This window comes from Pristiophorus japonicus, chromosome 3, assembly GCF_044704955.1.
Source record: "Pristiophorus japonicus isolate sPriJap1 chromosome 3, sPriJap1.hap1, whole genome shotgun sequence".
Classification (NCBI taxonomy): domain Eukaryota; kingdom Metazoa; phylum Chordata; class Chondrichthyes; family Pristiophoridae; genus Pristiophorus; species Pristiophorus japonicus.
In genome coordinates this window covers 281,338,162-281,409,886 of record NC_091979.1, presented here as the reverse complement: position 1 = coordinate 281,409,886, position 71,725 = coordinate 281,338,162, and the positions used below count along the sequence as shown (strand labels likewise).

Below are 71,725 nucleotides of genomic sequence, written 5' to 3'. Positions count from 1 at the left end.
AGGAGGGAGGGGGAGAAGGAGGGAGGGGAGAAGGAGGGAGGGGAGAAGGAGGGAGGGGAGAAGGAGGGAGGGGAGAAGGAGGGAGGGGAGAAGGAGGGAGGGGAGAAGGAGGGAGGGGAGAAGGAGGGAGGGAGGGAGGGGGAGAAGGAGGGAGGGAGGAAGGGGGAGAAGGAGGGAGGGAGGAAGGGAGGGAGAAGGAGGGAGGGAGGAAGGGGGAGAAGGAGGGAGGGAGGAAGGGGGAGAAGGAGGGAGGGAGGAAGGGGGAGAAGGAGGGAGGGAGGAAGGGGGAGAAGGAGGGAGGGAGGGAGGAAGGGGGAGAAGGAGGGAGGGAGGAAGGGGGAGAAGGAGGGAGGGAGGAAGGAGGGGAGAAGGAGGGAGGGAGGAAGGGGGAGAAGGAGGGAGGGAGGAAGGGGGAGAAGGAGGGAGGGAGGAAGGGGGAGAAGGAGGGAGGGAGGAAGGGGGAGAAGGAGGGAGGGAGGAAGGGGGAGAAGGAGGGAGGGAGGAAGGGGGAGAAGGAGGGAGGGAGGAAGGGGGAGAAGGAGGGAGGGAGGAAGGGGGAGAAGGAGGAGGGAGGAAGGGGGAGAAGGAGGGAGGGAGGGGGAGAAGGAGGGAGGGAGGGGGAGAAGGAGGGAGGGAGGGGGGGAGGGGGAGAAGGAGGGAGGGAGGGGGGGAGGGGGAGAAGGAGGGAGGGGAGGGGAGGGAGGGAGGGGGAGAAGGAGGGAGGGAGGGAGGGAGGGGGAGAAGGAGGGAGGGAGGGAGGGAGGGGAGGAGAAGGAGGGAGGGAGGGAGGGGGAGGAGGGAGGGAGGGAGGGGGGAGAAGGAGGGAGGGAGGGGGGAGGGGGAGAAGGAGGGAGGGGGAGAAGGAGGGAGGGGAGGGAGGGAGGGAGGGGAGAAGGAGGGAGGGAGGGGGAGAAGGAGGGAGGGAGGGAGGGGGAGAAGGAGGGAGGGAGGGAGGGGGAGAAGGAGGGAGGGAGGGAGGGAGGGGGAGAAGGAGGGAGGGAGGGAGGGAGGGGGAGAAGGAGGGAGGGAGGGAGGGAGGGGGAGAAGGAGGGAGGGGGAGGGAGGGGGAGAAGGAGGGAGGGAGGGAGGGAGGGGGAGAAGGAGGGAGGGAGGGAGGGAGGGGGAGAAGGAGGGAGGAGGGAGGGAGGGGGAGAAGGAGGGAGGGAGGGAGGGAGGGGAGGAAGGAGGGAGGGAGGGAGGGAGGGGGAGAAGGAGGGAGGGAGGGAGGGGGAGAAGGAGGGAGGGAGGGAGGGGGAGAAGGAGGGAGGGAGGGAGGGGGAGAAGGAGGGAGGGAGGGAGGGGGAGAAGGAGGGATGGAGGGAGGGGGAGAAGGAGGGGAGGGAGGGAGGGGGAGAAGGAGGGAGGGGAGGGGGGGAGGGAGGGGGGAGGGGGAGAAGGAGGGAGGGAGGGAGGGGGGAGAAGGAGGGAGGGAGGGAGGGGGAGAAGGAGGGAGGGGAGGGAGGGGGAGAAGGAGGGAGGGAGGGAGGGAGGGAGGGAGGGAGGGAGGGGGAGAAGGAGGGAGGGAGGGAGGGAGGGGAGAAGGAGGGAGGGGGAGAAGGAGGGAGGGAGGGAGGGGGAGAAGGAGGGAGGGAGGGAGGGGGAGAAGGAGGGAGGGAGGGGGAGAAGGAGGGAGGGAGGGGGAGAAGGAGGGAGGGAGGGAGGGAGGGGAGAAGGAGGGAGGGAGGGAGGGAGGGGGAGAAGGAGGGAAGGAGGGAGGGAGGGGGAGAAGGAGGGAGGGGGAGGAAGGGAAGGAGGGAGGGGGAGAAGGAGGGAGGGGGAGGAAGGAGGAGGGGAGAAGGAGGGAGGGGGAGAAGGAGGGAGGGGGGGAGAAGGAGGGAGGGGGGAGAAGGAGGGAGGGGGAGAAGGAGGGAGGGGAGAAGGAGGGAGGGGGAGAAGGAGGGAGGGGGAAGAAGGAGGGAGGGGGAGAAGGAGGGAGGGAGGGAGGGGGAGAAGGAGGGAGGGAGGGAGGGGGAGAAGAAGGGAGGGAGGGAGGGGGAGAAGGAGGGAGGGAGGGAGGGAGGGAGGGAGGGAGGGGGAGAAGGAGGGAGGGAGGGGGAGAAGGAGGGAGGGAGGGGGAGAAGGAGGGAGGGAGGGGGAGAAGGAGGGAGGGAGGGAGGGGGAGAAGGAGGGAGGGAGGGAGGGGGAGAAGGAGGGAGGAGGGAGGGGGAGAAGGAGGGAGGGAGGGAGGGGGAGAAGGAGGGAGGGAGGGGGAGAAGGAGGGAGTGAGGGGAGAAGGAGGGAGGGAGGGGGAGAAGGAGGAGGGAGGGGGAGAAGGAATGAGGGAGGGGGAGAAGGAGGGAGGGAGGGGGAGAAGGAGGGAGGGGGGGAGGGAGGGGGAGAAGGAGGGAGGGGGAGAAGGAGGGAGGGGGGGAGGGAGGGGGTAGGGAGGGAGGGGGAGAAGGAGGGAGGGAGGGGGAGGAGGGGAGGGGAGGGAGGGGAGGAGGAGGGGGAGGAGGAGGGGGAGAAGGAGGGGGAGAAGGAGGGAGGGAGGGGGAGAAGGAGGGAGGGAGGGGGAGAAGGGAGGGAGGGAGGGGGAGAAGGAGGGAGGGGGAGAAGGAGGGAGGGGAGAAGGAGGGAGGGGAGAAGGAGGGAGGGGAGAAGGAGGAGGGGAGAAGGAGGGAGGGAGAAGGAGGGAGGGAGGGAGGGGGAGAAGGAGGGAGGGAGGGAGGGGGAGAAGGAGGGAGGGAGGGAGGAAGGGGGAGAAGGAGGGAGGGGAGGAGGGGGAGAAGGAGGGAGGGAGGAAGGGGAGGAAGGAAGGGAGGAGGGAGGAAGGGGAGAAGGAGGGAGGGAGGGAGGAAGGGGGAGAAGGAGGGAGGGAGGAAGGGGGAGAAGGAGGGAGGGAGGAAGGGGGAGAAGGAGGGAGGGAGGAAGGGGGAGAAGGAGGGAGGGAGGAAGGGGGAGAAGGAGGGAGGGAGGAAGGGGAGAAGGAGGGAGGGAGGAAGGGGGAGAAGGAGGGAGGAGGAAGGGGAGAAGGAGGGAGGGAGGAAGGGGGGAGAAGGAGGGAGGGAGGAAAGGGGAGAAGGAGGGAGGGAGGAAGGGGGAGAAGGAGGGAGGGAGGAAGGGGGAGAAGGATGGGAGGGAGGGGGAGAAGGAGGGAGGGAGGGAGGGGGAGAAGGAGGGAGGGAGGGAGGGGAAGAGGGAGGGAGGGAGGGAGGGGAAGAGGGAGGGAGAGGAGAGGGGAGAAGGAGGGAGGGAGGGAGAGAAGGAGGGAGGGAGGGAGGGAGGGAGGGGGAGAGGGAGGGGGAAAGGGGGAGAAGGAGGGAGGGAGGGAGGGGGAGAAGGAGGGAGGGAGAGAAGGAGGGAGGGAGAGAAGGAGGGAGGGAGAGAAGGAGGGAGGGAGGGGGAGAAGGAGGGAGGGAGAGAAGGTGGGAGGGAGAGAAGAAGGAGGGGAGAGAAGGAGGGAGGGAGAGAAGAAGGGAGGGGGAGAAGGAGGGAGGGAGGGGGGAGGGAGGGGAGAAGGAGGGAGGGAGGGAGAGGAGGGAGGGAGGGGGAGAAGGCAGGAGGGAGGGAGGGAGGGAGGGAGGGGGAGTGGGGAGGTGGGGAGGGAGGGAGGGGGAGGGGGGGAGGGAGGGAGGGGGAGAAGGAGGGAGGGAGGGAGGGGGAGGAGGAGGGGGAGAAGGAGGGGGAGAAGGAGGGGGAGAAGGAGGGGGAGAAGGAGGGAGGGAGGGGGAGAGGGAGGGAGGGGGAGAAGGAGGGAAGGAGGGAGGGGGAGAAGGAGGGAAGGAGGGAGGGGGAGAAGGAGGGAGGGAGTTTTAGGAAGGAGGGAGGGAGGGGAGGGGAGAAGGAGGGAGGGAGGGAGGGGGAGAAGGAGGGAGGGAGGGAGGGGGAGAAGGAGGGAGGGAGGGAGGGGGAGAAGGAGGGAGGGAGGGAGGGGGAGAAGGAGGGAGGGAGGGAGGGGGAGAAGGAGGGAGGGAGGGAGGGAGGGGGAGAAGGAGGGAGGGAGGGAGGGAGGGAGGGGGAGAAGGAGGGAGGGAGGGAGGGAGGGGGAGAAGGAGGGAGGGAGGGAGGGAGGGGGAGAAGGAGGGAGGGAGGGAGGGGGAGAAGGAGGGAGGGAGGGAGGGGGAAAGGAGGGAGGGAGGGAGGGAGGGGGAGAAGGATGGAGGGAGGGAGGGAGGGGGAGAAGGAGGAAGGGAGGGAGGGAAGAAGGAGGGAGGGGAGAGAAGGAGGGAGGGGGGAGAAGGAGGGAGGGAGGGAGGGGGAGAAGGAGGGAGGGAGGGAGAGAAGGAGGGAGGAGGGAGAGAAGGAGGGAGGGAGGGAGGGAGGGGGAGAAGGAGGGAGGGAGGGAGGGAGGGAGGGGGAGAAGGAGGGATGGAGGGAGGGAGGGGGAGAAGGAGGGAGGGAGGGAGGGGGAGAAGGGAGGGAGGGAGGGAGGGGGGAGAAGGATGGAGGGAGGGAGGAGGGGGGGAAAAAGGAAGGGAGGGAGGGGGAGAAGGAGGAGGGGGAGAAGGAGGGAGGGGGAGAAGGAGGGAGGGGGAGAAGGAGGGAGGGAGGGAGGGGGGAGAAGGAGGGAGGGAGGGAGAGAAGGAGGGAGGGAGGGAGAGAAGGAGGGAGGGAGGGGGAGAAGGAGGGAGGGAGGGGGAGAAGGAGGGAGGGAGGGAGGGAGGGGGAGAAGGGAGGGAGGGAGAGAGGGGGGGAGAAGGAGGGAGGGAGGGGGGGGAGAAGGAGGGAGGGAGGGAGGGGGGGAAGGAGGGAGGGAGGGAGGGGGGGAAGGAGGGAGGGAGGGAGGGGGAGAAGGAGGGAGGGAGGGAGGGAGGGGGAGAAGGATGGAGGGAGGGAGGGAGGGGGAGAAGGAGGAAGGGAGGGAGGGGGAGAAGGAGGGAGGGGGAGAAGAAGGGAGGGGGAGAAGGAGGGAGGGAGGGAGGGGGAGAAGGAGGGAGGGAGGGGGAGAAGGAGGGAGGGAGGGAGGGGGAGAAGGAGGGAGGGAGGGAGGGAGGGGGAGAAGGATGGAGGGAGGGAGGGAGGGGGAGAAGGAGGAAGGGAGGGAGGGGGAGAAGGAGGGAGGGGGAGAAGGAGGGAGGGGGGAGAAGGAGGGAGGGAGGGAGGGGAGAAGGAGGGAGGGAGGGAGGGAAGGAGAAGGAGGGAGGGAGGAGAGAAGGAGGGAGGGAGGGGGAGAAGGAGGGAGGGAGGGAGGGGGGGGAAGGAGGGAGGGAGGGAGGGGGGGGAAGGAGGGGAGGGAGGGAGGGGGGGGAAGGAGGGAGGGAGGGAGGGGGGGGAGAAGGAGGGAGGGAGGGAGGGGGGGGGAGAAGGAGGGAGGGAGGGAGGGGGGGAGAAGGAGGGAGGGAGGGAGGGGGGGGAGAAGGAGGGAGGGAGGGGGGGGGAGAAGGAGGGAGGGAGGGAGGGGGGGAGAAGGAGGGAGGGAGGGGGGGAGAAGGAGGGAGGGAGGAAGGGGGGGAAGGAGGGAGGGAGGGAGGGGGGGGAAGGAGGGAGGGAGGAGGGGGGGGAGAAGGAGGGAGGGAGGGAGGGGGGGAGAAGGAGGGAGGGAGGGGGGGGGAGAGAAGGAGGGAGGGAGGGGGGGGCAGAAGGAGGGAGGGAGGGGGAGAAGGAGGGAGGGAGGAAGGGGGAGAAGGAGGGAGGGAGGAAGGGGGAGAAGGAGGGAGGGAGGAAGGGGGAGAAGGAGGGAGGGAGGAAGGGGAGAAGGAGGGAGGGAGGAAGGGGAGAAGGAGGGAGGGAGGGGGAGAAGGAGGGAGGGAGGGGGAGAAGGAGGGAGGGACGGAGGGGGAGAAGGAGGGAGGGAGGGAGGGGAAGAGGGAGGGAGAGAGGGGGAGAAGGAGGGAGGGAGGGAGAGAAGGAGGGAGGGAGGGAGGGAGGGAGGGAGGGGAGAGGGAGGGGTAATGGGGGAGAAGGAGGGAGGGAGGGAGGGAGGGAGGGAGGGAGGGGGGAGAAGGAGGGAGGGAGGGGGAGAAGGAGGGAGGGACGGAGGGGGAGAAGGCGGGAGGGAGGGAGGGGAAGAGGGAGGGAGAGAGGGGGAGAAGGAGGGAGGGAGGGAGAGAAGGAGGGAGGGAGGGAGGGAGGGAGGGAGGGGGAGAGGGAGGGGTAATGGGGGAGAAGGAGGGAGGGAGGGAGGGAGGGAGGGAGGGGGAGAAGGAGGGAGGGACGGAGGGGGAGAAGGAGGGAGGGAGGGAGGGGAAGAGGGAGGGAGAGAGGGGAGAAGGAGGGAGGGAGGGAGAGAAGGAGGGAGGGAGGGGGAGAGGGAGGGGTAATGGGGGAGAAGGAGGGAGGGAGGGAGCGAGGGAGGGAGGGAGGGAGAGAAGGAGGGAGGGAGGGGGAGAAGGAGGGAGGGAGGGGGAGAAGGAGGGAGGGAGGGGGAGAAGGAGGGAGGGAGGGGAGAAGGAGGGAGGGAGAGAAGAAGGGAGGGAGAGAAGGAGGGAAGGGAGAGAAGAAGGGAGGGGGAGAAGGAGGGAGGGAGGGAGGGAGGGAGGGGGAGAAGGAGGGAGGAGGGAGGGGGGGAGGAGGGGGAGAAGGAGGGGGAGGAGGAGGGGGAGAAGGAGGGGGAGAAGGAGGGGGAGAAGGAGGGGGAGAAGAAGGGGGAGAAGGAGGGAGGGGGTGAAGGAGGGAAGGAGGGAGGGGGAGAAGGAGGGAGGGAGGAAGGAAGGAGGGAGGGAGGGAGGGGGAGAAGGAGGGAGGAGGGGGAGAAGGAGGGAGGGAGGGAGGGGGAGAAGGAGGGAGGGAGGGAGGGGGAGAAGGAGGGAGGGAGGGAGGGGGAGAAGGAGGGAGGGAGGGAGGGGGAGAAGGAGGGAGGGAGGGAGGGAGGGAGCGGGGGGGGAGAAGGAGGGGGGAGGGGGGGGAGAAGGAGGGAGGGAGGGGGGGGGAGAAGAGGGAGGGAGGGGGGGGAGAAGGAGGGAGGGAGGGGGAGAGGGAGGGAGGGAGGGGGGGAGGGGGAGAGGGAGGGAGGGAGGGAGGGGGAGAGGGAGGGAGGGAGGGAGGGAGGGGGAGAGGGAGGGAGGGAGGGAGGGAGGGAGGGGGGAGAGGGAGGGAGGGAGGGGGAGAGGGAGGGAAGGAGGAGAGGGGGAGAGGGAGGGAGGGGGAGAGGGGGAGAGGGAGGGAGGGAGGGAGGGGGAGAGGGAGGAGGGAGGGGAGAAGGAGGGAGGGGGAGGGGGAGAGGGAGGGGAGGGGGAGAGGGAGGGAGGGGGAGAGGGAGGGGAGGGGGAGAGGGGAGGGAGGGGGAGAGGGAGGGAGGGGGAGAGGGAGGGAGGGGGAGAAGGAGGGAGGGGGAGAAGGAGGGAGGGGGAGAAGGAGGGAGGGGGAGAAGGAGGGAGGGGGAGAAGGAGGGAGGGGGAGAAGGAGGGAGGGGGGAAGGAGAGAAGGGGAGAAGGAGGGAGGGGGAGAAGGAGGAGGGGGAGAAGGAGGGAGGGGGAGAAGGAGGGAGGGGGAGAAGGAAGGGGAGGGGGAGGGAGAAGGAGGGAGGGGGAGAAGGAGGGAGGGGGAGGGAGAAGGAGGGAGGGGGAGAAGGAGGGAGGGGGAGAAGGAGGGAGGGGAGAAAGGAGGGAGGGGGAGGGAGAAGGAGGGAGGGGGAGAAGGAGGGAGGGAGGGTGGGGGAGAAGGAGGGAGGGAGGGTGGGGAGAAGGAGGGAGGGAGGGAGGGGGAGAAAGGAGGGAGGGAGGGAGGGGGAGAAGGAGGGAGGGTGGGAGGGGGAGAAGGAGGGAGGGAGGGAGGGGGGAGAAGGAGGGAGGGAGGGAGGGGGGGAGGGGGGGAGAAGGAGGGAGGGAGGGGAAGAGGAGGGAGGGAGGGGGGAGAGGGAGGGAGGGAGGGGGAGAGGGAGGGAGGGGGAGAAGGAGGGGGAGAGGGAGGGAGGGGGGAAGGAGGGAGTGGTAGAAGGAGGGAGGGGGAGAAGGAAGGAGGGGGAGAAGGAGGGAGGGGGAGAAGGAGGGAGGGGGAGAAGGAGGGAGGGGGAGAAGGAGGGAGGGGGAGAAGGAGGGAGGGGGAGAAGGAGGGAGGGGGAGAAGGAGGGAGGGGGAGAAGGAGGGAGGGAGGAGGGAAGGAGAGAGGAGGGAGGGAGGGAAGGAGAGAGGAAGGAGGGAGGGAGGGAGGGAAGGAGAGAGGGAGGGAGGGAAGGAAGAAGGAGGGAGGGAGGGAGGGAGGGGAGAGAGGGAGGGAGGGAGGGAAGGAGGGAGGGAGGGAGGGAAGGAGAGCGGAGGGAGGGAGGGGAGGCAGAGAAGGAGGCTGACCGGCCGGGCCCAAGACCTCGGGCTGGATTTACAGGTAGGTGGCGTCGGGTCTCGGGGGGGTGGGGGGGGGGGGGGGGGGGAAGAGTCGCGGATGTCGGTGAGGTGGGGGGGGGGAAAGAGAGTCGCAGAGGTCCGGGGGGGGGCGGGGGGTGGGGGAGGAGGAGAGTCGCGGAGGTCCGGGGGGGGGTGGGGGGGGGGTCGGGTCGGGTGGGAGGAGCCTTATTCACACAGCCCCTGTGAGACCATTCGGCCAGGGCTAGGGGCTGCGTGTTTCGGGCCCCTCCCACACAGTTTTGGGCGCTTGGAGCTACTGCACATGCGCGCCCACTGTAGCGCGCATGTGCAGAGGTCCCAGCACTGTTTTCAGCGCAGGGACCTGGCTCCGCCCCCAACAGTTCTTGCTGCGCTGCGCCCAGCTGCAGAAGACCTGCAGGGAGCCGGAGATTAGGTAAGTTTTTTTTAGGCGCACTTTCTGCCACGAAAAACGGGCGTCCAGGTCCAGGCTGTGCCGTTTTAGGCGCGGCCCGAAACTTGAGCCCAGTGTAACTCCAGAGTGAGGCACAAGCATGGTGGGCAGCATTTTATACTGGACCCTGCACACCTATGCAAGTGACCCTCAGGTCTCCCAACACAGTGCCCTCTGGTGGCACACCTTATGTGACTATACAGTTAGTATACATAGTCTACATACATGACATCACTTCCTCCCCACATCTTTAATGCAAATTGACTCGTACATTGACGGTGACCTGGGCTTTGCTCTTCCTGGTTGACCATTGGAGGGTCGCTTCTAGCTTGGGTGGGTTGGTAGTGAGATTTGTAGCCAGTGGAGGTCCCCGTGGTTTCTGGTTGTGAGTCCATGACTACTCCATTCTCCCCCCCACACAGGGATCATGCTAATGGCCCATTACATGCAAGTTGCATTCAAGTTCATCACATGGGTTTTACATTTACATCTTGGTATATTTGTTGGGTGGATTACAGTTATGTTTCTTTTTGTGTGGTACATTTACATGATCAGTACAGGTATCTCAGTATAGGTATACAAGGACAGTCTAGTTCCAGCACGGCCGAATAATAGCCGGGTCGTCTGGTGGCAGCGCAGCGGCCTATGCTAGTGGGTCTGTGGACAAGGTGAGCTCATTTTGCTCGAGTTGCCAGAGCTCAGGGCTCTTGCCGTTACTCCTACTGTCGGGCAGGCCCAAAGACAGCTGATGTGTCTGTGACCTCCCTGTCCTTTTAGTTTGCACACTGTCGCTGCTGCTCCCTGGGAAGCGGTCTGAGCGAGTGAGCATTTCGTTAAGCTGCCTCGTCTTGTCTAGCAGTTCGCAGGGGACTGCTGACTCGCTTTCCTTGAGGACACCATTGTGAGCACTCTCTAGTTTAGAATCCTGGCTGGTCTAGGTCCCGTTCGGAGGAGCCGTTGCAGGTGACCCTTCGCTCTTGGGCATTGCCGTGGTGGCGAGTGGGTTTGTGGCTGCGCCTTTTCCACTCGGGTGATGGGCGACGGTAGCCGACTGAGAGCATAGGCGCAGTTTACTGTTTCTGGCCCGTGGCGGTTCATGCCATCGGGTGCCTGCAATGTTAAACCGATCTGAGGCAGGGTATAACTACCGGTGCCTCTGCTCTCCGGGGATCGTTTACTCTGCGGCTTGACTACTTCTGTCAGCTGTGTATCACTTTATGATACATCGTTCTGGTCCCGGGGACGCAGGCTACAGCATTGGGTAGTCCGCTGGACCTGTATACGACCGTTAGGTGTTCGCCTGCTACATTGGCTGATTGCAATTTGCACCAGACATCGCTCAACAACATTTTGTTCGTTACAGCTGGACTTTTACATTGGTTTCCAATTTCAAGCAGTTCATTCAAAAATGGCTAGTTGCTGGCCTCCTTTAAAAGGCCTTACTACTTTTACCCCAATCATCTTCCTTGCATGGAACCACGTGTCGTTGCTCCATTAGCGCTGCACCTCGTGGTTTGGACGCAATCTTTTCCCTGTCCATGATGTCGACTGCTGCGATCTTCTTTCCCAGGGATTCTGCCACAGAAGCTGGGAAGGCGCCCTCGGATCCAATCTTCCTCCCCAGGAGTCCTGCCACTGAAACCGGGAAGGTGCGTTCGGGTCGTCTCGGCCGGATCATCGCCACGCAGTCCTGATGAGCGGTCTGTGCCTCGGGGGGTGTGCGGATCTGCTCTCCGGTGCCTGGTCCAACCGAAGGTGGGGGCTTGCTCTGCCTCTGAGCATGGGGGACGTCGATCGCTGGAGGGATGAAGTTTTCCCAGTTCCAATGAATCTTCCCCATCCATCTTCTTCCAAGTAGCGTTGGTCCATCACCCGAAATAATCCACATGGGATACACTTACATCCGCACTACCAACAACTGATATCAGTTCCTTGGTGTAGGTGCACAGCTTTGCCTGAACCGGGACGAGCTTGGGTCGTGTTCAGCTTGATCGTTCCATAGCCTCTCAAAGAATTCCTGGCTCATTACTGACTGACTCGCCCCCGTGTCCACTTCCATGAAGACTGGAACTTTATTTATCTCGACTTCCATTGTCACTGGAGGACAATCTGTGGTGCAGGTATATATTCCATACACTTCGTCACTTTGTCCTGGGACTGAGCTGCCTCTCTAGCCATCTCCTCGTAATCCACGCTGGATTCACAGCCATCTGCTGACTCCTCTTCCACGTGAAGAGTCACAGCTCTTTTGCACATTCGCTGGAGGTGGCCTTTTGTGCTGCAGCCTTTGCACACATAGTCTCTGAACCGACACTGATGAGCCCTGTGATTACCTCCGCAACGCCAGCATAGTGCTACTCGACTTACATTTGCACCCCTCGGCGGACTCTGAGTTAAAGGACTTGGGGGCCTGTACGCTCTGCCCTGGGCAGATTCACGTTCAACAGTTCTGCCTGTGAAAGGCGCCATTCTATTTACAGTACTTGCCGGGTTTGAGTCCTGAGAGTGAGTCATCATCTGCTTGGAGCTGCAGCTTGAGGTCACGAATGCCTGGCTGATGCTGATGGCCTTCTGCAGAGTGATGGTGGTTTCGGCAGAGTAGCCTGTGAAGAAGGGCCTCATGACCGATGCCAATTACGAAGACGTCCCGCAATGCATCAACGAGGAATGCACCAAATTCACATGGTCCTGCCAGCCTCCTGAGGTCAGCAGCGTACTTTGCGATTTCCTGGCCCTCGGGGGGGTGGTGGTGTGTATAAAATCGACACCTGGCCGTGAGGATGCTCTCCTTCAGTTTGAGTTGGTCCCGAATTAGCACTTTCAGCTTCTCGTATAACTTGGTCGTTGTTTTCTCTGGTGTAAGCAAGTCCCTGACGAGGCTGTAGACCGCAGGCCCACAACTGGTCAACAGGATAGCTCTGCGGTTATCTGCCAGCATGGTCGGATCATCACCTACCAGGTCGTTTGCTACGAAATATTAGTTGAGCCGCTCCCGTAAAGGCTTCCCAATCTTCACCCTCTGAGAACATTTCTAATGCACCAACATTAGTCATTTTTGCTTGAAAGTTCGTAATCTCATCACCAGTTGTTGTGCCTTTAATACTCTTATGAATGACTCCACGAGGTCTAGTATTGTACTTGAGCTGATGTGACCTTAGTCCCATTTATTGTAACTCCAGAGTGAGACACAAGCATGGTGGGCAGCCTTTTATACTGGGCCCTGCACACCTATGCAGCTCACCCTCAGGTCTCCCACCGCAGTGCCCTCTGGTGGCCCACCTTATGTGACTATAGTTAGTATACATGATCTACATACATGACACAGTACGATATAATAACAGTACTGCATGTCTTTTTTGGTTACGTATGCTTGTTATTTTGCCATTTTTTAAAAATATAATAAAATCATAAATAAAAAGCAGTGACAAAACAAGAACCAGCATAATCAAATTCATGAAAATACTAATAAATCTCTCATACATGAAAAAATGATGAGGGAATAATCAGACACAATTTTAAACATTTCACTTTGCAAACAGATTTATATCAATGCAGTACACTCTACCACACAGGAGTTCTCCAGAAATACTTACTGACTGTCGTAGAATCTTAGGATTCTGCTGACTGCATAAATGATTGTTTTGCATTAGAAATAATGATTGCATAAACAAAGAACAGTACACAGCAGACAAAGCTATTAAGCTGCTCACGTCCAGTACTGTGTGGCTTCTTTACATACATGCTGCAAATGTTTTAAATAACAGTACTACAGGGATAAGTACTGTTAATGTAAAGTACTTACCCTCTTACATGTCCCAGAGCATTTCATTTTTAACAGACTTCTAAGAATGGATAATAATTGGTAGTCAAAGGACATCTCCATAAAACCCAACTGACTAATGTTTCATTGAAGTGAAACAGACCAGTGCCAGTAATGTCAGGTAGGAGATCCACCTGGAGTATGTTCACTAGTCAGAAATAAGTCTGTTTACAGCACTGCATGGTGACCAGTGAATGTACTCCGCGAGGATCCTCCTGACAGCAGTGTACCCGCTCACTAAAATGTCAGGCAGCAGAGCTCCACAGAGGAGCCCTTAGATTGTGGATCATTCAGTGCAGGACTTTTTACAATGCTCTGGGACACAGAAGAGTGCAAGTGCATCTCTCTGCGGCATGATTTTCCTTTAAAGGAAAAGTGTGCTTTAATTTGGCATTGTCAGTAGAATCACTAATACCACGGAAATTAAAGTGAGGGAAGAGCTGCTGAAAAGGATTCTACAGCCTACTGAATTGTGCCACAGTTTTGTGCGGCTGTCCCAAGAATTCTGAACAAAGCATATTAATTACATAGTTGTGTGTAGTTAATGGGATCAAGTGGCAACTGCTGGAAAGGCCTGTGCTAAAAGGTTAGCTAGGTTTAGTGACAGGAGACCACAGCTTGTATATGTCTCACACACAGTTGTCCTGTGCACTGCCCGCTGACTGAGCGAGGGAGAGAAAGGCCAGTGTGTGAGATTGAGCGCAGCGCTTCACACTTCGACCCTTCTTCACAAGTGCGGCTGCACTCAGCAATACAACAAATGTATCCTCCGAGTCTGCGCGGCTCACTGCCCTATCACAGGGCTGCAACAAGGCGCAAACTCGTTACAAAAAAAGACTCAAACCAAAATAAGAAATGCCTGAGAATCAGAGAAACTCCAACTTACTGCACTCGCCCCACCAGGGAACTTCCGCCTTCGCAACGTCCTTGTGACAAGGGAAAAGTTGCAGTGACAGGCGCCTGCTGCCTTGGCCACTCCCACTCCCCGAGCTGCTGGTAACTTGTGCTCTCTCTCAGGTGTAAAGTTAATAATGTTCAAATAAAAAATCACCCACAAATATTTAAAATTAGTTTATGTAAATTTTGGCCCAGGTTAAAATGTTTAAAATTACTTTTCAAAAAATTAAATGTTTATTTTAAATGCTTCATTAAAGGAACTTTTAATTAAATGTGAAAGTGGGAACATTTATTTTTATTTCAGTTGTGTAAATTATTTAATTATTTGGAGATTCCTCATAGTCCCTTCACAAATCGAATGCCCATAAGCACATGAGGAATCCTCCTTTCTGATAGCAGGACATGGCCCACGTGATCCCAGGGACGCTTCTGAATCACTTGCTTCCCGAGGGCTTTGCACGTCCAGGACCCAACATCTCCGAAGCCTGAGAGCTAGCAGGCAGGTTCGTATTTTTTGGGAAGGTTCGAGGCGTACTCCAGAGGAACACCTTCAACCGCAAATTCCAGCCCAATAACTTTCAATGGCATTTGTTCTTTAGCATCTTAACCATTTTCTGAAGTTGCCTTGAAAAGTTGCAAAGTTTTTGTTGTAATGACAATTGTTGGTGCTGAACATCAAACTGAAAATTTTTTTGGCAGGAACTTAAAACAGTTCTATTCTGATTAGGCAGGTAGGCTACAGAGGTGTAGAAGCTGGCCCCTCATGATTGCCAGGTTGTGTAGCATGCAGCAGACTACGAAGATAGAAACCCATTCAGGCGAGTACTGCAATGCTTCACAAATGGTCCAGGCAATGGAACCTCTGTTTGAGGATCCCGATGCAGTGCTCAATTATGCACCTGGTGGCGGAATGAGCGTCATTGTAGGAGTGTTAGCCAGCAGTCCTGGAGTTCCGAAGTGGAGTCAGCAGCCAAGTGGACAAGGGATATCCCTTGTCTCAAAGCAGCCATCCACAATCCTGGTTTTGGCCCGAGAAGATGGTGGGCACAGTGCACTCGCGCATGATGAAGGTATCGTGGCTGCTGCTTGCATCATCATCATAGGCAGTCCCTCAGAATCAAGGAAGAAATAAGTCCTTAGGTGGCTGAACAGTCCAATACGAGAGCCACTGTCCCTGTCACAGGTGGAACAGATAGTCATTGAGGGAAAGGGTGGGTGGGACTGGTTTGCCGCACGCTCTTTCCGCTGCCTGCGCTTGATTTCTGCATGCTCTTGACGATGAGACTCGAGGTGCTCCCAGATCACTTCCTCCACTTAGGGCAGTCTTGGGCCAGGGACTTCCAGGTGTCAGTGGGGATGTTGCACTTTATCAGGGAGGCTTTGAGGATGTCCTTGTAACGTTTCCTCTGCCCACCTTTGGCTCATTTGCCATGAAGGAGTTCCAAGTAGAGCGCTTCCTTTGGGAGTTTTGTGTCTGGCATGCGAACAATGTGGCCTGCCCAGCGGAGCTGATCAAGTGTGGTCAGTGCTTCAATGCTGGGGATGTTGGCCTGGTCGAGGATGCTAATGTTGGTGCGTCTGCCCTCCCAGGGGATTTGCAGGATCTTGCGGAGACATCGTTGGTGGTATTTATCCAGCGACTTGATGTGTCTTCTGTACATCGTCCATGTCTCTGAGCCATACAGGAGGGCGGGTATTACTACAGCCCTGTAGACCATGAGCTTGGTGGCAGTTTTGAAGGCCTGGTCTTCGAACACTCTTTTTCTCAGGCGACCGAATGCTGCACTGGCGCACTGGAGGCGGTGTTCAATCTTGACATCGATGGCTGCTCTTGTTGATAAGAGGCTCCCGAGGTATGGGAAATGGTCCAGTTTTCCAAGGCCATGCCGTGGATCTTGATGACTGGGAGGCAGTGCTGTGCAGTGAGGACAGGCTGGTGGAGGATCTTTCTCTTATGGATGTTTAGCATAAGGCCCATGCTTTTGTACGCCTCAGTAAATACGTCGACTATGTCCTGCAGTTCAGCCTGTGTATGCTGCCTGCATACCGGGCATCGACTGCCATGATCCTGTGCTCGGTGGGCACAACCAGTTGGACATTCAGGGAGTGGAATCACTATCTGTTCATAAAAATCTCAGCATGGGTTTGTGGCCCCCTCAGACCGACGTGTGTGCAGTCAATGGCCCCCTGCACCCTGGGGAACCCTGCAATCTAGACAAATCTGGCCTGGCGCTCCACCTGCTTCATCTTGGTCATTAGGAATGATATGTCTTGGACTCTTCTCTTATAGAGAGCATTGGTCACTTGTTGGATGGAGCGATGGGTGGAGAACTGCGAGATATTAGAAGTGTCTGCAGTTGCAGACTGGAAAGAGCCAGTTGCGGAGAAGTTCAGCGCTATGTTGACTTGTTTCAACGCTCAGAGTTGTCCTCAGCCTTGTCTGAGGCTGCAGATCTGGCTGCAGGAGATTGCACAGCTTCTGAAATCGGAGCCTTCTCAGACATTGCTTATCACTTAACTCCATGAAGGAAAACTGATGTCGGTACACCCTGGCACGGTAAGGCCTCCTTCCCCCAGGTCTGTGCTGGGCCCCTCCGATGGCAACTGGCTGATTGCCTATTCCCTCATCCTGTTGATGGTCCTCAGCCTCTTCAGGCTGAAGCTGGCAAGCATCAGGCTCCTCGCCCACTATCTGGTGCGGAAGTCAGCATATCTGACCCTCCTCCTGACGCCAGCTGCTTCCTGGACAACATCTCTGCCTTGAGTTCTGTGCCCATCTCCAGGCCCTTCTCTATGTTGGGCAGCCATGCATGCTGCCTCCCTTGCCCGCTGCCTCTGGACCCGTTGCTGATGGTGCCGGCTTCTCCTGTGTTCCTCCCTGCCTCTGACAAGGCATTCCCCTGCTAACAATGAACCCATTGCATCTGCAGGCTCAACCCTCACGAGGAGGTCTCTGTGGAGTACAGAATGAGGCCCCAGGTTTTACGGTGAGTAAAAAAACTTTTCAAAAGTCGCCAAAAGTTCTCAAGTCCGCAACAGGTTTTGGAACTCCCAACAATTTGTTAGAACTCCACAAAATTTTAGCACACAAAAATCCCGATCTCACCAAAACGCCTTTTTCCTCCGCTGGCGGTCTCGAGCAACCCGGCACAGTGCTCCAACATAAAGCTGTTGGGAGCACAGTCAGGAAGCAGGTAGGTTTTTTTATAGTGAATATTGGTTACAGAGCGGAGCGGCAGCAGTGCGCACTGTGATTGTGTCATCACGGTCGCAACCACAGGCGGAAGTGGGGGGAGCCTGGGAAGTCATCACCGCTGGAAAAATGGGCGAGCAAAATTTTGCTGGCGGCAGCCATTGGACCAGAAGTCGGCGCCCGCTTGACTCCGCCGCCTGGCCGCCACATTACGGCAGTAACGGGCCTTTTTGGGGACCTGAATTTCGGCACCGCTGTTTCCAGTGGCAGAAGGGTCGGTAACCAGAGGACACAGATTTGAAGTGATTGGCAAAAGAACAAGAGGTGACATGAGGTAACATTTTATTACACAGCGATTTGTTGCGATCTGTAATGCTCTGCCTAAAAGGGTGGTGGAATTAGATTCAATAGTAGCTTTCAAAAGAGAATTGGATAAATACTTGAAGGGAAAACATTTACAGGGCTATGGGGTAAGAGCAGGGGAGTGGGACTAATTGGATAGCTCTACCAAAGAACCGGCACAGGCATGATTGGCTAAATGGCCTCCTTCTTTGCTGTATCATTCTAAGTCAACATTGCAGCACAACCAAGGTATGCTAACTATTCACAACATCACCAAAATCAAGTTTAACTTGGGCATTGTATGATTCCAATAGATTGGCCTTTAGTCACGTTTCCTATTTGGACTTGCAGTCCCGGATACGAGATAACTCATATGTCACACTTCTGTTACTGGCATTCAAGCATGAACTTCTGAAAGGGAAATTTCCCTTGCCTGCTATGTGTAGTAAAATGGTAAATGTATTGTTTATAAATAGGTTTACAATTTTGTTGCACAAAGTAGAGATAGGAAATCTTTTCTCCCACTTGTTTTGCAGGAACCAAACCCACGCCTACCATTGTATTTGTTTTCACTTTCTTTGAGTGAAGACTTGCTACCAGCTGGGGTGACATCTGTTAATACTGAAAATCCTTCAGTGCAGGAAACCACTGATGTGAAAGGTTATATTTACTACGTTTTCTAAGTAATTTGAACCAAAGAACTTGTTCTACACACACTATAAAACAACCTAAAATCCAAAGGATGGTCAAGGATGAAAATTAAGGGCCAAGTTTCATCTGGCAAATAAGACCAAATTGACTCTTGCCCCTGGGAAGGAAACCTTCAGGACATTGATGCGAAGGCGATGTTCTACATTTTACCACTATTGGGAGAGTGTGAAGTAAAACTTTGTGGCATTTACAATTAATCTATTTGTGTAACGTATTTGTAGGATCAATGAGCTGACCATCAAATTCCGCAAGTCCTGGGGAATCATCATTGGTTAGGGATAATGTAGAGCAAGCACCAGCTACCATTCAGATGCCTGTTATCCATTAAAGAACAGCAATCACTTCTTTACTCAACAAGGGGCTCCATGCAAATTGAAAACCTAGTGAAAGATCTCCTTCCTAGCACAGACTACAAGATTGCTAAGACTGGGAGGTTGCAGGTTTGATTCCTACCGAGCTAGCTGATCTCAGCTGGGGCAACATTAATGGTGCTGCCATTGACCTCATTGCCCTTGGCTGGAGAGGGGAAAAAAATAAACCAATATTCTTGGTCCCAATCACTGAACAACACTTGCTGGAATATGTGTGTATGATGTGTGAGCGTGTGTGGACTGTTGCATGAAGATAGTGTTTTCGCTGTGTGGTTCCAAGATAAAATACTGTCTAGGCTCACACATGAGGAATGGTCACCTGGGCAAGGTACCATAGTGCTGCTGCCGCCTGTCAATGTCCTTCCTAGAGCCGCTGCTGTCGGGAGAGGGGAAAAGTACAGGAGCATAGTAATATGTTATATATGCAGATATACTCTCTGTGTAGTCACTGTATAGTTACATAAGATGGAGACATAGTACATCAGGTAACATCCATAAGGTGTGTATATAATATGCTGGCACCACTACAGGGTGCAACTGGTGGAGACTGGGGTTTCTTGCCCCTGTTGCAGAAGCTGTCCACCAGAGGGCACTGCGGTGGGAGACCTGAGGGTCACCTGCATAGGTGTGCAGGACCCAGTATAAAAGGCTGCTTACCATGCTTGGGCCTCACTCTGAAGTTACGAATCAAGGACCAAGGTCACTACAGTTTGAGTACAACACATTGCCTCGTGGAGTCAGTCATAAGTGGATTACAGACATAACAACTGGCGACGAGAATACGGACTTTCACACACTAAAAAACTTCGCAGAGGGTGATGATTGGGATGCCTTCACGGAAAGGCTCGAGCTATATTTTGTGGCAAATGACCTGGCAGGGGAGACGGACACATTGGCGGAGAAGCGCAAGGCTATACTGCTGACCACTTGTGGGCCCGAGGTCTACCGCCTCATCAGGGACTTGCTGGCACCCACGAAGGCTAAGGATAAGACATACGATGAGCTGATTGAACTAATTTGCGACCAAGTAAAACTAAAAAAGAGCATCCTCACGGCCAGGCACAGATTCTACACTCACCACAGACCTGAGGGCCAGGAGATTGCAAAATATGCTGCCGACCTCAGGAGACTTGCGGCACCGTGTGATTTTGGCACACTCCTCAACGGAGCATTGTGAGACATCTTCATTATGGGAATTGGTCACGAGGGCCTCCTTCACAAGCTATTATCTGCCGACACCACAGTCAGCCCGCAGAAGGCCATCAGCATCAGTCAGGCGTTCATGACCACGACCTGCAGCACCAAGCAAATTATCCATCCCGTGAACTCAAACCTGTCAGTACTGTACACAGAATGGTACCTTTCACAGGCAAGACTGTAGAATGTGGCTCTGCCCAGGGCAGAGAGCACAGACCTCAGGGTTCCAGAACTCAGAGTCCACCGAGGGGTGTTAATCGAGTAGCACCCTGCTGGCGTTGCGGAGGAAACCATAAAGCTCACCAGTGTCGGTTTACTGAGTATGTATGCAAAGCCTGTCACATGAAGGGCCACCTCCAGTGTATGTGTAAAAGAAATATAACTCACTGTCTAGCAGAGGAATCGGTAGATGACTTTGAATCCAGCGGGGGGAGTATGATGATTTGGCCAGAGAGGCAGCTCAGCCCCAAGAAGAAGTGTATGGAGTGTATACCTGCACCACCGATTGTCCTCCAGTGAAGATGGAAGTTGAGATAAACGGCATTCCAGTCTTCATGGAAGTGGACACGGAAGCGAGCCAGTCAGTGATGAGCCAGGATGTCTTTGACAGGCTATGGAACGAAAAACAACCTGAGCTGGTTTCAGTACAAGAAAAATTGCGCACCGACACCAAGGAGCTGCTCTCAATCCTTGGTAGTGCGGATGTTAGTGTAATCCATAATGGCGTGGTGCACAACTTGCCTCTGTGGATTGTTGCAGGTGATGGCCCAACGCTACTCGGAAGAAGGTGGATGGGGAAGATCCAGTGGAAATGGGAAGACCTCTTCACTCCAGCAATTGATGTCCTCCGTGCTCAGAGGCAAAGCAAAATCTCACCTTCGTTTGGGCCAGGCACCAGAGAACAGACTAGCGCAGCACCTGAGGCACAGACCGGCCATCATGACTGCATGGCAATGATCCGACCGGATCGACTTAAAAGTACCTTCCCGGCTCCAGTGGCAGGACTCCCGGGAGGAAGATCAAATTCACAGGCACTCTTCCAGCTTTTGTGGCAGAATCGCGGGAGAGAAGGATCAAGGCAGTCGACCTCGAGGACAGAGGTAAGATGGCGTCCCTGCTGCAGCGAGGTGCAGCGTGGCTGAAAAAAAAGATGGCCACAGCCATATCACGAGGTGCAAAGCTGAGGGGTCAACACATGATGTCCAACAAAGGATTTCATTGGGGTAAAGTCAGTAGGGTTCTCTTAAAGGAGACCTGCAACCAACTGAACTTAAAGAGACATTGTATGCATGGCAATAAATGTAACAAACCGATTAAGATTGTGAACAAAATGTTGTTGTGAGATGGCGGTACCAGTCCTAATGTAAAGAACAAACTGTTGTTTGGAATAGAGTGTCCCTAAAAGCAGCAAGCAAGCAAATTCGGGAGTGTAAAGGCACTGATCCTGATACCCTGTCCTAGGTCTATCCCACGCTGCAGGCACCCGCTGTCATTACTCGACACGGACCCGGAAACGAAAACGGCGCCAATACACACAGTCAGCCGCTGTTGCCCACCACCCGGGTGGAGGCGGTGCAGCCCCCAGACCCAGTCACTGCCTCGGCCATGTCCGGGAATGAAAGGTCAGAACCAACGAGTTCCACAAACGGGACTGGAACAGCCAGGTTCCCAACACCGTTAGAGAGCAGGCAGAAGGTTCTGCAGCCCTCAAAGGAGAACAGGGAGCCCACACACTTCTGTGGCTCTGCCCACCACTAGGCAATGGCAAAGGCCCTGAGTCCTGGCTAGGTGAGCGAACCAAGCCCACTCCGCTAGCGGGGGCACAGCGCCGCCATCAGATGACTAGGACCACATCTGGTTGCTCTGGAACTAGCGTCCTCGCATACCTGTACTGCTAACTCAGTATTTACCATGACTGAACCATGAATGTAATCTACCCAATCCTGGTGCACGACCGCAAAATATAACGAACCAAGGTGTCCCAAGACAAACTGTAACTTCCTTTCTTTGTACTTGCACTGTGTCTGATCCTGTATGTTAATGTAACGGGCCAGCTGCATGATCTCGCTGTGGGATGGGGGGCGGGGAAATGGATGTATGTAGCCATGGACACATACATGGATCACACCCAGAAACCACTGGAACCTCCACTGCATCATCGAACCATCCAAACTGGTAACCACGACCCAATGTTGTGGCAAAAGGACTTGGGGGTTAACAGGGAGAGAGCCAAGCCAAAGCACAGCCAAGTTGCAAGGGCTATTAGCACTTAAGTCTGGAGAGAGCTAAGCCAGAGCACATAGTGCAAAAGTAATCGGCACAAAAGACTTGGGGGAGAGTGATGTTATATATGCAGACTAGATATACTCTCTGTGTAGTCACTGTATAAGTACATCAGGTAACATGTCTCCATCTTATGTAACATCAATAAGGTTTACACTGTGTATATACTATGCTGGCACCACTAGAGGGTGCAACTGGTGGAGACCAGGGTTTCCTGCCCCTGGTGGCAGGGGCTGTCCACCAGATGGCACTGCGGTGGGAGACCTGAGGGTCACCTGCATAGGTGTGCAGGGCCTAGTATAAAAGGCTTCGCACCATGCTTGTGCCTCACTCTGGAGTTATAAATCAAGGACCAAGGTTACTACAGTTTGAGTACAGCACATTGCCTCGTGGAGTCATTCATAAGTGCATTACAGACATAACATAATGTTTTGACAGGAGAAGACCAGGGGCTGGACATTAGGCTTTTATGTTTTTGGGGTGATAATGGCAGCAGGGCAGGAAAGTTAGTGGTCGGGAATAGTTTGCTCTTTTTAGTATTTAAGTTTGGGCATCTGGGCCCTGTGTCAGGGGCGCAGCGCTAAAGGGAGGCATTGTACACCTTTCTTGTCGCAAGGATGGGAAATTCTCGAGCTAACGTGCTGGGCCGGGAGCGCTCCGAGAGACATCTGGGAGGGGGGAGAAGAAAAAAATGTAAAAAAAACACACAACATTTCTAAAACATTGCCCACACCACCACAACACAAATCGTTACAAAAAGAAAAGAAAAGGCAATCATACTTACCTTAGGAGTCCATTACTGACCTCTTCGCCGATGGGATCACAGGATGGCCCTGATTTCCCAGGCAGTCAGTGTGGAGACACTTCCGGGCGGACAGGTCAGGCGGAAGCTCAAACTCACGCTGGTGTCGCAACTAGGGGCATTGCACACCGGGCGCAGCTCTTCCGGGCGGTGCTGCTCCGTGCCGTCGCAAAATCTGACCGGAGGATCGCGGCTGGGCGCTGAAGCTCTCACTACCGCCATTGCCACCGCTCCGGGGAAAACCCCAGAGCGTAAAAGACCGGAAAATGCAGACCAAGAACTCCACCTCGCTTACCCTTCCGAGCTATCTATCAGGTTTTTAACAGCGATTCTAGAACTAGTAACCATGTAAGCTCTTTCCTATTCTAATTTCTTCCACAAATCTATCACCTATTTACTTATGTATAAAAAAGTTTTATTAAATACCTTTTTAATTTTCAATTGTGTCCTCTAGTCCTCAAATCATGTGCCTGACATAACAGCCGGAACTTGCTGCAAGTTGGGGGGCGGGGCCCTCCGAATCAGGTGGGAAACCAGGGTATCTTTGTTTCTCGCCGGCCCTGCCGACTTTAACAGCAGGGCATGATTTTCACGTGACGCCTGGGATTCCCGCCCGCAGCCAGCCAGATTGAAAGGAGATCGGTGATCACGGAGAATCAGGGATCGCGGGGGTTCAGGGATTACGGCGGTGGGGGGGGGGGGGGGAGGGACGGGAGTCGGGAATGGCGTGGGGGCGGGGATCGAGGGATCGTGGGGGGGCGGGGGTCATGGGTGGGTCAGGGATCACGGGGATCGTGAGGGGGCAGGGATCATGACGGGGTCGCTTGGGATCACAGGAGGTCGGGGATCGCAGGGGGGGTCGGGATCGCAGGGGGGTCAGGGATTGAAGGGGATCGGAGGTCGTGGGGGGTCAGCGATCATGGAAGGGTCGATGATCGTGGGTGGGTGTCGAGGATCGCGGGGGGGGTCGGGGATCATGGAGGGGTCGAGGATCGCGGAGGAGTCGAGGATCTCGGGGATCCGGGGGGTCGAGGATCGCGGGGGCTCGGGTATCTGGGGGCTCGAGGATCGTGGGGGCGCGGGGATCCGGGGGGTCAGGGATCACGGGGGGTCAGGGATCCCGGGGATCGCGGGGTGGTCGGGGACCATGGGGGGGTCGGGGATCGCGGGGGGATCGGGGATTGAAGGGGATCAGGGATTGCGGGCGGCATTAGGGGTCGCTGGGGGCCATGGATCACGGGGGGTCATCGAAGATCGCGCGGGGGGAGGGTCGGGGATCCGGGGGGGTCGAGAATCATCGGAGGTCGGGGGGGGGTCAGGGATCCGGGGATCGAGGGGGTCAGGAATCGTGGGGCTCGGGGATCACAGGGGCTCATGGATAAATGGGGGTCGGGGATCACGGTTGGTTGGGGACCATGGGGGGGTGGTTACGGGGATTGCGGGAGGGATCAGGGGTCGCTGGGGGTCAGGGATCACGGAGATTGGGGATCGCGGGATGGTGGGGATCGTGGGGGGGTCGGGGATCGCGGGATGGTGGGGATCGCGAGGGTTCGGGGATCACGGGGTCGGGGATCAGTGAGGGTGGGAGGTGGGGAGAAAGGATTGGGGCCGACCTCAGCACCATCAGTGAGGTGGGGGGAGTCCTCACAGTGGGGATTGCAGGCCTGGTGAGGCGATTGGAGGCCTCATGAGGGGGTCTCTGATCATGGAGGTTGGTTAGGCAGGGACCCTGGATCTAGGATCCAGGAGGTAGGTATACAGCCACTTATCGCCTGTATCCACCAGTCCCCACCTCGCTTTAACTGCTCGGTTTCACGAATTGTATGAAACCCGTCCACATACGGTTATAGTCAAAATGGAAGTGAAAAAAGAGGCTTCCAACCTCATTACATTTAAACTGAGGTTCCGCCTCCTCAGGAAGCTCATTTTTAACAATTTAACTGCTCAAAACCCACCCATTTTTAAGGAAAAATCCTGGCCATCTTTTCTCGATCCAAATACTGTAAAGCTGTGAAAATCTTAAACTTCTATCAAGTCCCCACTTCATTCTTCTTGAGGGAGAATTCCTCATAACTGAATAACTTGTAATAATTCTGCATCTTTCTACAATAGAGAACAAAACTAAACACAGTACTATAGCTGTGCCCTCACTAAGGCCTGATACAATGTCAATATCACTTCCCTGGGCTCATATATCACAGCCTCATTTTTATATCCCGGCATTTTATTTGTTTTCTTCACCATCAGTGAACATTGAACCAACAGGCTTAGCAATCTAGTAACTCAGATTTCCAGCATCCATAGTATTTTGCTTTAATTTTAACAACCATGTGCAAGAACTTCCACTTTTGTGCTTATCGCCCAAATATGGGCATTATTTCCGGCATAGGCGTTAAAAAAGGGTTTTCAGATCGCCGGCTTCTCGCCCATTCTCAAAGCATCGAGTCCCCATTTTTGAAAATGGCCGTTACCGCGAGCAATATGAGATGGGCGTTAGCGTTAAATTTTTTGGACCTTCTGACGTAAAGTGTGGCCGTCCTTAGCAACGCCATGGCAATGCTTGATTCCCGTGATTCAGGAAGTCAAGGGTCATCATGACATGCGCAGAAGAGGAGACAGAGAGAGAGAGGGAGCTCAGAAGCGCGTGTGGCTATGGTGTGTGCTTGTCTGGCTGTTGTGGGAGGCACGAGGGAGATTCACCAGCAGCAAAAAGCCTACGAAGCACCAAGAACATAGTTGTCACCGAGTTTTTGTTCAACAAATAAGATATAACATGGAAGGGATGGAGGAAGCCCTGGAGCTGGTAGCCAGGAACACTGGTGGCAGAGGGCTCCCAGTGGTCCCGGAGCATGGCACTGCACCCCAAGGCGCCACACCCCCATTGCCAACCACATATGAGAGCCAGCAGCAACATCTTGCTTCTGGCTCGGAGCACGCTCCCACCTCGGAACCGTCCTCTCCCGTATCCGTCCAAGCAGCATTTCAGCTGTCACCACCCCCCTCCCCCCCCGACAATGAAGCATCGACTGAGGAGCTCCTCAGCGAGGTGGCTTGGAGTCAGGAGGGGAAAGGGTAGAGGTGGGGAGGAGAAGCAGGGTGAGGGTAAGAGTTGGTTTGTACAGATTTCAGACAAATGTTCGGTTTAAATGTTTTTTATTTAACAAAACCTTGTTGCTCATTGGCTCAGATAGCTGCACCTTTACACGCTGGTGATTCCTTAACATCAAAGGGTATAATTACACTTCACTTCAATTAACATAAACTTTAACTGTCAACAAGGTGATGCCCACCATTGATTTATCACCTGCACACCCAGCAGTGTGTCAGCCTTGTAAATAACACCAACGTTCTTTCAGGCAAAGCGATCATTGATGAGCTCCTGATGTAAGGTTCTTGCAGCTATCATGCCACCATGGGCCCTTTCATGCAGTCTACAGGGGGGCAAGGGCATGGCTTCAGCCTCAGTCTGATTATCTGGGCCAATATCAGCATCCGCCTCTTCATCTTCCTCTTCCTCTCTCTGGTGAGGTGGACTGTCAGACTCATCAGGCAATTCTTGTCCCCTCCTGATAGCCAAGTTGTGTAGCATGGAGCACACCACCACGAATTGAACTACCTGCTCAGGATGGTATTGGAGCTCGCCTCCTGAGTGGTCCAGGCATCTAAAGCATTCCTGCCTTTTGGCTAAGATCAAGTGTAGTACCGTTTCTGACCAGCCACCATGACCTCCGGGTGGTTTCTCCCTGGTCAGGAAGGTATATGCTTGCATTTTTGGAAACAGGAGGTGGGTGGGGAGGTTTGACCCATCCACCTCCACGGAGGTGTGTGGGGGACCTGACCCATCCACCTCCATGGCACGAACCTGGTATTACAGTACTTCCAGGAACGGTGCAGTGGCTCTAGGCCTTTTGGCTAAGAGCATTGGCGCAGAGTGATCCTTGGCATGTGCAAGGTGACCTCTGGCGTTTGTGATTTGACAAAGAATTGGAACGATTGGCTACGAATTAAAAAAAAAAAATAAATCTAAAGCATTCCTGCCTCACCAATCCCCTGCGATTGGTCATCTCGGCCTTTTGGCTAAGATCATGCGTAACTGACCTGACAGGGGAGTAGCCACCATGACCTCCGGGTGGTTCTCCCTGGATCAGGAAGGTATATGCTTGCTTTTTTGGAAACAGGAGGTGGGTGGGGTGGCTTGACCCATCCACCTCCACGGAGGTGTGTGGGGGACCTGACCCATCCACCTCAATGGCACGAACCTGGTATTGCAGTACTTCCAGGAACGGTGCAGTGGCTCTGGGCCTTTTGGCTAAGAGCATTGGCGCAGAGTGATCCTTGGCGTGTGCAAGGAGACCTCTGGCGTTTGTGATTTGGCAAAGAATTGGAACGATTGGCTACGAATTTCAAAAAAAAAAAAAATCTAAAGCGCTGCTTCAGCACTCCAATGGTTTTCTCCACGATATTGCGACTTGCTCTGTGGCTCTCGTTGTATCACCTCTCGGCTTCGGTGTGGGTGTCACGCAGGGGGTCATCAGTCAGGTGACGAGGCCATATGCTTTGTCACCAAGCATTCAGCATTGATCTTGTGACTGATTGTTAAACAAGTCAGATACAGTGCTCTCATGCAGGATGTGAGCATCATGGATGCTGTCCGGAAATTGAGCATTCACTGCCAGTATAATTTGCTGGTGGTCGACAACCAGTTGGACATTCAGGAAGTGGAATCCCTTGCGGTTCCTGAAAATCTCTGCATCCTGAAAAGGTGCCCGCATTGCGATATGCGTACAGTCTGTTGCTCCCTGAACCTTGGGGAAGTTTGCAATTCTGGAGAATCCTAGAGCCCTCTCACTCTGTGCATCCCTGGTCAAAGGGAAGCTGATGAAGTCCCTCCTGTGTGCGTAGAGAGCTTCAGTGACCTGTCTAATGCAGAGATGTGTGGCATGCTGAGAAAGTCCGCAAATGTCTCCAGCTGTGGCCTGAAAAGAACCCGAGGCGTAGAACGACAGTGCCGCGGTGACTTTGACCTCGACGGACAGTGCAGTACTGATGGTGCTGGCAAGCTGCAGATCTGCCCTTATCAGCTGGCATATCTCAGTGATAACCCCTTTGTGGAAACGCAGTCTCCAAAGGCAGGTGGTGTCGGGCAAGTCGAGGTAAGAATGCTTTTCCTTGTACTTGCGGAGGGTGTAACATCTGGTCCTCCTCATCAGTCTGTCATGTCTTACATTGGGCATATAATGCAGTGGAGCATTCCTTCGGCGATGTCGAGTCTGCTGCATGTAATTGGTCACCAAGAGAGGGTGAGAAAGGACAGGCCCCATTACAGTAGCTCTCTGTTTTCCACCGATTGGTCACAAACAAGGAATGTCCCGATGAAGACACCTATTCAATTCCAATCAGTCACAGTATGGTCAAGATGTTTTTAAAGATGTTCACATCAACTCCAATGACCTGCACAGTACATCCGAACTCCGCCGAGGTTGAAGCACAGCAGCCTTTTAAAGGATGAGACATGTGATCTACAACATGGCATCCATAACGCTGTGATTCGTTCCGGTTAGTTCCACTTTTTCTGGGCGTTTTTTTGGGCGAGCGATATTGTGGGCGATATGTGTGCGAGGTGGTGAAAGTGACGCAGGGCAATCTCATGGCCGCTAGTTTCGCCAAATGTCCTCTTTACGACAAAAAAAATTGGCGGGCGATATTATTGAATCTCGGCATTAATTCCGTGTGGAAAGTAACGCTGAGCGATATTATGGCCGTTGATTTCGCCCATTCTGATGATTCCGCCCCAAAACTGTGGGCGAGCGGTAATATTTTTTCCTGGCATTAAGTACATGAGGAAAGTAACACTTGGCGATGAGTTTCCTAAAAATGCCCGTCAGTTTCCATTTTGTGCCAAAATGGGTGATATATGGGCATTATATGCATTTCAGGGCGTTAAATGCGCGTTAGCATGCAAAAAAAGTAAAGGTGCTCACCCCTACTCACTAAATCACCAAGATCTCTTTCACAAATGTCTAAGATGAAGTGTAATGTATCCAAGTTTGCTGATGTTGCAAAGTTAGGTGGGAAAGTAATCTGTGAGGAGGACACAAAGGCTGCAGAGAGATATAGACAGGTTGACTGAGTGGGCAAGTAAATAGCAAGTGGAATACAATGTGGAAAAGTGTGAAGTTATCCACTTTGGTAGGAAAAACAAAATGCAGAATATTTTTTGAATGGTGAGGGACTGGGAAATATTTGCATTCAGAGGGACCTGGGTGTCCTTGTACATGAATCACAGAAAGTTAACATGCAGGTACAGCAAGCAATTAGGAAAACTAATGGTATGTTATATATTTTTACAATGGGATTACATTAGAGAGAGTGCAACAAAGGTTCACTAGACTGGTTCCCGGGATGACGAGATTGCCCTATGAATGGATTAGGCCTGTATTCCCTCGAGTTTAGAAGAATGAGAGGTGGTCTAATTGAAAATATAAAATGCCCGAAATTGATGAAGGCCTCCGCCCACCCAAGTGCCGCCGAAAGGACCGCTGATCACCGCCGAGGTCCCTGGCGGTTCTTTGGGTGGGATATTCATGAAGAAGGTCCCTTGAAGGTCAGAGGGTGGCAAATGAGCGACTTTCGCTGCCAATCTGGGTGGCAGCCAACGGGACCTTCCAATCTCGGCGGCAAAGGTGCTTGCCGCCCAAGTGCCACTGAGGAGGAGTTGGGCCCACGGAGGGTGGAAGAGCTGGAAAGAAAAAGCATCCACAAAAAAACAGACTTATGCTCAGTCTGCCAGTGTTGCCTGCTGTGACCAGTAATACATAGCTCAGACTAGACTATTTTTGATTACAACCATCTCATCGGGGATCTCACTTGTTATCGTGACTCCATACACCTGCCTTGGCTCCATATCCTTTTATACCCTTGTCCAGCAAAAATCTATCGAACTCAGATTTAAAATTATTAGTTGAGTTAGCATCTACTCCCTTTTGAGGGAGAGAGTTCCACACTTCTACCTTTTCGTGAAGAAGTGCTTCCTAACTTCTCTCCTGAATGGCCTGGCTCAGATTTTAACGTTATGTTCTTTTGTCCTAGACTCTCCCACTGCCGTGAACAGTTTCTGTCTATCTACCCTATCAGTTCCTTTCAAAATCCTAAAAATCTCAATCAAATCACCCCTTAACATTCTATATTCCAGGGAATGCAAGTCTATTTTATGTAATTTCTCTTCATAATCTAATTCTTGGAGCCCTGGTAACATTCTGGTGAATGTGTGCTGCACTCCTTCCAAGGCCAATATATCCTTCACCAGGTGCGGTGCCCAGAACTGTACACAGTACTCCAGATATGGTCTAACCAGTTCTTTGTATTGCTGTAACAATACAAAACGTTCTCCCCTTTATATTCCAGCCCTCTAGTTTTAAAGGCTAACATTCCATTTGCCGTTTTGATTATTTTTTTGTTCTATCATCCGTTGTTTAAGAAAAGAGTCTTCAAGCATGCTAATAAACATCCCTATGCATATCAATTGAACCCACTTTAAGTCCCAGTCTACCTCAGGCAGATTAAAAACCACTAGATGATAACTGAAACCTTAGGACAATTCTTTTAATGTAAGATCATGAAAACAAATCTCTTTCTAACAGACTTATGCTCAGTCTGCCCATGTTACCAGCACTAGACGGCTCAGACTGGACTATTTTTGATTCCATCCATCTCATTGGGGATCTCACCTGTCATTGCCAGGGGGCTAATTTGTTGACCAACCTTCTTACATCAGGTCAGGAGAAGATGCTGAGTAGAATAGATCAAAAGTACAAAATCTAGAGGCTGGGCATTTGGATTGTAATTTGCTGTGTAATCTGGCCTTTTTACATCTCTACAGAATCACTGATGAAGTTAATGGATCCTTGACTGTATTCATCAGCTTTTGCAGAGATGTGCTTCAGGAATGTCCATCTGCACAATTGCCCTACTCTTTCTTCATAATATGTTGTACTTGCAAATGGAAAATGATGGTAGTTTTTTCAAGATCATGATATTGACCAGATTTAAGATTGCAGGACGCTTCCATGCATTGGATGGACAAATGTGCCCTGACTGTAAGAGTAATGAGGGTCAAGAATGGTTGGATTGAATGTTATTGGAAATATTTGCTGCTTGGATATATTTGAAGTCTGTTTTAAGAAAGAATGAAAGACGTGAACTTATATAGTAGTTTTCAAGATCTCAGGACGTCCCAGCGAGCTTTACAGCCTTTTGAAGTACTTTTGAAATGTAGTCACTGTTTTAATGTAGGAAAAGCAGCAGCTAAGTTGCGCATAGCAAGGTCCCACAAACAGCAATGTGTTAATGACCAGATAATATGTTTTTAGTGATGTTGGTTGAGGGGTAAATATTGACCAGGACACCAGGGAGAACACCCCTGCACTTCTTTGAAACAGTGTCATGGGATCTTTTATGTCCAGCTGAGGGGGCAGACAGGGCCTCAATTTAACGTCTCGTCTGAAAAATGGCACCTCCAACAGTGCAGAACTCCCTCAGTAAAGCACTGAAGTTTTAGCCTAGATTTTGTGCTCGATTCTCAGTACCCACAGCCTTCTGATTCAGAGGCGAGAGTGCTACCACTGAGCCACGACTGACATCTTTGTCCTGCTGCTAGTGCCGTAGATTAATTTGGATAGTTACATTTACTCTAAGCCCTAACGGTGTATTGAGACGACTGTTCTGATTGGGTATTTCGGTCCGTCACCATACCTGACTCCCAGGTGTTAGACCTAAAGATGTCTTTGTCTCATGCCCCTTTATCAAGTCATTTGAGCGACCACCCAGAAATGACGATATACCATACTGCCCTGTACAGAAGGGTTGCCTGCACTCTCTGGTACTTAACATTCCAATTCCTCACCTTTGACGCCCGCTGAGAAACCCCTTGATAACATATTCGGTCAAAAATTCCCAGTGGAATGGTAAAAGGACTTATTCTTGTGTCTTCTCAGAGTGTTGGGGGCTTAAGGTGGAGGTTATTACAAGGCTTCGTTGCCTACAACAAGTACTTGCACCATTTCACAGATATCTTTGTGGTATGCTCCTTTTGTGGCAATGGGGACTTTGTGTTCTCTGTCTGTATGCAGTGCCAGAGACAACTTTCTATTTCATTGTGTAGGGATTAGTTTCAAAATTTGTGATCAATTTGTTTCCGTGTCAATTATTTTACCAGTCTATGTTGATTTGTGTTTGCCATTAACTGGACCCGTTTCCCCAAAAAATCCCAATTTTACTGAATCAAGTTACATTGTTTCTCATTATTTGCTCTGCCTTGAAATTGAATAAAATCTATTAACTTAGATTTTGCTGTCAGTACTGTCACACAGGTCACTTATATATATGTTTATAAATAAAAGAGGCCTCAAGATTGACTGATGGAGTACACCACTATTAAACTGCCTTCGAGCTTGAAACATTTCCATTTTTGGCCACTTTCTGTTTTTTGTTTAAAGTCAATTTTCTATTCAACACTTTGCCCCCTTTCTGTGACTTTTTATCTTACCCATTAATCTGCGATGTGAAACCTTGTCAAAGGCTTTCTGGAAATCTAAGTATAGAACATCCACTATTTTTTCCTTGTCCACTACAGCAGTAATGTTTTCACAAAACTTCAGCAAGATAGTCAAGTATGACCTCTGTTGCTGAATCTGCTATCTGCCCTTAATCAAGCTGTGCTTCTCCACATGTACCCAAACAAATCCCTTAAAATTATTTTGAAAACTCTCCCGTGACTAATGTTAAACTGCCTGGTCTGTAATTTTCAGGTATGTGCCTTGACCTGTTTGTAATAATGGAGATATGTTTGCCATTTGCCAGACCTTAAATACCTTCCCCGTACCTAATGGATTTCTAACAATGTCATTTAAGGCTGCACTAATTTCCATCCCCACTTCCTTTAAAATATGTTAAGAGCATTTAACATTTTTATAACTGTTTGTATTGTACTCCACATATTGGGCCCAATTTTCCCCAACCCCTTTTTTCACCGCACTTAACGTAAATGCGGCGACTTTGTACGCTGGAAACGGCACCGAAAAAAAGTGGCCCCATCCTGCCCGGTTTGCCAAGTCTTCGGTGTCCCAGCGTGGCGTAGATAGTGCAGTGAGGGGCGGAGCAACAGCCCGGCGCGGAAAACACTGCCGGCAGCTGTGTGCATGCGCAGTGGAGTCTGCGCGCATGCTCCTCGCCCTCCCAGCATGTCCTGCGGGCTGTGAGCAGGACCCGATGCTCGCAGCTCCAATCCCTGGCCGAAGGGATGCTCCGATGTTCGCCGCATCCTATCCCTGGCCGAAGGGACGCCCCAATGTTCTCCTGGTGAGTGGGGAATATCCTGCAGTATTTATTCAGGGTCGCTCAGAGTTGTCAGAAATTGAATGCATCATAAACAAAGTATAAAAGTTGGGAATTTGGGTAAAAGTTGGGAATTTGGGTAAAAGTTGGGAATTTGGTGCAGAGGGGAAGGAGGTTCTGTTTTTTGGCTTCAATACTTGTAGTGGTTCATGTTACATATTTAAATATTTCATATAATCTACCTAAAACTTAAACTAGATCAAGTAATGAGTTCAAAAAACTACAAGCTAAGTTGATTAAATGTTGAAAGGTTGTTTCCCTTGGCTGAGATTATCCACTTTGGATCCAAGAAAGATAGATCAGAATAAATGGTGTGAAGCTCAGAACAGTGGTGCTTTAAATGTACTAACCTGCGCCGAATTCTTAACTGCCCGCAATGTTTTTCACAGCTGGTCACATACGCTGACCTAAGTCGATTTGGAGTAAGTTTTAGCTGGCCAAAGTGGCATAAATGGCCAAAACAGGCATAAGTGGCTGGAAACGCCCCCTTTTGAAAAAAAAAACTCAACTAAAAAAAATCGTACCTAACTGTTACTCTGGAGCAAGTTTATTGGGGAAAATGGCATTTCTTAACTTACGCCAGAAAAACCAATTTACTCCAAAAAAATTAGAGCAAGTCATGGCCAAAATTGGTTCCACTCTTCCTACATTCTCATTAACTATTTCTGGAATACTGACCCTCATTTATGCAAATTCCATCCTCCATCAATTTTGCTATTACCTTATCCCCTGATTTTTAGTTCCCCACTATTCATTTTAATTTGACCAGTGCTTTCTTTTAACCTTTATCTACATGTGTGTATAATGTATAAGATAAACTTTTACTTGGCATTATTTTGTGCAATTTGATGTTTGTTCATTTGCTTTACTTACCTTGTTTTAGCAATTCTCTCAACTGTCCTCCTGCTCATCATTCTGCTCGTCTCTTGTACTCTTAGTTACTACTTAATCAAACTGGCTTATGTTGCCATTTTAGCTGTTTTTACTTTACCAGATGAATTTCCATTGCAGTCACTCTTGAGTTCTAGTCATCTTTTTTTTAACTGCTTTTTGCATTCACTTGAAGTTTGCTGTTCTACGGACCCATAATGTTGTGTGACTGCCTTTTCCAAATATATTCATGAGAATTTCAAATCCCATACGATCACTGGATCCAAAATGTGCCACAGCTTACCATGGATTTTTGCATCTTGCCTTGAAAGTACCTGGGGTAGTAGAGTTCTGAAGCATTTAATGGTGCAAGGGTATTGTTGGGAGCTTAGCTGTAATTTCAAGGTTTTAACTCTGAACACAATACTGAAATGTTAAGCCTGATTGGAAAAAGGTTGGGTTCCTAACTGGCATTGGTTCTCCTTAGTGGTGAACTTTAAGAGGTCTTAGAAGTCTCTGATAAGTGTCCTCCTCTTTAATTGCCATGGTCGAATTAAATGAAACCCAATCCAACCATGCACTGATTGATGTCAGAATAAACACCCGAAGTCAATCCACCAAGTTTTTTAATGCAGGGGCTAGAGATATAATTGATAATAACATTGCATTGATTTTATATGTAAATGAAATGGCCTTTTACATCCTGCTTGAAGGTGGTAGAATTCTTAAGCTCCACTATATGCATTCACACCCCTATAGTGTAAAACAACTTATCAAATAATGAGACAAAGAACTAGCTTTTTCAGAGCTGGTTTGAAACCCCGTTTTCTTAATGCCATCGTGATGCCCAAAGGCTAAGAAAACTCCAGGACAGCATTTAACAGTAAATGTACTGATGGAATCTTACATATATTTTCAAGGTTTTTAACTCCTAACCCAGCACTGCAAGTTGAAGCCTCATTTCAACAATGTTTGATTCCTAGCTACCATTGGTACTGTTTAGTGAGGGATGTTAAGAGTCCTTAGAGGTGTCAAAAAAACAGGTACCATCCTGTTGGAATCATGGGTGGTCAAACTTTACAACCTTTCCAGGTCCCTCTGATTGTAAGACAATCCCTGCTGAGAATGTAAGGGAGCTTTTTGCACCTGGGGGAATCATGTGAAACTATACTGATAGACCTTTTCCACTTCCTGCTAATATAAGGAGAGCTCTTACAAAGTCATGAGGAAATTCATTGCCATGTCCAATTTTATTCCTGTTCACACCCTACAGTCTCTCTGGATTCTTATCTCAGCCTTGAGCCTTCGCTATGACAGGTTGTTATTTGAAAGGCTGTACAGAAAAGTAGGATTTGAAATACAACGTCTAGCTTGTTTGAGGTCCAAGGCATATTTGAATTTGAATTTTGATGGCTACTTCAAAGATTCTGCAACAGTAAATTTAGAACATGACGTAGCATGACAATTTAGATTTCTTCAATTTTTTCTTAAAATTAATGCTGTAGATAGAAAGGACATTACAAATTTATATGGGTGGGTAATTATAATCTTATTCTTTCTTTCTCTTTCTGTTTTTTTCTATCTTATCAATCCTCTCACCCTTCTACCCATTTGTCTGCTTTCCCTCCATCTTTATTTCTCTCTTGGCTCTCTCTCTCCCCCTGTCTCTCTCCCCTGCGTGCACTCTCTCCTTCAAATCCACCCGCTTTCCCTTACCCCTTCCACACTTTTTCTTTTCTTCCCTACTCCTCGCACACACTCTATCCTTCCCCTCCCTCTTGCGTGCTGACTCTCTTCTCCACCATGCGCACATTCTCTCTATTCTTCAAAGTCGCACCCTTCTTATGCTTTTATGTCTTTTTCCATTTCCGTGCTCATTTTCTTAAGCTTTCATACTTTTTTCATTCGCTCGCTCCCTTCTATGTTTAATCTAGCTTGCATGCTTTCTCGCTCTTGTACTCTCTCACCTGCTCTGTTTCATACATTTGTTTACACTCTACCTTGTGCATTCTTTCTCTTATACATTCTCTGTTTCGCTTGTGTTTTTTTTCTTCTTCTCTGCTGTATTATTTCTCTCAATCATGCTTCTCTCTTTCTGCCCCTCTCTCTTTCTGCCCCTCTCTCTTTCTGCCCCTCTCTCTGCCCCTATCTCTCTCTGCCCCTCTCTCTCTCTGCCCGTAAATCTGCCCCTCTCTCTTTCTGCCCTCTCTCTCTCTGTCCCTCTCTCTGCCCCCCTCTCTCTCTGCCCCCCCCTCTCTCTCTGCCCCCCTCTCTCTCTCTGCCACCTCTCTCTCTCTGCCCCCCTCTCTCTCTCTGCCCCTCTCTCTCTCTGCCCCCCTCTCTCTCTCTGCCCCCATCTCTCTCTCTGTCCCCTCTCTCTCTGCCCCCCTCTCTCTGCCCCCCTCTCTCTCTGCCCCTCTCTCTCTGCCCCTCTCTCTCTGCTCCTCTTTCTGCCCCTCTCTCTCTCTGCCCCTCTCTCTCTCTGCTCCTCTCTCTGCCCCTTTCTACCTCTGCCCCTCTCTCTCTCTGCTCCTTTCTCTACCCCTCTTTCTCTCTGTCGCACTCTCTCTCTCTGCTCCCCTCTCTGCCCCTGTCTCTCTGCCCCTCTCTCTCTCTCTCTGCCCCTCTCTCTCTCTCTCTGCCCCTCTCTCTCTCTCTCTGCCCCTCTCTCTCTCTCTGCCCCGCTCTCTCTCTCTGCCCCTCTCTCTCACCCTCTCTCTCTCGCCCAATACTCTCACCTTCCAACCCACCATGCCTCTCTGGGAATTTCAGGTTCTCGCACTCTCAAATATAAAAAATAAAGAATTGAATGTTGTTTGTACAGTTTCTTCCCCATTCTCTAGTAACTTAGGAGAGTGAATTTTCTATATTAGCAGATCACCATTTTCATTACACAGCTGTAAGATGGGAGTTTTAGGCCTCGACTTCGCTTACTGAGGCGGGAGAGAGGCAGGCACATTGGGGGCGGGTTCCAACCCTATTCCTGTCTCTATGCCGGTTTCACACACGACATTTCCCTGATTGGACTTGTTAAGCCCCGCCCTGCGAGGCTCCCGGCCAATTAAAAGGAAGCGGGTGTGATGACATAATTTGATGATGTATCATCAGCCGGTTTCCTTAAAGAGAGCATGGACAACTTTATTTTAACAGTTGTGCTGTCATTGTCCTGCAGCATTGAGGTGCTGCAAAGACTGACACGCACTGCACAAAGATGCACGGCTGCACCAGGCTCTCTCATGACTCCCTCCATAAGCTTCTGGAGAGAGTCACAGCACGCATGGCGGTTCTCATTCTTTCAAATGGATGGAAGAGACCTCCCCAGGACACCAACGCAGCCTGGTTACACATTGCACAGGAGGGCACAAGCAAGGATGTCATCAGGAGGACCTGGGTACAGTGGCGGAAACCTTTCAATGATCTCAGTAGATCCCGAAATGTTACTGCAAAGCCACACAACCTCATCCTGCTGTGCCACTCATCACATCCTCATCACTCTGCCTTCCCTACCCTACTCCTGCACATCCTTACTAACACCAACTTACCTTGCACCTCCACCCATACCTCTCAATCTATATTATTACATCCCCATCTCACTAGCCATCCCTCACACTCACCCTCATCCCAGTGCAATCATACCAACTAACAACACACTTGTGTGTTTTAGCCAATGTTGATGTAAAGTTTTGGTTCATGTGTTGTCAAACATTGAAATCTTTATTTTCAACTCTTTGCTTTCGAGGACAGATTTGTGCGCACCTTTGGAAGTGGCTTAGTGAGTTGTAGTGAATGGTGAGACATAACTGTACCCCCTTGCAAGGGCGATGAGTGTGAAAGAAATGACTTAGGCATTGTAGGGATGCTTTATGGTTTTGGAGTGGGGTGGTGCCAACCTGGCACATCATGTGGCAGCCAGGGTGTACAGCATCAACTGAAGTAAATCTGGCTATGGCGAGGCCAACCTTGACCTCCCAGGCAGCAGTGTGGTCAGGTGCGGATGCCCTCTGTCCTGTGAAGCATCAGGTGATTGCGGAGAAGGCTGGTGTTGTTGCTGGTGATGCTCATGTGCCTAGTGATGTTGGTGTTGGGGCTGACCGTGGTGGTATTCTGAGGACCAAGGTGATATTTTTTCAAAGGCACCAATGATGCTGGAATAGATGGCAGCTGAAGTTGAGATGACAGAAGCGATCTGTCAATGGTGAGAGATCCAAGGAGGTGAAACTGGATAGAGAGCTTATGCCAAACACTTCCAACCTTTCTAAAGCTGAAAAGTGTATTCCAAATCCTGAAAGCTTCAGCTTCTAACAAACGAAAGTGAACAGCTGTAAAATGGTAGCGTTTATACCACTTTTGCAGCTATCACCTATTCAGAGGAATGGAGAGTCAATGAAAACCCAACTTACTTACCTGACGTGATCCTCAAGCACTGTGAAAGTCATCAAAAAGCTGGAAAAATGTTAAATAGATGGTAAAATGCTGTTTAAGTATCTTTTAACAATCTCATAACTATCTCAATTTGCTCACGTGCCGGGTCTGTAAAGTGCAGGCAGACCCAGCACTTGGGAAAATTAAACAGAGGCAGGTTCACAGCTGGATCCCCTCCCGCTGTCAATCTTTTAGATTTTGACAGTGGGCCTGCCTCCAAATCCGCCCTCTGAGCGCCGGCAAAATCCAGTCCTTAGGGTGTACAATTTTATTTTTTTATCGGAATTCAGATAGACAAGATAGTTCTTGAGCAGGATCAGATTTCAGCTGCTGTGTGGGGCCAGGAATTAAGTAAACTTATGAATAATAATAAGTTTGAGGTACATGATATTAAGTGTTATTTTTGGTTAAATCCTTGTTAAACACTCCTTGTTCAGAACTCCAGGGCATTTGTAGATTTGTATCTATCCACTGTTTTTTTCCCAAAGATTCTTGTACTTGGCTAAGAGCTTATGGGTTGAGCCTCCATATCCTAAAAAATTACTTTTGGTGTTTTGAGCTACAGGTGACATTATACAAGATATGTACTAATGTTACATTTACACAGCTGGTCTGCCACTGAAGGTAGAATTTGATACCAGTTTTGTGCTTTATTAAGCAAGGAATGTTAGTGCCTCACAGTTAAGCTCTTCTTCACTTCTGGCAACCAGTGTCATCATCGACGAGCACTCCTACTTTAGGTAGGGCATCGGTCTTCTGCGGGTTCAAACTCTTTCTCTATTGGGCTCCAAGGTAAGATCCCCCACTACACTGTGTTAAGTGTTCCATTTCCTAAACTAGCCAACCTTTGAGTGTCAACATCTTAGGCATGCTGGTTAATCTTGGAACTGAGTTGAGACTACCTGATCTCATTTCACATAACCTTTGAGAGAGAGGAGACTGTTATTCCCAGGAGTGATACAATGCTTATCCATTGCCCAGTCAGTTCCTCAATTCTCATTTTTCCCTCATTTCTCATGCCTTATTAAAATAAATGGGACACTTCCTTCCAGATCCAGTTGTGGGAACGATGCAAAACATACACACTGCGCACTGAAAAATAAATCATCAACTGACTTTGGGTGTATAGCCCACACTCATGAATGACAAATAGGTTCTGCAGAGCCAACACGCTGGTAGTTCATCGATAACTATAGAATGACTGATTTTATCAGCTTAATTAAGTTATTTAAAAAAAAATGTGACACCACAATGGACTTTAGTAAATCCTATTGTGACTTTAAATGTAGAAAGCTGCTGTATACTCTGTGGTACTGAAATGTTGGATGGTGATGTACTCAGTAGCTGGAATTTTCTTTACCTGGGCAAGTTGAGGGCTGCCAGTCGATGTGACGGGTCACGACTCCATTCTTCCTTCCATTCCACTGCAGAAATGGACTTTGCGCTAATGGGGCCTATTAAGCCCGCCCTGCACGCTACCCGGCCCTATTAAATGTTGCAGGTTTGATGACGTCATTGATGATGCATTTTCAGCAGGACTATTTAAAGAAGCCATGGCCACATTGCATTTGAAGGTTCATCGAGGAATGTGCAGGCAGCACACTGGAGGTTTCATTGCTCCAAACACTTGGAGACATGACTGCACAGAGCGAGAGGCCTGCACCCAGGATCTCTAATGAGACCACGCAGGGAAGACCTCTTCCCTTCGATTGGGCGGAAGACAAAAATAGCCTGGCTCCAAATTGCAGAGGAGGTGACAGTAGGGATGTGATCAGGAGGACCTGGGTGCAGTGTCGAAAACATTTCAATAATCTCATTTGAACAGGAAAGGTGAGTATTAAGCCACACTCAACTTCACCCTGCTGTGCCTCTCATCACATTCCCATCAATCTGCCTTCCCAACCCTGCTTCTGCTCATCCCTACTCACACCAACATAAGTTGCACGTCCACCCATCCCTCTCTATCTATCTACACAATCACATCCCCATCTTACTAGCTATTATGTACTGATGCTTGGGGTCACTAGACACCAGGGGGCGCCACTGATGGAGGTCATTGGACTGTATGCACGTGTGCGCGGGCCCTGGTATAGAAAAGCAAGTACGATGTCATGTGCGCACTTTGGGCGTGAATAAAGTTGAACCAGGTTTGCACCTGAGTGAGTTTACAGTAACAAGTCTTTCGAGTCATTATATTTGGCGACGAGGTAACTTAAGAATCCTCGCATGCACAATGGGCACCATTGGAATTCTGGAGAAATTCATGGATGGCGAGGATTGGGTGGATTTTATCGACCGCCTGGATCAATATTTCATGGCCAACAAAATGGAGGAAGCTGGTGACACAGTTAGGCGCAGGGCGGTTCTACTCATGGTTTGTGGTCCAAGAATTTATGGCCTCATAAAGAATCTTCTCTCGTCTGCACATCCAACGGACAAAGAGTGTGGGGATTTGTGCGGTCTGCTGTGTGAACATCACAAGCCAAAAGAGGGGATCATCATCTCACGCGATAGCTTCTACACACATGTTCATGCTGAGGGCCAGGATGTGTCGGGATTCATCGCTGACCTAAGACGTCTGGCAGAGCTGTGTAAGTTCAGAAAAACGTTGGAAGACATGCTGTGAGATTTTTTCGTGATAGGCATCAACCATGATGTGATTCTTCAGAAGTTATTGGCTACAGAAACGCTAGATTTGAACAAGGCCATCGCGACTGCCCAAGCATGCATGGCGACTGATGATAATTTAAGGCAGATATCATCGAAGAGTCGGAGCTCCACTGCAATTATTATAAACAAGATTGTGTCGTCGTCTGGCAGAGCTGCTTATGGCAGGGCCTACTTGACTGCTGATGTGAAACCTGTAGCTGCTCAAAGTCCGCCAACTGGTACGAATCCAATTTCACCCTGTTGGCGTTGTGAGGGCTATCATCGGCCTCATCAGTGTCAGTTTAAACAGTACATCTGTAAAGACTGTTTGAAAGTGACACATCTTCAGCGAATGTGCCCACAACTGAGCAAGCATGCTGCTGCTCCTCACATTGATGATGATGACCAGTCCAGTGCTGGCCCGGATATGCAACTCAAGTTATCCAAGGAGGAAGTGTACGGCCTGTATTCGTTCCTGACAAAGAGCCAACTGATAATGGTTAATGTGAAGCTGAATGGCGTGCCTGTATCAAAGGAACTGGACACGGGTGCGAGTCAGTCGATAATGAGCCAAAGGACATTCGACAAGCTGTGGGACACTGAGGCTGTGAAATCTAAGCTGAGTCCAGTCAATGCCAAGTTGCATACTTATTCTAAGGAACTCATACCGGTGATTGGCAGTGCAGTCGTCAAGGTGTCGTATGATGGTATGGTTCATGACTTACCATTATGGATCATCCCAGGCAATAGTCCAACGCTGTTCAGCAGGAATTGGCTTGAGAAAATCAAGTGGAACTGGAATGATATCAAAGTGTTGGCCTTGGTAGATGAAACTTTGTGTGCTCAGATGCTGAAAAAGTTTCCTTCTTTGTTTCAACTGGGCAGTGGCAATTTTACTGGAGCCAAGGTGCATTCACCTGGATTCTGATGCAAGACCTGTCTATCATAAAGCTCGGTCTGTTCTGTACATGATGAGGGAGAAGGTCAAAATTGAGCTTGATAGAATCCAACGTGAAGGGGTCATATCACTGGTTGAATTTAGAGAATGGGCTAGTCCTATCATTCCTGTGTTAAAGAGTGATGGCACTGTCAGGATCTGTGGAGACTACAAGGTTATGATTAACCGATTTTCAAAACAGGATCAGTATCCGCTACCAAAGAATGATGACCTGTTCGCCATGCTAGCTGGTGGAAAGTCATTCACTAAACTGGATCTGACGTCGGCCTATATCACACAGGAGCTGGTCAACACTTTGAAGAAACTCACCTGCATCAACACCCATAAAGGACTGTTTATCTCCAACAGGTGTCCTTTTGAAATCCGTTTGGCTGCAGCCATATTTCAGAGGAACATGGAGAGTCTACTGAAGTCTGTTCCTAGAACCGTCGTGTTTCAAGATGACATTCTACTCACAGATTGCGACACTGCTGAACAGCTGAACAATCTTGAAGAAGTCCTACATCGTCTGGACAAAGTGGGACTCAGGCTAAAACGTTCGAAGTGTGACTTCATGGCACCTGAAGTTGAATTCCTGGGAGGAAAATTGCTGCTGATGGCATCAGGCCCACTGATTCGAAAACCAGGGCCATCAAAAATGCACCCAGACCTCAGAATGTGACGAAGCTGCGTTCATTCCTGGGGCTACTCAACTACTTTGGTAATTCCTTACCGGATTGAGCACTTTATTAGAGCCACTGCACATGCTGCTCAGAAAAGACGACAACTGGATCTGGGGTGTATCTCAAGATAGAGCTTTTGAGAAAACCAAGAATCTGCTCTGTTCGAACAAGCTGCTTGTTCACTATGATCCATGTAAGCATCTTGTATTGGCTTGTGATGCTTCATCATATGTGGTTGGCTGTGTACGCCAATAAACAAATGAGTTGGGTAAGCTACAACCTGTTGCGTATGCTTCGAAAAGTTTGTCAAAGGCATAAAGAGCTTACAGCATGGGAGAAAAAGAAGCTTTGGCCTGTGTGTATGGGGTCAAAAAGATGCATCAGTACCTGTTTGGTCTTTGTTTTGAATTCGAATCGGATCACAAGCCACTCATTTAATTGTTCTCGGAAAACAAAGGTATTAATACCAATGCATCGTCCCGTATCCAGAGTTGAATGTTGACATTGTCTGCCTATGATTTTCTTTGACCTCACAAAGCCCTTCGACTCTTGTCAATCATGAGGGATTATTGTTAGAAACTAAGGATGCCTAAAATGTATAAAAGTGATATGAATGTATAAAACTGATACAAATGCTGTGTTTAAATTGTTGTTTTGGACTGGAAACGAGGTGTCGACTTAGAATGATAGAGAAATGTTTAGAAAAGCTAATTATCTGTGGTTTTCAAGTTAAAGCTCCAGTTTGTTTATGTATCTTACGACAATTTGTATCGAAAGGCTTAGCATTGAAGGAAGTTTGTAGTAATTGATATAAGCACGGGCAGTTTACTATGTCGTAAAGAAGCTGACCACCGGCTAGAGGTGACAAAGCTCTGATTTGGGCTGCCTGAGAAGAAGAAGGAAGGCTGTCGGCAGTCACTGAATGGCCAACATGTGCATAATGGTATCTGTACCCATTCTTCATATGGCATATCTATCTCATCTCTTTACTGTCCTACAGGTCCCCCTTTTCACTGTCCATGAGGAAGAGAAATACGACTTCTGGGGGAGGTGGGACCAGTACAAACCGGACGGTCTGCACCTGGGCAGGACCGGAACCAATGTCCTAGGGGGAGTGTTTGCTAGTGCTGTTGGGGAGGATTTAAACTGATATGGCAGGGGGATGGGAACCAATGCAGGGACACAGAGGGAAACAAAAAGGAGGCAAAAGCAAAAGACAGAAAGGAGATGAGGAAAAGTGGAGGGCAGAGAAACCCAAGGCAAAGAACAAAAAGACCCACTGTACAGCAAAATTCTAAAAGGACAAAGGGTGTTAAAAGAACAAGCCTGAAGGCTTTGTGTCTTAATGCAAGGAGTATCCGCAATAAAGTGGATGAATTAACTGTGCAAATAGATGTTAACAAATATGATGTGATTGGGATTACGGAGACGTGGCTCCAGGATGATCAGGGCTGGGAACTCAACATCCAGGGGTATTCAACATTCAGGAAAGATAGAATAAAAGGAAAAGGAGGTGGGGTCGCATTGCTGGTTAAGGAGCAAATTAAGGCAATAGTTCGGAAGGACATTAGCTTGGATGATGTGGAATATATATGGGTAGAGCTGCAGAATACCAAAGGACAAAAAACGTTAGTGGGAGTTGTGTACAGACCTCCAAACAGTAGTAGTGATGTTGGGGAGGGCATCAAACATGAAATTAGGGGTGCGTGCAATAAAGGTGCAGCAGTTATAATGGGTGACTTTAATATGCACATAGATTGGGTTAACCAAACTGGAAGCAATACGGTAGAGGAGGATTTCCTGGAGTGCATAAGGGATGGTTTTTTAGACCAATATGTCGAGGAACCAACTAGGGGGGAGGCCATCTTAGACTGGGTGTTGTGTAATGAGAGAGGATTAATTAGCAATCTCGTTGTGCGAGGCCCCTTGGGGAAGAGTGACCATAATATGGTGGAATTCTGCATTAGGATGGAGAATGAAACAGTTAATTCAGAGACCATGGTCCAGAACTTAAAGAAGGGTAACTTTGAAGGTATGAGGCGTGAATTGGCTAGGATAGATTGGCGAATGATACTGAAGGGGTTGACTGTGGATGGGCAATGGCAGACATTTAGAGACCGCATGGATGAACTACAACAATTGTACATTCCTGTCTGTCGTAAAAATAAAAAAGGGAAGGTGACTCAACCGTGGCTATCTAGGGAAATCAGGGATAGCATTAAAGCCAAGGAAGTGGCATACAAATTGGCCAGAAATAGCAGCGAACCCGGGGACTGGGAGAAATTTAGAACTCAGCAAAGGAGGACAAAGGGTTTGATTAGGGCAGGGAAAATGGAGTACGAGAAGAAGCTTGCAGGGAACATTAAGACGGATTGCAAAAGTTTCTATAGATATGTAAAGAGAAAAAGGTTAGTAAAGACAAACGTAGGTCCCCTGCAGTCAGAATCAGGGGAAGTCATGACGGGGAACAAAGAAATGGCGGACCAATTGAACAAGTACTTTGGTTCGGTATTCACTGAGGAGGACACAAACAACCTTTCGGATATAAAAGGGGTCAGAGGGTCTAGTAAGGAGGAGGAACTGAGGGAAATCCTTATTAGTCGGGAAATTGTGTTGGGGAAATTGATGGGATTGAAGGCCGATAAATCCCCAGGACCTGATGGACTGCATCCCAGAGTACTTAAGGAGGTGGCCTTGGAAATAGTGGATGCATTGACAGTCATTTTCCAACATTCCATTGACTCTGGATCAATTCCTATGGAGTGGAGGGTAGCCAATGTAATCCCACTTTTTAAAAAAGGAGGGAGAGAGAAAACAGGGAATTACAGACCGGTCAGCCTGACATCGGTAGTGGGTAAAATGATGGAATCAATTATTAAGGATGTCATAGCAGTGCATTTGGAAAGAGGTAATATGATAGGTCCAAGTCAGCATGGATTTGTGAAAGGGAAATCATGCTTGACAAATCTTCTGGAATTTTTTGAGAATGTTTCCAGTAGAGTGGACAAGGGAGAACCAGTTGATGTGGTATATTTGGACTTTCAGAAGGCTTTCGACAAGGTCCCACACAAGAGATTAATGTGCAAAGTTAAAGCACATGGGATTGGGGGTAGTGTGCTGACATGGATTGAGAACTGGTTGTCAGACAGGAAGCAAAGAGTAGGAGTAAATGGGGACTTTTCAGAATGGCAGGCAGTGACTAGTGGGGTACCGCAAGGTTCTGTGCTGGGGCCCCAGCTGTTTACACTGTACATTAATGATTTAAACGAGGGGATTAAATGTAGTATCTCCAAATTTGCGGATGACACTAAGTTGGGTGGCAGTGTGAGCTGCAAGGAGGATTCTATGAGGCTGCAGAGCGACTTGGATAGGTTAGGTGAGTGGGCAAATGCATGGCAGATGAAGTATAATGTGGATAAATGTGAGGTTATCCACTTTGGTGGTAAAAACAGAGAGACAGACTATTATCTGAATGGTGACAGATTAGGAAAAGGGGAGGTGCAAAGAGACCTGGGTGTCATGGTACATCAGTCATTGAAGGTTGGCATGCAGGTACAGCAGGCGGTTAAGAAAGCAAATGGCATGTTGGCCTTCATAGCGAGGGGATTTGAGTACAAGGGCAGGGAGGTGTTGCTACAATTGTACAGGGCCTTGGTGAGGCCACACCTGGAGTATTGTGTACAGTTTTGGTCTCCTAACCTGAGGAAGGACATTCTTGCTATTGAGGGAGTGCAGCGAAGGTTCACCAGACTGATTCCCGGGATGGCGGGACTGACCTCACAAGAAAGACTGGATCAACTGGGCTTGAATTCACTGGAGTTCAGAAGAATGAGAGGGGACCTCATAGAAACGTTTAAAATTCTGACGGGGTTAGACAGGTTAGATGCAGGAAGAATGTTCCCAATATTGGGGAAGTCCAGAACCAGGGGACACAGTCTAAGGATAAGGGGGAAGCCATTTAGGACCGAGATGAGGAGGAATTTCTTCACCCAGAGAGTGGTGAACCTGTGGAATTCTCTACCACAGAAAGTTGTTGAGGCCAATTCACTAAATATATTCAAAAAGGAGTTAGATGAGGTCCTTACTACTAGGTAGATCAAGGGGTATGGCGAGAAAGCAGGAATGGGGTACTGAAGTTTCATGTTCAGCCATGAACTCATTGAATGGCGGTGCAGGCTAGCAGGGCCGAATGGCCTACTCCTGCACCTATTTTCTATGTTTCTATGTTTCTATGAGTCTTCAGCCTCTGAGGGCGCACTGTCACCAGAGCAGAGACGTGCATATCGGTGGCAAGATAGTGTTGTCACCTGGTCTGTCACAAATCACAAGAGAAGAAGAGCAGATGGTGGCGACAGGGACAGCAGTGGAGAGTCCTCGCCGGAAGGCACAGGACGCTCTCAGCTCTGCTCAGCTGCATGCAGACCCTGAGTCTCCGGGGCTATCCAGAAAGACGGCAGTCCTGGAGGAATAGCAAGAAGTGCAGGAGGCTCTGACAGGTTTTATGGCCTTGATGTCTGCATATGTTCAGAGAATGTAGGAGTCCATTTCCAACATGAACACCACCGTGTCGCAGGCGATGGCGATTTTGTGCTCTTCCATGGAAAGGATGGTCACCTGCATGGACCAGCTAATGCGCCACTCACAAGAGCACATGGTCTCTCTGCAGGATTGATGGCTATCTATGAAGGATAGATGGCAGAGTTTATAGAGCTCCTGTTTAGGAGGGATGTCAGCATAGACATGGGTTCTCATGGCCACACTGATGTGAAGCAAGGTGCTCTCCAGCTCTTTGCAAGCAGGGATGTGCAGGTGGCTCATGGGAGGGATGACGGTGAGAGGAGACATACAATTGTGGGCTCCTCTCAAAGTGCATAGCATTCTCCCCCATTGCCACCCCTCTAGTCAGAGCCCCAGATGCCTCCTCGGATCGCGATGGCTGAGCCTATCCTTGCACACTTGCAGGAGGAGCAGTCAGAGGCCATCCGAGGCTCCAAAACCCAGAGGCCGTCTGCCAAGAGTGTCAGAGCAGTCGCAGCAGGGAAGTGAGCAGGCTGCCTCTAGCACCCTGTGGAAGCACGCGGAAGAGAAATTTTCAACACAAATAGATGTACAATGGTAGCCACTCGGGTGTTTTATTCAATGTTAATGTCAAGTTTCCATTAATATGATGTCACACATAAAAATCTTTATTTTCACTACTTGGACAAATTTGTGTGCACCTTTTTGTGCACCTTAGTGAGTTGTAGTGAATGGTGAGACATAATGGTACCTCCAGCAATGGTAGTCAGTGTGAAAGCAATGGCTTTTGTAGATGTTGTGTAACGGCAAAGCATACACTCCCATGTTCTGCCACCAGGGAGCTCATCCCTTGAAGTCCCAAGGGATCCCAGCATCCCTTGGGAGCACTGTATATAAGCCGGCCCCAAAGGCCTGTTCCTCACTCTGGAGTATCTTATTAAAGACTGAGGTCTTTGTTACTTTAACGTCCCTGTGTGCAGCCTCATCTGTGTTAGGAACACAATAACTGGTGACAAGAATATGAATCCAGCGCAAAGATGCAGCAAACTGTGGGCATCCTGGAGAAGTTCTTGGAGGGTGATGACTGGGAAGTCTATGTCGAACGGCTAGACCAGTACTTTGTAGCCAACGAGCTGGACAGAGAAGGAAGCACTGCAAAAAGGAGAGCGGTCCTCCTCATAGTCTGTCGGGTACCGACCTACAGCCTCATGAAGAATCTTCTGGCTCTGGTGAGACCCACAGATAAGTCGTATGAGGAGCTGTGTACACTGGTTCGGGAGCATCTTAACCCGAGGGAGAGCATGCTGATGGCGAGGTATCGGTTCTACACGTGTCGTCAATCTGAAGGACAGGAAGTGGTGAGCTACGTCGCCGAACTAAGGCGACTTGCAGGACAATGTGAGTTTGATGGCTACCTGGAGCAAATTCTCAGAGACTTTGTTGTACTGGGCATTGGCCACGAGACCATCCTACGAAAACTTTTGACTGTAGAGACCCTCAGTAAGGCCATTGCGATAGCACGGGCGTTTATGACCACCAGTGATAACACCAAACAAATCTCTCAGCACACAAGTGCTAGCAATGTTCATAAATTAACTGGAAATGTGTTTGCGGGCAGAAATGTACAGGGCAGAAACCACGAGTCTGCAACTGCCAGCAGGCCTCAGGTGACCCAGATGACTCAGAGTCCCCAACAAAGGATGAATGCAAGTCAATTCACACCTTGTTGGCGTTGTGGAGGCTTCCATTCAGCCTATTCATGCTGCTTCAAAGGGTATGTTTGCAAGAGCTGTGGAACAATGGGGCACCTCCAACGAGCTTGCAAATGAGCAGCAAGCTCTGCAAAACCTGCTAACTACGTGGCAGAGGAAGATCGATCCATAGTGGATCAAAGCAATTTTGAGCCTCAGAAAGAGGAGGCTGATGCTGAAGTACACGGGCTTCACATATTTTCGACAAAATGTCCACCTATAATGCTAAATGTAAAATTGAATGGTTTACCCGTAGCCATGGAACTGGACACTGGCGCAAGCCAATCCACCATGAGTAAAAAGACGTTTGAGAGGCTGTGGTGCAACAAGGCATTCAGACCAGCCCTGAGCCCCATCCACATGAAACTGAGAACGTACACCAAAGAGCTTATCACTGTCCTGGGCAGTGCCACGGTCAAGGTCACCTACGAGGGCACGGTGCATGAACTGCCACTCTGGATTGTCCCGGGCGATGGCCCTACACTGCGTGGAAGGAGCTGGCTGGGCAAAATCCGCTGGAACTGGGATGACATCCAAGCGCTATCACATGTCGATGAGGCCTCATCAACCCAGGTTCTTAACAAATTTCCTTCCCTTTTTGAGCCCGGTATTGTAAACTTTGCCGGGGCGAAGATGCGGATCCACTTGGTCCCAGAGGCACGACCCATTCACCACAAGGCGCAAGCGGTACCTCACTTGATGAGGGAGAGAGTGGAAATCGAGCTGGACAGGCTGCAATGCGAGGGCATCATCTCCCCAGTGGAATTCAGCGAGTGGGCCAGTCCGATTGTTCCAGTAATCAAAAGTGATGGCACGGTCAGGATTTGCGGCAATTATAAAGTAACTATTAATCGTTTCTCGCTACAGGACCAATACCCGCTACCTAATGCAGACGACCTATTTGCGACGCTGGCAGGAGGCAAGACATTCACCAAGCTCGACCTGACTTCGGCCTACATGACACAGGAACTGGAGGAGTCTTCGAAGAGCCTCACCTGCATGAACACGCACAAGGGACTGTTCATCGACAACAGATGCCCGTTTGGAATTCGTCGGCTGCAGCGATCTTCCAGAGAAACATGGAGAGCCTATTCAAGTCGGTACCACACATGATGCTCTTTCAGGAAGACATATTGGTCACGGGTCGGGACACTGCCGAGCACCTACAAAACCTGATGAGGTCCTCCAGCGACTGGATCACGTAGGGCTGCGGCTGAAGAGGTCAAAATGCTTCTTCATGGCAACAGAAGTGGAGTTTTTGGGGAGAAAGATTGCGGCGGACAGCATTCGGCCCACAGACGCCAAGACAGAGGCTATCAGGAATGCTTCCAGGCCACAGAATGTCAAGGAGCTGCGGTCGTTCCTGGGACTCATCAACTATTTTGGTAACTTCCTACCGGAATTAAGTACCCTTTTAGAGCCCCTACATGTGTTATTGCGTAAAGGTGAGAACTTTTATGGGGTATGGGGTAAAAAACAAGTAATTGCTTTTGAGAAAGCCAGAAACATTTTATGCTCCAACAAGCTGCTTGTCTTGTATAACCCGTGTGAAAGACTTGTGCTAGCATGTGACGCGTCGTCGTACGGAGTCGGGTGTGATGCAACAAACTAACGTTGCTGGGAAGTTGCAACCTGTCACCTATGCTTCCAGGAGCTTGTCGAAGGCCGAGAGGGCCTACAGCATGATTGTGAAAGAGGCATTAGCATGTGTGTTCGGGGTAAAGAAAATGCATCAGTATCTGTTTGGCCTCAAATTTGAGCTGGAAACCGATTACAAGCCCCTCACATCCCTGTTCGCTGAAAACAAGGGGATAAATACTAATGCCTCAGCCCGCATACAAGGTTGGGCACTCGTGCTATCAGCGCATAACTATACCATCCGCCACAGGCCAGGCACCGTGAACTGTGCGGATGCTCTCAGTCGGCTACCATTGCCCAACATGGGGGTGGAAATGGCGCAGCCTGCAAACTTGTTGATGGTGGCGCAGCCCGCAGACTTGTTGATGGTCATGGAAGCGTTTGAAAATGATAAATCACCTGTCACGGCCTGCTAGATTAGGACCTGGATCAGCCAAGATCCTCTGCTGTCCCTAGTAAAAAAACTGTACACTGCATGGGAGCTGGGCCAGCATCCCCGTTGAAATGCAAGAGCCAATCAAGCCGTTCCAGCGGCGAAAGGATGAGCTGTCCATTCAGGCAGGCTGCCTGTTGTGGGGTAACGGCGTAGTGCTACCCAAAAAAGGGTCTCCACAGCACACACCCGGGTATAGTAATGATGAAATCGATAGTCAGATCCCATGTGTGGTGGTCCGGTATCGACTCTGACTTAGAATCCTGTGCACGGCAATGCAGCGTGTGTGCTCAGTTGAGCAACGCGCCCAGAGAGGCAACACTAAGTTTGTGGTCCTGGCCCTCCAGACCATGCTCGAGAATCCATGTCGATTATGCGGGCCCGTTTCTTGGTAAAATGTTCCTGGTGGTGGTGGATGCTTTTTCAAAATGGATTGAATGTGAAATAATGTCGGGAAGCACCGCCACCGCCACCATTGAAAGCCTGAGGGCCATGTTTGCCACCCATGGCCTGCCTGACATACTGGTCAGTGACAACGGGCCATGTTTCACCAGTGCCGAATTTAAAGAATTCATGGCCCCCAATGGGATCAAGCATGTCACCTCGGCCCCGTTTAAACCAGCCTCCAATGGGCAGGCAGAGCGGGCAGTACAAACAATCAAACAGAGCCTTAAACGAGTCACAGAAGGCTCACTCCTAACCCACCTGTCCTGAGTACTGCTCAGCTACCGCACGAGACCCTACTCGTTCACAAGGGTGCCCCCGGCTGAGCTACTCATTAAAAGGACACTTAAATCAGACTCTCGCTGGTTCACCCCAACCTGCATGATCAGGTAGAGAGCAGGCGGCAGCAACAAAATGTAAACGATGGTCGTGCCACTGTGTCACGGGAAATTGATCTGAATGACCCTGTGTATGTGCTAAACTATGGGCATGGTCCCAAGTGGATCGCGGGCACAGTGATAGCTAAAGAAGGGAGTAGGGTGTTTGTAGTCAAACTAGACAATGGACAAATTTGCAGAAAGCACCTGGACCAAACGAGGCTGCGGTTCACAGACTGCCCTGAACAACCCACAGCAGACACCACCTTTTTCGAGCCTACAACACACATCCAAAGGATCAACGACACCACGCCAGACCAGGAAATCGAACCCATCATGCCCAACAGCGCAGCAAGGCCAGGCTCACCTAGCAGCCCTACAGGGCCAACAACATGCCAGCCCAGCGAGGGCACAGCCAACACACCAGAACAGACATTTGTACCGAGGCGGTCCACCAGGGAAAGAAAGGCTCCCGACCGCCTCACCTTGTAAATAGTTTTCACTTTGACTTTGGCGGGGGGAGTGGTGATGTGTATCTGTAAAGCATGCACTCCCATGTTCCGCCACCAGGGCGTGCATCCCCTGAAGTCCCAAGGGATCCCAGAATCCTTTGGGAGCACTATGTATAAGCCGGCTCCTAAGGCCTGTTCCTCACTCTGGAGTGTCTTATTAAAGACTGAGGTCACTGTTACTTTAACCTTCCTGTGTGCAGCCTCATCTGTGTTAGGAACACAATAGTAGGAATCCTATGAGATGGTGCCATCCTGGTGCAGCATGTGACAGATATATGGGTGTACTACGTAAAGCTAAGTAAATCTGGCCGTGATGAGGCCATCCCTGCCTCCCAGGGAGCAATGTGGTCAGATGCTGGTGGCATCTGGGCCACAGATTTGGAGGAGACCTTCAATACACACCAGCCAGGGTCTCTAGATTCATCGTCATCTGCTGTGTCCTGCACAATATAGCGCAGCAGAGGGGATTAATGCTGCATGAGGAGAAAGGCACTGAGCACACAGCCTCTTCACAGGCGGAGGAGGGGCAGGAGGAGGAGGAGGAACATCAGCTGTTTCTGGAGACCCTGGCTGGCATGTACTGAAGGACTCCTCCAGATCTGTCAAGGCTTCTGAAACACATTTTTAGCATGCCTATTGTCTGCTCTATGATACATCTCTGGTGGAAACGTGGCTTTCATTATATCTCTCCTCGGCCCCAATACTTGGCCTCATCGAGGGTATCATGAGCCACATCTGCAGTGGACAGCCCTTGTCTCCAAGTGGCCAGCCAGAAAGTCTGTTTGAAGATGTGAAGAGCTGAGGGAGGGTGTACTGGTGCAGGATGGAAGAGTCATGACAGCTGCCAGGGAATTTGGCACACCGATGGATGATGGTCTTCCTATGGTTGCAGACCAGCTGTACATTAAGGGAGTGGAAGCCCTTACTGGGTTATGATGGGGTGCCCTGACGGCCTCATGTGTCCAGTCAATGGTGCTCTGCACACGTGGGAAGCCAGCCAGAGTGGCAAAGCCGAATACCTGCTCAGTAACACTGGCTTCATCAGTGGCAAAGTTGATATAATTGGCTGACCTGTCAAAGAGGGCATTGGTGACCTGTGTGATGCCTCTATGGGTGGCCGACTGCGAGATGCTGCAAATGTCTGTTGCAGATCCGTGGAAGGATCCTAAGGTGAAGTAGTTGAGGGCGCTGGTGACTTTGCCAGCAACTGGTAAGGCATGTCCACCTGCTCCTCTGGGCTGCAGGTCTTGCTCCAGCAATGTCCAAATGTCTGCGATGTCCTAGTGCGATATCTTGAGCCTCCTTCGGCACGGGTGCTCAGTCATGTTGAGGAAGCTCATCCTCTGCCTGTATACCGTGTGTTGCGGGTACCACCTCTGAGGCTGGATTTACGGCCAGTTTGCGACTGGATTTTCGCCGCGATTTGACCCTCCGCGGCGAAAATCCGGTCGCAAAGCCCGAGCGGGATCCTCTGGTACCTGTTTGTGGTGGCACTTTCAAGTACCACCGGGGAGAGGTGCGCTGATGTGCAACGACTCAGATTGCGCTTGCGACCGAGTTTTGGCTCTCTCCCGATCCGTACGCCACACCCAGAATAGCGACAGGTCAAACCTGTTGCTGCAGCTCTGCCAGCAGCAGTAAGTATGAAAACCTGCATAAAAGGTAAGTTAAAGTTTTAATTTTTAAATTTTTTGCAGCGATTACATAGTTAAGGGTCTTTTAAATGGTTTTGGAATGTTTTTTTGAATTTCTTTTCTTTTTTCCCCCTCCCAAGGCCTCTCTCGCATTGCTCCCGGTCCTGGACTAAATTTGGCAAAACTCGCGTTTTTGCACCCCGAATGCTTGTGCAACGCCCCCCTTACCGATGCGCCCTTGGCACAGATGTAAAGGCCAAATGTTCGGGCTAAAATCGGTAGTGCAATGCAAACGGTAAGTTTCACGTATCGCTACCGTTTTTGCCGAAAAACCCGGAAAGCCGAAAATGTGGCCCCTGGTGTGGTGCAGCCCTGTGCTGATGCTGTCTGTACTGTGGAGCATTAGATGATTGAGGAGACATTTGGTGGTGTTGTTGTTGGTACTGCTGGTCTGCCTAGTGCTGCTGGTGTTGGGCCTCTACTTGCGGCTAAATCTATGCTGGGAATACTGTCAGCAACAGCTTCTGCTTGAGAAAAGTGACCAGCTGCGAGGTGGGAGTTTTTATAGTGCATTTCATGCTGTCATCTAATCAGCTGGAGCAATGGCCACTCAACTCCCGTCTCAGGCTGACAGACGCAGTTCCTGAGCTGCGTGAATCATGTGCTCAGCCAGGGAAATTTGAAAGCTAGGGTAAAAAAAGATGCTTAAATGTCTGACAACAAGGTGATAATGATTTGAAGTAGGTCACCCGCCTCTGCCATTTAGATCGCTGGGAAAGGCGCGTGAGGGCGGAATGTCGGCGGGATCCCGACCCGCTCCAAGATATTGCAAATTTCTCACCTGACCTGCCTCCGATCGCACCTACACAGACCCTAGAAAATTGCAGCCAGTGAGTTTGTTGTGGAGCTGGTTGATGTACATTGAAAAAGCTAATCAACATTTTCATTACTTTTCACTGGGGTAATCAAGAAATGAATGTTGCAGTAAAGGTTAACTGTGGTTGTAGGGGGAGAGTTCAAAGGGCTGTTGTCATAAGAACATAAGAAATAAGAACAGGAGTGGCCATATGGCCCCTCGAGCCTGCTCCGCCATTCAATAAGATCTTGGCTGATCTGATCATGGACTCAGCTCCACTTCCCGCCCGCTCCCCATAACCCCTTATTCCCTTATCGTTAAAGAAACTGTCTATTTCTGTCTTAAATTTATTCAATGTCCCAGCTTCCACAGCTCTCTGAGGCAACGAATTCCACAGATTTACAACCCTCAGAGAAGAAATTTCTCCTCATCTCAGTTTTAAATGGCGGCCCCTAATTCTAAGATCATGCCCTCTAGTTCTAGTCTCCCCCATCAGTGGAAACATCCTTTCTGCATCCATCTTATCAAGCCTCCTCATAATCTTATACGTTTTCCCCAACCTACTCAACCTTTCCTCATAAGTCAACCCCCTCATCCCCGGAATCAACCTAACGAACCTTCTCTGAACTGCCTCCAAAGCAAATATATCCTTTCGTAAATATGGAAACCAAACCTGCAGACAGTATTTCATGTGTGGCTTCACCAATACCTTGTATAGCTGTAGCAAGACTTCCCTGCTTTTATACTCCATCCCCTTTGCAATAAAGGTCAAGATACCATTGGCCTTCCTGATCATTTGCTGCACCTGCATACTATCATTTTGTGTTTCATGTACCAGTACCCTCATGTCCCATTGTACTGTGTATTGAGTATGCACAAGTGCATTGTGCAATTTCTAGCAGAAGTTGTCAATTGGAAAATTATCAATATTAACAGATCCTTGGAATTGATAATCTTAGCCCAGATTGCTCTCATTTTCTCACCCAAGTTTGCATCCCGATATATTTCATGGCATCAGCAACAGTGGTGGTCGAACTGGTTATCTGAAACAGGTGATGGTACTTCATTTATATACTACTTTGTGGGGGGTGGGGGTGGTGGTCTTGAATGCCATTTCTAATCATTCTTTTCAACTGCTTGATTTTTAAAAGGTGTGCTGACTGTCAGACTCCCTCTTAACTTGACGGGCTTTTGGCTCTACAGTGTTTTGTGTAAAATTTACATAATGGCGAGACCAATGATGATTGTATAATTGAGTAGGTATTGCAATTAAATGCCACTAGTGAAATGAATGATGTCTCTCTCTCCCACATTACTGCTTTTTTAGGATCAATATGGTTTATATGCATGGACAGAGATTATAAACCAAGAAGGAGACTATAAATTACTAAATATCAATTATTAAAAGAATGGCCTTATTTGTTTAGAATTCTTCAAGAACGGAAGCTGGCATTGTTCCTTTATTTTTTTTTAAAGGGCAAGCATGAGTTGGATAAAAATGTCATACACTACAGTAAGGCATTTGGTGGAAGTCTGATTTAAAGATCTAACAGCAATATGTTAAGCAAATAAACACGCAGCAATCTATTTTGAGAGCAAAATCTCATGCAATTAAGTGGTTTATGCAAATGATCATATTCAGTCAAGTGGGCTGGGTTCAGAGAAACATGTTCAATTGGTATTTGAACGTCTTGTGCAATGAAGTGTTCCACAATTATGCAGGTTGCTCATAAAACACTCGTTCTTTACCCTTGCAGTTTACAACATAATCCAAATGTCTTCAATTGAATAGCTTTATTTATTGACTCCTACCTATCTATCTATACAATATATTAGCTTTAATAAATCCTGACAAATGGTCGGTTGTGTTTTGTTCATGCAAGCCATTAACACCCTTTGTGAATGTTACATATCATTTGCACACTGTTTGCTGTCAGCATCATCAACAACATACTTAAAACTAAAATAAAAAAGTGAAAGAATGTAAAATTAGGAAAAATAAGAGGGAAATGAAGTTTTTAATTTAATCTTGGGGTTCAGATGACGGCTCTGAACTGTATCAACTTCAGTGTTCAACTTATGATGTCATCTAACTCTTCATTGGATGGTAGGTTTCTAAATTATTTCAGGGTTCATTATTCTAGACTTACTTTTGGTTACATGAAACACACTTTGTTCAGAACATATGTGCATTACTCCTACCCACAGAACAAAGCCCAATGTTCCTGGATTATAATAGCTAGGAGAAAGGTCCTTGAGACCCATAACTAGGATTACGTAGGATAAACAGGCCATTCAGCTCAACCAGTCCATGCCACCGTTTATGCTCCACTTGAGCCTCCTCCTGTCTTTCCTCATCTAACTCTATCAGCATAACTCCTTTTCTCTCATATGCTTGTCTAGTCTCCCCTTAAGGACAGACGCACCAACATTAGCGTCCTCGACCAGGCCAACATCCCCAGCATTGAAGCGCTGACCAACTTGATCAGCTCCGCTGGACAGGCCACATAGTTCACATGCCAGACACGAGACTCCCAAAGCAAGCGCTTCACAGCAAACGAGCCAAAGGTGGGCAGAGGAAACATTACAAGGACACCCTCAAAGCCTCCCTGATAAAGTGCAATTTCCCCACCAACACCTGGGAGTCCCTGGCCAAAGACCGCCCTAAATGGAGGAAGTGCATCCAGGAGGGCGCTGAGCACCTCGAGTCTCATCGCCAAGAGCATGCAGAAATCAAGCGCAGGCAGCGGAAAGAGCACGCGGCAAATCTGTCCCACCCTCCCTTACCCTCAACGATTATCTGTCCCACCTGTGGTGGGGACTGTGGCTCTCGTATTGGACTGTTCAGCCACTTAAGGACTCATTTTAAGAATGGAAACAAGTCTTCCTCGATTCCGAGGGACTATCTATGATGATGAAATGCATCTATACTATGCACTTCAACCATTCCCTGTGGCAGCGAGTTCCACATTCTCACCACTCTTTGGGTAAAGAGGTTTCTCTTGAATTCCCCATTGGATTTCTTGGTGACTATCTTGTATTGATGGCCTCTAGTTATGCTCTTCCCCACAAATGGAAACATTCTCTCTGTATCCACTCTATCAAAACCTTTCATAATTTTGAAGACCTCTATTAGGTCACCCCTAAATAGGAGACGCATATATTCTGATTGAAAGAAGTTTGGCTTTGAGGACTGATTGTGGAGTTTTTTTTTAAAATGGGATTCTTATGTAGGCTTAGAGAATAGAATCAAATTTTATATTTATTGAGTTTTTAAACATTTTACTTCTGGATTTTTTTTATATGGTCTCAGTGCTTAACTTTGCTGCATCAACACTCAGGACTTACTATTAATGTACTATGAAAATTTGATAAAAATTACATATTACAAATCAAAGTAAATTAAAATCAATAAATAATATAGATAGGAATGGATAGCTTGGAATAATTGCTGTATTCCTATCTTGTAGTTCAAATGATCTCAAACCACAAGAGTGATGATGTACAAACTATCTGAAATGCAAGATCAAATTGCAATCTGGTAATCAATCCATGGTTCGAATTAGTTTTGATAATATCCACTATGAAGTTTATGGGAGTTTTAACTTTTTTTGTTTGTTTAGTACAGAGTGGTATCCTTGGCAGACGCCAGTGACCAGTGCGCTCCATGTTGCTTATGTGAGATGAGTAATTTGGCCTGATTACATGGCCATTATTTATCACGTGACACCCAACAACTGCTGACAGGAAACTAGAATTCAGCATAAAATGTGTGTTAATGTTCCTATGAAAATTAATACATTTATAGTATATTCTTCAAATAGCATTCACAGTAAAGAAAGCATCAATATTTGAGATTTAGAGCCACTGTGTTGAATGCACAAGAACAATTTACAGCAGCAACACTTTTACACTATCTATTTTTACAGATGAAGATAACTTAGTCGATTAATCTTGTTTTCACTTTACTAACATTCAGTATGCTTATTTTTAAATATTTTATCAGTAATCCTGTTGCTGATGCTGTTTCAAATCCCCCAGCCCAATTCATTTCCTCGACAGAAGAATGCACGACCTGACCTGTTAAGGTTCTAACCAGAGTCACGTGTTCTGCTTTTATAAATCTTGCTGCTGAGTACCCTAATCAGGTGATACATTGCAACACTGCTTTTTCACTGAAAAAAATGTTAAATTTGCCGTAACTTATTTTAACCTAAGGATCCACCTTTGCGGAAGTCCCAAGTTGTCATATGCTGTCATATGTTGTCAATGCTAATGTAACTGTCATTAGAAAAGATCAATTTTTCAAATAAACCTCAATGGTTTGTGGTGAATTTAAAACATCCTGCTTTACAGAGATACTCAGAACTAGCTGCTACTTTGATCGCGTAAATGCATTCTCAGTATAAGAGATACAGGTAGAAGACATTGTTGTATTTGCACAGTAACCACTGGAGGGCTCCTTTAAATGAAGTTTTTTCCCCTATTATCCTGTTGAAAATAAAACTATATTTGGTGCATTTTTTAAAAATCATGGGAATATTTTTGAAATGGAATGTAATGCATAGGACCACAGACAAATGTTTCAGTTCAACTATGGGTTGCTCAGTATTTCCATAGCTTGACATTTGTTTTTCATCATGGCACAAAAGGTCACCAACTCATAGTATTTCAGCTTCCGTGTTTTTTATATTTAATTTCCACATTACTTTCAAAATATCATCACTTGGTTTTTTCAAAGCAATTTTTATTAGGCTTTCATGCATTTAAATATTTTAAATAAGTAACTTGAATAATACATAACTAAATGATGTCACTCTTTTTGATATACTTTTGCATACTTCAGTTATGTAAGCATTTAGAATAATGATCAATGTACCTTTGCTCTACTCTGGTTCATTTGTGCAAACAAGTAGAGTTGAATACACAAACATCTCCTATTCCTGCTGCTATGATTCATTTTCAAGTTCAGTATTTCTTTGTTAATTCACACAAGCTCATTATGTAGCTCTCTGGCCAAAACTCTTCTAGGGGCTTTTGCAACAGATTATGGGTACAAATAATTCATGTTTCATCATACTTGTGCAGAGCGTGCTACGCATTAAAGAATTGATTGAGGAATGTCAGCATCATATAGAGTATCCTCATAAGACAGATGCATATTATAAGGACATGTACATAGTCCATGATGCTGATAGCAGATGAATCAAGGGGTAATGGGCCAGAAATTGCAGTCGCTGGCTTCCGACCGATGCCTCCGACCGAAATTATTTTTACGAAAGTACCTGGTGGTCCTGGAGGAATGAGCACTTCCGCTCCGAGGCCTAAATGCGCAGCCCAATGCAGAGGCCCGCACATCCCAGGAATGTAAGCGCATCCTGGGATCATGTGGGCCTGGACCACCAATGAACATGAAGTATTCTCATTGATAGTAATGGTGAATTCTATTTGTACGAACCTCCCATTACTATCAATGAGAATACGCCCAAAAACACAGAAACACAAAAGGTAAATAAAAATCACCTCACATATTTAAAATTAATTGAAATTGATTTAAATTAAATGTTTTAGAAAAAAAAATATCTTTTCGAAAATGTTTTTAATGTGTTTTAATAGTGATAAAATTAAACTTACCTTAATGGACAGGCTTTTAATATAAAACTTAGTGATAACATTTAATTTTTACCAAGCCTTAGATTTTTAAAGACATTCGCTGGGAAGGAGTTGGGCAAAAAGCCCAAATCTCTGCCGCGAAGGCCCTTCTCCCGGGGATGCGTATGATCGGTCAAAAATAATTTTGACTGATCGCAAGTGCCGGGTTTAGGTGCAAGCGCTTTGCGCGCCTAAACCCGGAACTTAAGGGGCCTCTTTGGGTGCGTGCGCACATCGTACATACCTGGGGAGGCCGCAATTTATGGCCCAATAACTAGACAAAGGAGAACTATTAAGGGCGATTGCTCCAAAACATTCGATACAATCAGAGAGTAACAATGGCAAAACACACATAGAATTTGACAGACAAGCTGATTGAAGGATGTCACTTAATAATCATAAGCTTTAATCACCTTGCCTTCCTCCATTTCTTCATACAAGTGATTGATCATTATTGCTTAAATCTACTGCACTTGAGGAAAATGTGGTCAAAGTTTCTTTGGGCTTTAGGAAGGTGTTTTCTAGCTATTGCAGCACAATTTTTCATTGTATAAAGGTGTCAAGTTTATAAAAAGAGAATGGCCCTGAAATTGTGGTTGGAGGCTTCCTGCGGGTGGATGCCTCCACAAAAATATTTACAAATGTACCTTGTGGTCCCAGAGGAATGAATACTTCTGCTCCGAGGCCTCCATGCACAGCCCAGTGCAGAGGCCCACGTATTCCAAACTCTTATACCTGCTTTTACCAGGCGTAAAAGTTTTAAGGACATTCGCTGGGCAGGAGTTGGACAAATAGCCCAAATCTCCACCCGCGAAGGCTCTTCTCCCGGGAATGCGTAAGGTCAGGGTTTAGGCGCATACGCGGTGCGTCTATGGCCATGTGCACACATCGTATGCACCTGGAGAGACCGCGATTTCAGGCCCAATGTTATACAACAATTGTTGACAACCTGGAGAAAAAAGGTTGGTTATGACGCAATATATTTATGCTGGTTTGAGGTTAATTGGTAGACGTCTTTTCTAAAGATGTAAAACCACTATTTCCTGCTTTACTTTCCAGAAATTGCTTGAAACAAATCCCTCACTTTATTTGTTGATAGGTGCGAAACACATAGTTGGTCATTCCATGCCAATTGCCAAATCAGCATTGCTTGATCCACCATTCCTATGAAGATAGCAACTGTACTATTCTTGACTTGCAGCTCACAAGTCATCTGGGATCATAACTACAATCCTACAAGAAAGCTTGTGATGGTCAGTGATGTGTTTATTGTATCCATGATAAATGGTGTGTTGGCAAAAAAAGTACAGGTGGAGAATTTGGGATTGAGTGAAAACTTTGAATTCATTTTTTCACAAACATGTCAGCCATTGATTTTGTGCTTGTCTCTGAAACAGAAACAATCATAGTATTAGTCTAATTAGACTGTATTCTTGACTCTAAGATATAGGGCTCAAATTTCCCGGGTCATTTGCGCAATTTTTTTGGCGCGTGACATTTTTTCTGGCGTAAGTATTTAATTCAAAATTTCCCCCTGGAATCTGCGCCGGCGTAACTGCTTTAGTTACGATTTTTCTTGGTTAGGTTTTTTTGACAGCATAGTTCCCTTATGTCTGCGCCAGTTTTCATCATTTTTCGCAGTTTGCCCAAAATGTTTTAATCCAAGTCGGCGCATCTGGCCACTTCTGAAAAACTGTCTGGTGAGTTAACAGAAAGCAGTGCACGTTGAGAAATCGGCGCTGAAAGACGCCATTTTTTCATCAAAGTTTTTGGAGGGAGTTTCCAAAACTTTAAATATCCAATATAATATTCAACTTTTTGTTACCTTTCAACGAAGTACATGGAGGTTTCTTGGATTTCTGAAGTTTTCATTTTTTTTTTTACTCCACGCCACCACCGAACGTCTTCAAGCGGGCTGGAGGGTCGTAGCGTCAGCCATCAGAATTGGCCCCTCGCCCAGACACAGTGGCTCGGGGCTCAGCTGAAAAACAAGCCCGGGGCGGGGGGAGGTGACGATCGGAAGTCTGCTGCACTAGGCACAAGACTGGAATGAGTTTGGGGGAGGGGGGGAGGAGAAAGAGAGAAGTCACAAGACCGCAATGAGTTTGGGGGGGAGATAAGGGGAGAAGTCACAAGACTGCAATGAGTTGGGGCCGTGTGGGGGGGGGGGGAAATGGTGGAGGAGAAGTCACAAGACCTGGGTGTGGTCCATCCATACAGACTTTAGGGAGAGAGAACAAAGAACCTGTCTTGCCTGCGTTCCTTCCATTTTGAGCTTCCTGCAAAGGTACAATTTAATGATGGCGGCAATACTGACAATGCTATACCTTGTGTGAGCCTTCTGCATGATGGTGCTACGTAGGAGACAATTGCTTCGACATAATCACATGAAGAACATCAGAGCCTGTAGGGTGCTGGGCAGGAGGCCTTACCCACCTCGGGTATATCAAGACAGACATTCGTACCTGCACCTGTGTGATGTAGACTGTGTCAGAAGGCTGTGTTTCGGCAAAGAAGTTGTAACTGAGATCTGAGAGTTGGTGAAAGCAGACCTGTAACCTAGAAGCATTTGGAGGACTGCTTTGTCAGTTGAAGTGAACGGTACCAGTGCAATTTCATTCTCTGCCTCCGGATTGTTTCAAGCTACAGCTGGGGATGTGTGCACCATTTCTCAACATGCAACACATGTCTGCATTTGGCAGGTGACAGCTGCACTATATGCCCAGAGGAATGACTACATAAAGTTCCCCATGAATGCCCAGGCAATGCGTGACAGGGCTGTGGGCTTCTCCAGGATTGCTGGCTTCCCAAAGGTACAGGACTGCATTGATTGTACCCACATTGCCTTGCAAGCACTTTTGGAAAATTCTGAGATGTATAAAAACAGAAAAGGCTTCCACTCCATTAATGTACAGCTCGAGTGTGACGAAATGCATCGCATCATGTTAGTCAATGCAAGATACCCAGGGAGCACCCATGATGTGTTCATCCTATGCGAGAGCGTTATATCTGCCATGTTTCAGCAGCAGCCAGAAGGGCAGAGCTGGCTACTGAGAGACAAAGGGTATGGCCTTGCCACCTGGCTCATGACGCCCCTAGGGATATCCCAGATAGAAGCTAACCGGGAATAAAACATGTCGCACATTGCAACACGCAGCATCATGGAGAGGACCATTGGCATCTTGTAACAGCGTTTCCAATGCCTGGACCATTCCGGAGGCTATTTGCTGTACTCCCCTGAGATTGTCGGTCAGTTCATGGTTGTATGCTGCATGCTGCATAACTTAGTAATCATGAGGCAGCATGAGCTGGTTGGAGAAGATCCACCTGCGGTGAGAGTGGCTGATGATAATGATGAGGAAGATGCAGATGACAAGCGGAAGTACAAGGAAAAGGATGAGGAAGCCATGCAAGTACCTGAACCCGAAGCACGACGGTGGATAAGGGCGGGCCATCATGCCCCTTTAACGATTGCTCGAGCCTTGCGCCAGCAGCTCATGCATGAATACTTTGCTGCCTGATGGTTCAACGACAACTATTCCACATGGAGCATGTTGACTGTTTGGACCTATTCTGTATTGTTGTGTTGTGTTAATGGAACAAATCATGGAAATGAATCTTGTTTACTTCAAAAGTTGTGTTAATAATCGAACAAATAATGGAAATGATTCTACTTGAGTTCCAAAAGTTGTGTTAATAATGGAACAAATAATGTAAATGATTCAGTTTTAATGTAAAATATATTTTATTCAAAAGTTTAACAAAGAGTTCTTTGTACTTAACTTAATTTTAATAAAATTATTCTTGTATCAAACAAAGTTTTCAGTTACGATCACTTACAAACTTTAAGATCACTTATAAACTCTAAGATCACTTATAAACGTTAAGATCATTTACTAACTTTTAGGGCCAGAACATTCACTTTTGTGCTTATTGCCCAAAAATGGGCGATATTTCCGGCGTGGGTATTAAAAAAGGATTTTCTGATCGCCAGCTTCTCGCCCATTTTCAAAACTCCAAGTTTCCATTTTTGACAATGGGCATTACCGCGAGCGATATCAAATGGGCGTTAGTGTTACATTTTTTTGACCTTTTGATGGCATGACAACGCTCGATTCCCACGACTCAAGAGGTCAAGGTTCATCATGACATGCGCAGAAGAGGAGACAGAGAGTGAGGGAGCTCAGAGGCAATGAAAGCGTGTGTGGCTGTGGTGTGTGCTTGTTTGGCTGTTGTGGGAGGAACGACAGAGATTCACCAGCAGCAAAAAGCCTACTAAGCACCAAGAACATAGTTGGCACCGAGATTTTGTCCAACAAATAAGATATAACACGGACGGGATGGAGGAGGTCCTGGAGCTGGTAGCCAGGAACACTGGTAGCAGAAGGCTCCCAATGGTCCCGGAGTGCCGCACTGTACCCCAAGGTGACACACCCCCATTGCCAACCTCACATGAGAGCCAGGAGCAACATCTTGCTTTTGGCTCGGAGCACGCTCCCACCTCAGAACCGTCCTCTCCCGTATCCGTCCAAGCAGTGCTTCGGCCGTCACCACCCCCCCACCCCCCCCCCAAATTAAGCATCGCCTGAGGACCTCCTCGGCCAAGCGGCTTGGAATCAGGAAGATAAGGGGAAGGGGTAGAGGTGGGGAGGAGAAGCGGGGGAAGGGAAGGTTTGGTTTGTACAGAAATACTGATGAGTTAAGACTACTGATGAGTTAAGACTACTGTTCAGTTTAAATGTTTTTTATTTAACAAAAACTTGCAGCACAATGGCTCAGCTAGCAGCACCATTACACGCTGGTGATTCCTTAACATCAAAGGATATAATCACACTTAACTTCAATCAACTTAAACTTTAACTGTCACCAAAGTGATGCCCATCATTGACGTATGAATTGCACACCCAGCAGTGTGTCAGCCTTGGAATTAACACCAATGTTCTTTCAGGCAAAGCGATCATTGATGAGCTCCTGATGTAAGGCTCTTGCAGCTATCATGCCACCATGGGCCCTTTCATGCAGTCTATAGGGGAGCGGGGGCATGGCTTCAGTGTCAGCCTGATTGTCTGGCCCAATGTCAGCGTCTGCCTCCTTGTCCTCCTCTTCCTCTCTCTGGTGAGGTGGACTGTCAGACTCATCAGGCAATTCTTGTCCCCTCCTGATAGTCATGTTGTGTAGCATGGAGCAGACCACCATGAATTGAGCTACCTGCTCAGGGTGGTATTGGAGCTTGCCTCCTAAGTGGTCCAGGCATCTAAAGCGCTGCTTCAGCACTCCAATGGTTTTCTCCACAATATTGCGAGTTGCTCTGTGGCTCTTGTTGTATTGCCTCTCAGCCTCCGTGCAGGTGTCAAGCAGGGGGATCATCAGCCAGGTGGCAAGGCCATATCCTTTGTCCCCAAGCATCCAGCATTGACGTTGTAGTTCATTGTTAAACAAGTCAGATACAGTGCTCTCACACAGGATGTGCGCATCATGGATGCTGCCCGGAAATTGAGCATTCACTGCCAGTATAATTTGCTGGTGGTCGACAACCAGCTGGACATTCAGGGAGTGGAATCCCTTGCGTTTTTTGAAAGCCTCAGCATCCTGAAAAGGTGCCTGCATCGTGATGTGCATACAGTCTATTGCTCCCTGTACCTTGGGGAAGTTTGCAATTTTGCAGAAACCTAGAGCCCTCTCACTCTGTGCCTCCCTGGTCATAGGGAAGCTGATCAAGTCCCTTCTGCGTGCGTACGGGCTTCAGTGACCTGTCTAATGCAGTGATGTGCAGCATGCTGAGAAAGTCCTCAAATGTCTCCAGCTGTGACCTGAAAAGAACCCGAGGCAAAGAACGGCAGTGCCATGGTGACTTTGACCGTGATGGGCAGTGCAGTTCTGATGGTGCTGGCAGGTTGCAGATCTGCCCTTATCAGCTGGCAAATCTCAGTGATAAACTCTTTGTGGAAGCACAGTCTCCGAAGGCAGGTGGTGTTGGGCAAGTTGAGGTAAGAATGCTTCGACTTGTATTTGTGGGGGGGTGTAATGTCTGGTCCTTCTCATCTGTCTGTCACTTCGTACATTGGGCACATAATGCAGTGCAGCGTTCCTTTGGCGATATCGAGTCTGCTGCAGGTATTTAGTCACCAAGAGAGGGTGACAAAGGACAGGCCCCATTGCAGTAGCTCTCTGTTTTCCACCGATTGCACACAAACAAGGAATGTCCCGATGAACACACCTCTTCAATTCCAATCGGTCACAGTGTGGTTAAGATGTTTTTAGAGATGTTCACATTAACTCCAACGACCTGCAGAGTACATCCAAACTCCGGCGAGGTTGAAGCACAGCAGCCTTTTAAAGGACACGACATGTGATCTACAACATGGCGTCCGTAACGTTATGATTCGTTCCGTTTAGTTCCACTTTTTGTGGGCGTTTTTTTGAGCGAGCGATATTTTAGTTGAAATGTGTGCGAGGTGGTGAAATTGACGATGGGCGATCTCCATGGCCGCTAATTTGGATAAATATGCTCTTTACGACGAAAAACAGTCACCAGGCGTTAATATTCAATCTCGGCGTTAATTCCGTGCGGAAAGTAACGCTGGGCGATATTATGGGAGTTGAATTCACCCATTCTGCTGATTCACCCCAAAAAAGTGGGCGGGCAGTAATATTTTTTTCCGGCATTAAGCACATGGGGAAAGTAACGTTCGGCGATAAGTTTCCAAAAAATGTCCGCCAGTTTCCATTTTGTGCCAAAATGGGCGATATATGGGCGTTATATGTCATTTCAGCGGTAAAATGGCCGTTAAGAGGGCGCTAAGCAGGCAAAAAAAGTGGAGGTTCTCGCCCCTTATCTTGTAAATTTACACAACTTACAAAAATCTTTTAATTTGCGAACAACAATGACAACATTAACAATAATAATAATAACAACAATAACAGTAGCAGCAGCAAAGAAAGGCTGCACCCTTCTCTCCTCCACCAAAAGATAGAAAGAAGAAAAGTAAAAGTAGAGGGCAGAGAAACCTCAGGCAAAAAACAAAAAGGGCCACGTTACAGCAAAATTCTAAAGGGGCAAAGTGTGTTAAAAAGACAAGCATGAAGGCTCTCTGCCTCAATGTGAGGAGTATTCGGAATAAGGTGGACGAATTAACTGCGCAGATAGCAGTTAACAGATATGATATAATTGGCATCACGGAGACATGGCTCCAGGGTGACTCAACATCCAGGGGTATTCAACATTCAGGAAGGATAGACAGAAAGGAAAAGGAGGTGGAGTGGCGTTGCTGGTTAAAGAGGAAATTAACACAATAGTAAGGAAGGACATTAGCTTGGATGATGTGGAATCGGTATGGGTGGAACTATGGAATACCAAAGGGCAGAAAACGCTAATGGGAGTTGTGTACAGACCACCAAACAATAGTAGTAAGGTTGGGGACAGCATCAAACAAGAAATTAGGGATGCGTGCAATGAAGGTACAGAAGTTATCATGGGCGACTTTAATCTACATATTTATTGGGCTAACCAATCTGGTAGCAATGTGGTGGAGGAGGATTTCCTGGAGTGTATTCGAGATGGTTTTCTAGACCAATATGTTGAGGAACCAACTAGAGGGCTGGCCATCCTAGACAAGGTGATGAGTAATGAGAAAGGACTAATTAGCAATCTTGTTGTGCGAGGCCCCTTGGGGAAGAGTGACCATAATATGGTAGATTTCTTTATTAAGATGAAGAATGACACAGTTAATTCAGAGACCAGGGTCCTGAACTTAAGGAAAGGTAACTTCGATAGTATGAGACGTGAATTGGCTAGAATAGACTGGCGAGTGATACTTAAAGGGTTGATGGTGGATAGGCAATGGCAAACGTTTAAAGATCACATGGATGAACTTCAACAATTATACATCCTTGTCTGGAGTAAAAATAAAATGGGGAAGGTGGCTCAACCGTGGCTAACAAGGGAAATTAAGGATAGTGTTAAAGCCAAGGAAGAGGCAAATAAATTGGCCAGAAAAAGCAGCAAACCTGAGGACTGGGAGAATTTTATAACACAGTAGAGGAGGACAAAGGGTTTAATTAGGAGGGGGATAATAGAGTATGAGAGGAAGCTTGTTGGAAACATAAAAACTGACTGCAAAAGCTTCTATAGATATGTGAAGAGAAAAAGATTAGTGAAGACAAACGTAGGTCCTTTGCAGTCAGATTCAGTTGAATTTATAATGGGGAACAAAGAAATGGCGGACCAATTAAACAAATACTTTGGTTCTGTCTTCACAAAGGAAGACACAAATAACCTTCCGGAAATACAAGGGGACCGAGGGTCTAGTGAGAAGGAGGAAGTGAAGGATATCCTTATTAGGCGGGAAATTGTGTTGGAGAAATTGATGGGATTGAAGGCCGATAAATCCCCGGGGCCTGATAGTCTGCATCCCAGAGTACTTAAGGAAGTAGCCCTAGAAATAGTGCATGCATTGGTGATCATTTTCCAACAGACTATCGACTATGGATCAGTTCCTATGGACGGGAGGGTAGCTAAGGTAACACCACTTTTTAAAAAAGGAGGGAGAGAGAAAACGGATAATTATAGACTGGTTAGCCTGACATCATTAGTGGGGAAAATGTTGGAATGAATTATTAAAGATGAAATAGCAGTGCATTTGGAAAGCAGTGACAGGATCGGTTCAAGTCAGCATGGATTTATGAAAGGGAAATCATGCTTGATAAATCTTCTAGAATTTTTTGAGGATGTAACGAGTAGAGTGGACAAGGGAGAACCAGTGGATGTGGTGTATTTGGACTTTCAAAAGGCTTTTGACAAGGTCCCACACAAGAGATTGGTGTGCAAAATTAAACCACATGGTATTGGGGGTAATGTACTGACGTGGATAGAGAACTAGTTGGCAGACAGGAAGAAGAGAGTCGGGATAAATGGGTCCTTTTCAGAATGGCAGGCAGTGACTAGTGGGGTGCCGCAGGGCTCAGTGCTAGGACTCCAGCTATTTACAATATACATTAATGATTTAGATGAAGGAATTGAGTGTAATATCTCCAAGTTTACAGATGACACTAAGCTCGGTGGCGGTGTGAGCTGTGAGGAGGATGCTAAGAGGCTGCAGGATGATTTGGACAGGTTAGGTAAGTGGGCAAATGCATGGCAGATGCAGTATAATGTGGATAAATGTGAGGTTATCCACTTTGGGGGCAAAAACATGAAGGCAGAATGTTATTTGAATGGCAGTAGATTAGGAAAAGAGGAGGTGCAACGAGACCTGGGTGTCATGGTATATCAATCATTGAAAGTTGGCATGCGGGTACAGCAGGCGGCGAAGAAGGCAAATGGTATGTTGGCCTTCATAGATAGGGGATTTGAGTATAGGAGCAGGGAGGTCTTACTGCAGTTGTACAGGGCCTTAGTGAGGCCTCACCTGGAATATTGTGTTCAGTTTTGGTCTCCTAATCTGAGGAAGGACGTACTTGCTATTGAGGGAGTGCAGCGAAGCTTCACCAGACTGATTCCCGGGATGGCAGGACTGACATATGAGGAGAGACTGGATCAACTTGGCCTGTATTCACTGGAGTTTAGAAGGATGTGAGGGGATCTCATAGAAACATATAAAATTCTGATGGGACTGGACAGGTTAGATGCAGGAAGAATGTTCCCGATGTTGGGGAAGTCCAGAACCAGGGGACAAAGTCTAAGGATAAGGGGTAAGCCATTTAGAACTGAGATGAGGAGACACTTCTTCACGCAGAGAGTTGTTAACCTGTGGAATTCCCTACCGCAGAGAGTTGGTGATGCCAGTTCGTTGGATATATTCAAGAGGGAGTTAGATATGGCCCTTACGGCTAAAGGGATCAAAGGGGTATGGAGAGAAAGCAGGAATGGGGTGAATGATCAGCCATGATCTTATTGAATGGTGGTGCAGGCTCGAAGGACCGAATGGCCTACCCCTGCACCTATTTTCTATATTTCTATGTTTCTATGTTATTCTAAGACCGTGGGCCGCGCTTGTTCTGGGTGACTCCACTACCCCTGCCCATAGGCGGTGGCGCAGTGTTTCTAGAGTTGGTACCAAGCTTATTTTTTCTACGATCTCGGGTAATGCGCACCTGTTGAGTGGGGGGGGGGGGCGTGAGGGGCGGGTAGCAGGAGGCAATGTGGATTCGGAAAGATAGACAAGAAGGGAAAGGAGGTGGGGTCACTCTGTTAATCAAGGATGATATCAGGGCAGTTGTGAGAGATGATATTGGCTCTAATGAACAAAATGTTGAATCATTGTGGGTGGAGATTAGAGCTAGTAAGGGGAAAAAGTCACTGGTGGGCATAGTTTATAGGCTCCCAAATAATAACTTCACGGTGGAGCGGGCAATAATCAAGGGAATAATAGAGGCATGTGAAAAAGGAACGGCAGTAATCATGGGGGATTTTAACCTACATATCGATTGGTCAAATCAAATCGCACAGGGTAGCCTGGAGGAGGAATTCATAGAATGCATACGGGATTGTTTCTTAGAACAGTATGTTACAGAACCGACAAGGGAGCAAGCTATCTTAGATCTGGTCCTCTGTAATGAGACAGGAATAATAAACGATCCCCTAGTAAAAGATCCTCTCGAAATGAGTGATCACAGTATGGTTGAATTTATAATACAGATTGAGGGTGAGGAAGTAGTGTCTCAAACGAGCATACTATGCTTAAACAAAGGGGACTACAGTGGGATGAGGGCAGAGTTGGCTAAAGTAGACTGGAAACACAGACTAAACGGTGGCACAATTGAGGAACAGTGGAGGACTTTTAAGGGGCTTTCATAGTGCTCAACAAAAATATATTCCAATGAAAAAGAAGGGCGGTAAGAGAAGGGATAACCAGCCGTGGATAACCAGAGAAATTAAGGAGAGTATCAAATTAAAAACCAATGCGTATAAGGTGGCCAAGGTTAGTGGGAAAATAGAAGATTGGGAAAATTTTAAACGACAGCAAAGAATGACTAAGAAAGCAATAAAGAAAGGAAAGATAGATTACAAAGGTAAACTTGCACAAAACATAAAAACGGATAGTAAAAGCTTTTACAGATATATAAAACGGAAAAGAGTGACTAAAGTAAATGTTGGTCCCTTAGAAGATGAGAAGGAGGATTTAATAACGGGAAATGTGGAAATGGCTGAGACCTTAAACAATTATTTTGCTTCGGTCTTCACAGTGGAAGACACAAAAACCATGCCAGAAATTGCTGGTCACAGGAATGTGGGAAGGGAGGACCTGGAGACAATCACTATCACGAGGCGGGGTAGTGCTGGACAGGCTATTGGGACTCAAGGTAGACAAGTCCCCTGGTCCTGATGAAATGCATCCCAGGGTATTAAAAGAGATGGTGGAAGTTATAGCAGATGCATTCGTTATAATCTACCAAAATTCTCTGGACTCTGGGGAGGTACCAGCAGATTGGAAAGCAGCTAATGTAACGCCTCTGTTTAAAAAAGGGGGCAGACAAAAGGCAGGTAACTATAGGCCGGTTAGTTTAACATCTGTAGTGGGGAAAATGCTTGAAGCTATCATTAAGGAAGAAATAGCGGGACATCTAGATAGGAATAGTGCAATCAAGCAGACACAGCATGGATTTATGAAGGGGAAATCATGTTTAACTAATTTACTGGAATTCTTTGAGGATATAATGAGCATGGTGGATAGAGGTGTACCGATGGATGTGGTGTATTTAGATTTTCAAA

At 49.0% G+C, this 71,725-nt stretch overlaps 1 protein-coding gene and 1 pseudogene across 2 annotated transcripts in view; one reads left to right on the top strand and one right to left on the bottom strand.

The window, feature by feature from the left end:
• The window catches only part of mgmt (O-6-methylguanine-DNA methyltransferase), a 531,759-nt gene extending 518,400 nt beyond the window's left edge, over positions 1-13,359 (bottom strand). For both annotated transcript variants that reach the window (XM_070875024.1, XM_070875023.1), the window contains exon 1: positions 13,338-13,359. The gene's annotated coding sequence lies outside the window, so the exon portion shown is untranslated. The remainder of the gene's footprint in view (positions 1-13,337) is intronic.
• Positions 13,360-25,911: 12,552 nt separating this feature from the next.
• Positions 25,912-26,146, top strand: LOC139260501 (U2 spliceosomal RNA; annotated as a pseudogene).
• Positions 26,147-71,725: the final 45,579 nt, after the last annotated feature.